The sequence below is a fragment of the Pholis gunnellus genome (assembly GCF_910591455.1).
Source record: "Pholis gunnellus genome assembly, chromosome: 9".
Lineage (NCBI taxonomy): Eukaryota > Metazoa > Chordata > Actinopteri > Perciformes > Pholidae > Pholis > Pholis gunnellus.
Window position 1 is genome coordinate 16,496,074 of NC_136535.1, and position 72,089 is coordinate 16,568,162.

The 72,089-nt window shown below is 40.6% G+C and overlaps 2 protein-coding genes across 2 annotated transcripts in view; both read left to right on the top strand.

Moving 5' to 3' along the window:
- Nucleotides 1–17,475: 17,475 nt before the first annotated feature.
- Nucleotides 17,476–55,713, top strand: LOC306700576 (cGMP-inhibited 3',5'-cyclic phosphodiesterase 3A-like; the record flags this gene model as incomplete). Its single annotated transcript, XM_079165631.1, has 15 exons — nucleotides 17,476–18,387; nucleotides 45,318–45,560; nucleotides 48,088–48,233; nucleotides 48,324–48,439; nucleotides 48,645–48,888; nucleotides 49,020–49,096; nucleotides 49,285–49,481; nucleotides 49,830–49,967; nucleotides 50,362–50,473; nucleotides 51,174–51,281; nucleotides 52,179–52,378; nucleotides 52,622–52,825; nucleotides 53,046–53,207; nucleotides 54,313–54,574; nucleotides 55,397–55,713. The coding sequence occupies 15 exons, from the start codon at nucleotides 17,476–17,478 to the stop codon at nucleotides 55,711–55,713; spliced, it is 3,438 nt and encodes a 1,145-aa protein (XP_079021757.1).
- Nucleotides 55,714–69,617: 13,904 nt separating this feature from the next.
- The window catches only part of LOC306701526 (solute carrier organic anion transporter family member 1C1-like), a gene marked incomplete at both ends in the record, with an annotated part of 19,010 nt that continues 16,538 nt past the window's right edge, over nucleotides 69,618–72,089 (top strand). The window contains one exon of the mRNA XM_079166849.1: nucleotides 69,618–69,716. Within this exon, the coding sequence (XP_079022975.1) occupies nucleotides 69,618–69,716 (99 nt within the window). The remainder of the gene's footprint in view (nucleotides 69,717–72,089) is intronic.

Genomic DNA, 72,089 nt, shown 5'->3' on the forward strand with positions numbered 1-72,089 from the left:
AACTACTTATAAATTGTAACATTCAAGTGTCCGTTTCTCCCATTGAATTACATATTTCAGATTATCTAACACAATTTACTGTAAGTTTAAACAAAAAAGCAACCCAGAGGTCTAACTTTGAAAGGCTGACTAATAGATCCACTATGACCGAAGACACATATGTTACACAGATCCACCTTAGAAGCCTGAAATATTATTGGTTTGTTAAGCACAATACAAAACCGTAAGACAAATTTGAGATGCTTCTGTGCATGTTTATGCAAAGAATAGGCACAAATACACACATGCACAAAAAAGGACTATGGAGTAATCCAAGTCGCTAGATCAGGTTTCTTTCCTCAGCAAAGAAATCTCTCTGTGTCTATCTCTGTCTGTCTCTCTCTCTCTCTCATACTCACACACACACACACACAGTGAGTAGGACTGCGGCAGCTGCTGCTGCTCATACCATCCATATTCCACAGTTATGCTACTCATCACAAGCGGAGCAGAACAGAGTCTTAGTTGTAGGTTAAGATACAACACACAGAAGCACCGACCATCTAAAAATGATTATCATTTGTCAATATGTTTTACAAGAATTGCATTTTGGCAAGTAGCTTGTTAACATGATTTGGTCTGACAACTTCTGAAAATATGTTGTGTTGTTTAAGCCCCCCCTCCGTCCTTATGACCCCTGACACATGTATGTATGCAAGTCTGTATGCAATGCAAATCAGCAGGCACGAACATGTGTACATGCATCATTCATGAATATTGATGGACGTTTGTACACACAGTGCGTGTATAGTATGCACTGTGTGCTAGTAGGTAATGCTAAAGCGTTATTGATCCCAGAGAGAAGGATGTAAAGGGATATATTCCCATTCACAAGCACACACACACACACTTTGTGAATGAGCTCTTATTGATCAGAGACCTTCACTTTTAAAGAGATTAAATCACTGGCAACTTGTAATGACACTTTAAATCCTACCCATTATGTAGGGAGCAGTAATGTAGCAATCCCTGGAGTACCGACAGTGGCGCTCATAAATGCTGTTTTGTGTACAGAAACAGTAAATGCATGCAAACACATGCACACAATCACTACCACTTTTTGGGCTCAACTGATATGTGGTGCTCTACAAAAATGTTGTTTTTGACCAATATTTAAATCATGAACACCCATTCAAAGTGTGCCGATGAGGCTGATAGAATGATGACTTGATGAAGCTGATGGATCTGCGGAGATGAGGAGGTGGAAGGGCGCATAACAGCAATATGTATATATAACACACTAAAGGTAGAGAGACAATCATATTTAAGCAGCAAGATGATAGGCTAACGATGTAATTGTTTCGTTGTGCTATTGGATAGAGGCGACCAGCCGATCTAAACAGCTGATGTCATGATTGACACCCCTGAGAAATTAAATTGAGTGAGCATGCGTGAGAAGTGAATGGCATATGCATGAGAAATAAACTAAGGGCTTAGGAATGCAAGACTGATCTTGCGCTACATCATATCAAATGTATCCATAACAATAATGCTTGATAATATTATGTGTCAGTGGTATTATTTTTGTGCGTTCGTGGTTTCATAACAACCAAATCAGTTATTGCAAAACGTGGGGTCAAGGCACAAGAAGGGATCTAGATACTGCTAAAGGCTCAGTGTGACTCATGAAACAGCGATGAGAGAGATTTACAAACTTTGAATAGAAATACCTCCGAGGAATGTGGGAAATTTCTGACGTCTGACGTCATCTCAAAAGGGGACGTGGCTAATCAGAGGGGCCTGTCAACTTGTCCAGTTATGTTCCCACATTGTTGAATTGATGCTGACAAATTTGGCATTACTTTGTTCGTACATATATTTTTATGCAATGATATGAGACAGACACAAGTCGCACAAAGCGTTCATTAAACTTGCATTCACGCTGCTTATGTCATCCGTCACTATCTGTGCACGCTGTGAATTACTAAGACTCTAAAAGAGAAACACGCCTTGTCATATCAATAATGTATTAGAAAAAAAGTGTTTTCTAATACACACCATTAATTTTAAGTGTTGGGAACAAATTGAGCATTGACCATCTGGCGGCACTCACAGTAGTAAAAACAATGCATATTAAGTCCAGAATGACTTCAACATGTAGAATAATGATGTGAATTTTTCATGGGCACTCATTTGCAGAAGCTTATGTGATTGTTACAAAAAATACCCCTCTATAGAAAAGACCCCTGGGATTTTACTGTACATAAATCTGCATTTCCTTCTACTTTCTCTCTTGCTTTCTCCCCCTCCCTCCTGCTTTCTCTTGCTTTAAGCCCACAGCTCCTATGGGAAGGTGTTTGGACGATAAGAATCGGTCTAGAGAGCGGGGAGAGGCAGGAAGGGAGCGGGGGAGTGGGGCCTTTACAGCTGTTTGCAGCACGTTATTCTCTTTCTATTTATGATTCCCAGATGTTTGTTAGGCAAATCCTGGTTTAGCCATGTATGCACACTGACACATGACGCACACATCAGGATAAATTGTTAAATGTGCTGTTCGAGTGTATTAAGCATCTAGAAAATGTAGCTAGATCGCCAGGTGGTGCATTATGTTGCATAACTTTAACATGTTGTTGTGTTCAGGGACTACTTTACAAAGAAAATTATTATTATTATTATAATTATTTATAAGTTAAAAAGCATGCAATTACATAGAAACTGCCCTGCACAGTGACATTCTTTTACCATTTAGTCTGTGCCATTGTGACAGTAGCTGTGAGACAGAGGGGAGTGTTGCTCATTTACTCTCTCTGTAGCCTTTTGCTGCTTTTCTAAGGAGTCTAACCAATGACCTTGTAGGCACACGCACAGTGCTGTTACCTTGTGTATACCTCCATCAATTGTAGAGCATTACATCCTTTGTGTGTGTGTGTGTGTGTGTGTGTGTGTTACAATATACCTACTTATCGTTAGATTGTTTTGTTTTGTTATTTAAAAAAGGCCTTTTCTGGGATCTTTGATTCAGATGTAATACATCCACAAGATAGAATAGTACAAACCATCAGGAAATGAACTAAAGTGAGAACAAAATGAAATAAGAAGAGGACATGTGCAAGTAAATGCTAATGTTTAAAGCTTTGTAGTTTATGTTCTCTTCTCTTACATCATCTTTCAAAAATACTTTCAGGATGTTACTCCTCACCTCTCTGGATGCCCACCGCTGGGTTTATGGCTTTACAAATAAGGCCAATTACATGTGCTCCCTGGTATGCCTGCTTACTGTGAGCCAGTGTGACACTGGTACAATGGGCCAATAATGGCTCTCTTGCTGGGCAATAAGCCCATGAGGATGATGACGAAATGGACTCGGCTTTTCCTTATGCCTCTCCAGTTGCTTGCTCTCTCTGCTGTTTAGTGCTTCTATGCCTGGTTGTGTGTACATGTGCATGTGGGTATGCATACATGAATGTACAGTATGTAATTGTGCAAACGTATGTGTTCTTTTTTTTTTAAATAAAGAGCAAGCCAGAAAACGTTTGTAAGGTAATACCAGGCCGGCTGGGAATTTGTAGCTGTATTTCCTCCCAGTTGGTGGCCTCTGTACCCACAGTGAGGAGCATCGGGGAGCCTCTTTGTGAATTGCCTGAGGATCACAAACAGACCAGCAACACTGCAGGGAGATCTCTGTTGGGCAGTTTGTATACACAAGCTCAGTCTTTTGGTCACTACCTGGCAATGATGTAGCCACAGCACTTCATTAATAATTCATGTCTCAACGCTTCTAACTGTCACTTGGTTAGGCTCCAAAATAACTAGTTTCATGCGATTTGTTGTCCTACCATGCACGATGGCAAAAGTTTGTATAGTTCTTCTGAACGGCTACTCTGGAAGACAGAATGAAAAACCCGCCATCATAGTAAGGAAACCTGGTTGTCATTGATATATGGGGACAACGGTGACATTTTCATGCAGTCCCTGCTGGAACGTATTCATGGTGTTTTACGCTCAATTGTTAACATGAAAAGTGACAGAAATAGTTGTCTAAAGAATAAAAAGTCTAAGGAATAGTTTAAATTCTGCCAACTTTCTCATCTCATGTCAAAGTTGGATTATCAGTTTGGGGAAGTTGTTGGAAAGATGGGTTGGGGGTTTCCAAATCTTGTCTTTATCTTGAATGCATCTTAGAGATTTTAGTCCAATAATGCAAGAAGAATGAAGTCACCCTTATGTCACCAAACTGACATAAGGGTGACATCATAAATAAGAGAGGGAATAAGGTCCTTTCAAAATTCTGATAGCAACCTTAAACATGCTTGACTCAATGCACAGCACCCGGTCTCAGTGTACAGGCTGAGGACCATTCAACTACCAGGATGGAGTCTGCATCATTCATTTGGAATCTGAGGTTTAGCATTTGACCAGAGTAAGAGTAAAATACATTTGCAACAAAGACGACATTTTCTGTATATGTTCTGTGGAGAGCAGTTCCATATTATGACCAATAAAAGATAGATGTGGTACATTAAAGCAGTATTATGCTTCTTCCTTTCTTTTAGTAGAGAATGTCAGGGTGTAACAAATGACTGCAATAAAGGACTGGCTGCTTGATGGAATTCAGTCCTCCACACATATGCATTTCAAAGCTTATGAGAGGGAGGTGTGGGGTAATGTGACAAACAAATTCAATAGAGCAGAAGAGATGAATCGACACAGAAGAAGAAAAACAGACTAGTGTTTCACATCCAAACAGGTCTACCTGATTGTACCAGAAAGTCAATCATTCACTCACACATATTGTTGACCATCAAAGCCTACTTGCTTCCAAAGAGTTGGTTTTTTCATCAATCATAGCCAATACCATACTAGCATTGCTAAAAGACTGATCCACTGTGGCAGCATTTCCCTCTTTTGTCTGGAAATTGACTAACTTAAAACATCCATAGGCCAGTCGCACAGCAGTGTTATTGGTAGCTGTCCAGAATAGAAAGTGCTGCAGAAGCTTAACCACCACAATGTCCCTCGGGAATGGTTTCTATTTCAGTGTAAGTACACTGTCTGCCAATGGATATGGATGATGTGATTGGAGGAGGTTTGAAGGAGAGAGACAGGAATATTTTATCCCGGAGCAAACCTGCTTGGCAACTTTTTCTGGCTGTGAAGCTTTGATCGTTTCCTGATCGGAATGCTTAGACCTAAACACAATACATGTATTATTTGGTACAGTACAGTAAGCCCAGTAATAAACAGCTTTGTTCTCTTTTCTGTTACAGTGTGAGGCAGCAACCCATACATCTATGCTCTGTTGTGGAGGCAAAGAGCACCTCTAATCTGACTTAATGATGCAACTTTTTTCAGCTACACATGGATCGTGGCATATAAACTTTGCATCACTTTCCAGGTCTCGCTGCAGCGTTAATTAACTTATCGCCTCTCTATTCACTCCATGCAACATGTATGCAGCTGGAGTTATTTACAAAGCAATGATGACAATTGTAAAAAACCAACAACAAAAAACATATTTTCAGAGATCCGGGTTACTTTGGCAAAACAGTCAAATCCCCTTGCTTTTGTCCGTGGGAGTTGCACTTTTACCCCTATGTACTAGGGTTGATGCAATCCAAAGGAAACTGTTGTTGATATATCGGCAAATAGATCTCCCTGGGAGGCTTATCGCATACCTTCACCTCTGTGTTTACAGAGGGATTGGGTCAGCCCGGTGTGCAGCCCAAGATTGCATTTTTGTATTGTGGCTGTCATTCAGGATTTCAGTTCTGGGCGCCTCATTTCATTTTAGCAATTGCTATAAAGCTTGCTTTGGGATGGGTTATGGAATTAGTAATAATAGCTCTTCCTAGAGCTATTTGCTCGTTTGTCAGGTGACAAGCATATAGATGAGGTTGTTAGTGAAGTAGGAGCAATGTGCATGTAGCATGCTGTAAGTGCCATGGTGCCTCATAGGGAGGGAGGGACGTGGGTGGGAGAGAACCAGGGGATAACAGAGGAGCTCAAGTCAGTGAGGTAATGATGAGGACAGGGAAGAGCCTGGATCATAAGGACGCATGAAGGCTTGGACTGCTGATCTGCGTGGACCAGAGTTCAACCAGGGACAGCAGTAAGGGAGGGTATGTTAGGACAAAGGGAGGATTGTGCTTAATGGACTGGTTTTGTCACTTACAGTAACGTCAGCAGGAATGTGAGGTCTGGGCCTCCTCATTAAACTGGTACACAAGGACAAATTGAGGTATAATTGTTGCGGAAAGATAGTTATTTAGCATCCAGGCCCTCAGTTGATTCTGACCTTAGAGCTGGGGCTGTTTGCATCGATGCTGCGTCTCTTTTTCTCCAAGTGTGTGTGCTTTCTTCTATGTCACATTTGTGTATCTGTGGTTGTTTATTTGTGTGTACTGGTGTTACTTTTCAAGCATGTGCAACCATGCATGGAATCTTCATTTTAGCATTTGGTCTTTGTCAGAAAATGTTTCAGAACTATGGCTGCATGCTACGGTGTCATCATGTTATGGGGATTATGTTTATTGGACGTTTTAAGGAGGGATGTGTTAGATAAAACAAGTTATATGGCTAATGTGTTTTCATAACTGGTCAAATCACCCATTGGCATATTACCATCCACTTGCCCCAGTTCTGCTGTGGAAAATAGACAGTGGTATAAGGGAGTGATGTGATGCCGATGCAGATATTACAAAAGCTGATCAATGATAACTGAAAGATGTAGCAATCATGGTTATCCAGTTTGTGTGTGTAAGTGCTTGGGCTGTATGTAAAGGAGGTAGTCAGGGAAACTGAGCTGGTTTGATGTTAATCAAGCTTGACACAGTTACATTAACTTCACTGGCCCCACAGTCTCGCTCTCCTTCTTTGACTCTCTTGCAGCTTTTTCTTTCCACCATCTCTGTCTGTCAGCAGCTCTGTACTGATAGGTTTAAGGTTCACATAGCTCCTTAGGCTTTAGTTGAACGATGTGTCATTTTTAATTTAGCAAAACACAAATACGTTAAAAATGATTATTAATTTAATTTGGCAACTTAACAAAATAAATGTATTAGCTAGAAAATGTGTTACAAGAATGAAGTTGCTGCAGTCAGTCCTGCTATTGGAACAAAAAAAGCTGCATGCTAATCATACCACCAGGGAGGTACTTTAGCCCCAGGAATGCAAGGTTTGACATTGCAGTGATTGGTTATGTGCCAACACAGAATCTGCACTGACATGGAGGCAAACAGCAGAAGTAAGAGAACTAACTCTGCAGGAAAGCTAAAAAGCACATTTCTCAAAATGTCAAACTGTTCCTTTAATAGTCATTCTTTGAGGACAAAGATAATCAAATATAAATATCCAAACGTGTGCATAGGTTTGACAGATCAACTGACCTATTTTGTGTTTTGTGTTGTCTTTTTATGGCATTGTTACATGCTTCAATGACATTGGTATTGTGGCAAGAAAGGAGAAGCTTTATAATTATTATAATGAGATGCTGTAAGTATTGTGAAACCACTTCATTAGGTGAGTAATTATTCAATCAGCTGCCCGCATATATGCAACGTCTGCTGTAGCGGGACAGACAATGAACAAAACGTTATTGTGAATAGCACACAGGTATAAATAGACTATTGGCATAAGGCTCAAAAGCAAAGAACAACTCACGCTAAATTGGATACTTGTCAGGAGGACAACAAGAGCCCTTGGAGTTGCAAACATAAAAGCACACAAGCACATAGACACATGGCCTGTGAAAAACACAGTCCCTCCTCCGTCTCTCTCCTTGCCTCCTCTCTTTCTGAGCCCAAATTTTTCGTCAGGCCACTGAGACACATGTTCCACACAAATGCACATTTTTTATTTGGTATTACTGTAATGGGAGAGTAGGTGCAGCTTACTGTTCATATTTGTTTTTTTTTATCAATGAATCCATGTGTGGTTGCTTGCTCACTGTGCTTCATTATGACGCCCATTTGGCTGAGCTGTGTGTCTGCGATGGAGTGTGGTTTGTGTGTTCTTGTGAGTGTGCAGGATGTATTAGCCCAATAAGGCTTAGGTGTATGCTTCCATACATGTGTTGCCATGTATTTGTCTGATTTACGTGTGTAAAAATGTTTTTTGTAGCTTGAAAAGTACCCAGAACGGAGTTGGGGACAACAAGCGTGCTGCACTGCTCCGTCTAATCAGATGGAAGAATCGGAAACAGTCCGTTTCTCTTCTATCATCCTGTTCACTGTGAGGTGAACCCATAAACAGTTGTCTGCATGTGTGCACACACACGAATGCATGATGCATGCACACGTACTGAACCCTCACAGAAACTTGCACAAGCAGCTCTGTTTCTTTCATGATGACAAACTTCAGCTGTATGAAAGCCCAAGGCATCCCAAAATGATTTTTCATGAGTTTCTATGCAAATTCAATTTAACAATTATGTCATCAGACTTTAGTCAGCTATATTTTATATTTCCCTAGTTCCCCTCAGCTCTGAAGATATTCATAGCATCTTTCAGTTCATTGTTTTGGTTTTCAAGTCCATCATTTTAATGTCACCATTTTCATTAGCATTGTTTTAAATAAAAAAAAAACGTTTTCTGTGCACAACCTGCTCTGCACCAAACAGCAGACAGAAACAGTTAGAGACTAGTTAGTGAAAATACTGGAGCCTTTAGTAGCTAAAGAGCCAGATATTTCCCTCAGGAGTTGGTGGAGACCAAATCAGAACAAAAATGAGAGTGAATATTGGATGTAGATTCATACAGGCGCCAAAGCTCCATAGGAATGCCATTGTTGCTCCCTACTGATGGCTACTGTTTGCTAACATGTTCTCTATATTAACAGGATCGTAACATGTCTGTGTGGTGCTCACAACTTGTTTCTGCTACTCCCAAGCGACCTAAAAAAACAATCAGTGCAGGTTTACGTTACATTATTCTTGTGCCTTTTACATCATAGCTTACTCATCTTGGAGTAAAATGAATTAATCCTACAGATTCAAGAAAGACTTTGCACTAACCCACCAGGACTACTTCATGAAAACACACTGACCCTTTTCATTACTTTTTGTAAATTTGCTTAAAATATCAACATATTTGGATGGAAACACAACTTGTGTTTCTAAGGGCTTCATACTACATACAACTGTAAAAACTGTTCAGTAGCCTCATCTTGTAGCATCAATAGTCGGATCTTGTTGCTATAACATATAAGGCGACAGGCTGTTAAATATTCATAACATTGGGCCTTTCTATATAATTCATTGGTATTTTCTGCAGGCCGACACACCTCACGTCTCTTCATCTCACACCACTTATACTGTCACACTGGGTTTGACCATATATTTGTTCTGTTTAAGTGGGATTTGTGAAGCATAGTGGGATGAGTAGTCCTGCTTTGTGTACATGTGTGTGTCTCTAAGTGTGTGTTATCCCAGCGGATCACAGTGGTTTGTAGATAGCTAGACAAACACACATTGAGAGAAGGTCAGTCAGAGGTGGCAGAAGTGGGAGGGAGACACACAAGAATGGAGAGACTGTGTGCAAATAAATTGGACTGAGACCAGCGGTGAAGCACAGGTACAACTCCTGATAACACATCTTTCCTTTTCTCTGTATCCTCATACGCTGAGCTCACATAGTACCATGCAAACAAATAAAGGAGCGGATGAATACTCTAGCTACATCTCCTGTAATCCCATAGAGCAGGGGGTCCCACACTCGTTAATGCCAAGTCCCCCCAAATAGCATTAGCTTACGGACGGGCCCCCCCTTTTAGACTTCTTTAAAAACGTGTTGATAATACAAGGGCCTATGCGGCCAATGTAAAGAACTTTTAAAATATATTTCCTTACCTTTATCAATGCAGTAATAATTACTTTTCTGTTTCTAATCTGATATCACAGCATTAATTTCATTGTTTCTGTTTTGCATTATAAGCATGGTTAATACCGCCGAGCTAGCTAGCTAGCTAAATATCAGGAGCAGAGCAGCTTCGTGGCAGTGCACAGACCATTGCAGGTCAACAATGATAACGTTGATTATGATGTGATGAATGATGTTTTGACTGGAAGGCAATTAGAAAGATGGTCATGGCAAATACGTTTTTTTGATATGTTACAAATTATATAATAGTAATAATTACGATAATAATCAAACATATACATACACACATACCACACATACTTACACACAAACTTGCACACATACTTACACACATACTTACATGCAAGCCATTCAATGTCAGGTATGGAAATGCTCTGAATTTCTCATAGGCTGCCGCTTTTCTGTTCCCAGGCCTTTGACTACCTGAGTTAAAGTGACACACACACACACACACAGAGGCCGCTATCACAGACCTGATAAGCAGTCCATAGATTCCTGAAGGGTTAGAAGACACAATTTATCATGTTATCATGCTGTTGACGCAATGCTGCCCCATAAAGAGACTCTTTTTAGTTTGACTAACAGGGACTGACTGGGTTGGTTGCGTTCTCTGGGTCCGGTCTGATGAGATCAAGCAGCAGCAGCAGCAGCAGCAGCAGCCCGTATTAGGTCCGGCGCCTGGGTCAGTTTGGAAGAGAAGATTGCAATTTGTTTCCTCCTTGTAAAACATAGATAGGTCTTGAAAAAAGACACAAGAAGAAAATGCATATTTCATTATCATGTCGTAAATTTCTCTCTCTCTCTGCTGCCATGCACGCACATACAGGCCTATAAAGAGAGAGTGTTTGCGCCACATGTTCCAAGTCATTACTGGTGCGAACAGGCCAATGTTGGAGATTTATTTCTAGTTGAGAGTACCAAAGAGGAAACGGTACATTTTCTGCTGTGCTAACTCATAAACAACTCCTAATCCATCATATGGTAACAATTAAGGAGAGATAGAGCTAGACTGAATATGTGTCTGGTGCGGGTTGGGGTATTCCATGAGTGCATATCAGTGTAATTCTTCTGTTTAGCAAAGATTGTTCATCAAATGAACTTGAATAAGCTAAATTCCATACATTTGGAATGATCCCAATGAACAGTTTTGCATTATTTGCTAATTAAGAGACAACCATATAATTGTTGACGTCTGATAAATTTAGGCTCCAATAGAAAGAAACGTTAAATGTTTACATTTGTGTAAATCTTAGATTGCCGTACATGACTTCTTGAAGACATAACAATGATACAGCTTCATCCTAAACCTACAAAACAGCCGTCTATGTATTCCTCATTACTTAAAAAAAGTGATGATATATCTTTATACCAGTGGATACAATACCGTGCATCCTGTTCATCTTGTCTGTGTGTGGATGAGTGCTGCCTTGTTCTCTTCTCGTAGTGTATTTATGTCTTTTGCTTCCATGTAACAGATCTCAGGCAAAATAGATTTTCTGAGTCGTCCATAGCTTCCTGTATCATTTGCTATTCAGTCAATGTTTCTCGCATGAAAGACTTTTGCACTTTCATTGCACAAAGCCATTATGGAGATCTTCAAAGTTCTCAGTGCAGATAATGTTTTGGACAGGTTTTATTTGTCCAGCCTCCTACTAGACCTTTCAATTCACAAGATAGGTTTGTCTTTGTCAAAAGATTTAATGAGAATTCAGTGGCCTTGCTTCAAATGTCTCATTGAAATTGTGATTGTGAAACTGTGTGTTACAATCCTTTGACTTTAACACAGGTCACCTGAGATGCTGTTTACTCTCTGAAGGAAAGGCGTATGTTTTGATGATCAACAGATTTCTGGCTCTGCAGACTTTCTTCATGCTGTCAGTTTTGCACCCCGTGTATTTTCAGCTGCTCAGAGATGGCAGATGGTGCTACAAGCAAGTGACCGGCATCACAACACATTTTGGTGTCGAGCCAAAAGAAAGATGACATGATATATCACTGCACTTCTTGCATAGATGGACCAGTTACTCACTCACAATTACTTTTATATTCATGTTAATAGGTTCTAAAGAAGGACTTTTTTTTATCATCATTGGTTAAGGATAAATAATAACAGCAAATATGAAAAAAAAAAGAAAAACTATCCTTCTGCCTTCAGCTGATCATAGTTACCTTCACAAACACACCTCATGATTGGCTCTGTATGTTTAACTGATGCAACTTTTTCAAATTCTCCTTCTGCATGTTTGAATGGGCATCAAAATCTGTTTGCTGGAAGTTGCCTAAAAAGATGCACTTCCCTTTACGATTTTCGAGTAGGGCTTACAGAGATGTATTGCATTTTGTAAATATATTTTGTATGTTCTTTATATAATCTTTATTTTCCCCACATACATATACAGACAAGGAAAGTAATTATAACCACACAGCATCTTTTTTACCCTCCAAGGTATTACAAGCCTTCTTTCTGTACCTCTCGTATGAACAAACTCTGCAGGGGATCACTAATTTGATGTGCTGTGTTTCGAGCAGTAAGTTGTGTGCCCTTTGGCACACAGTCACTGGAGTGTGCCACTGCACCCAAAACTGTAGAGCACCATGGGTACAGAGTTTCCCCCTCAGAGAAAGTGTCAGAGCAACAACATTTCTGATGTTTCGCAAAACACGGAGAGGCAGAGGGAAAAATGTGAGAGAGAACAGTCATCTCACTACTGCATAGCTCACAGACGTAGGCTGCAAAAATGACCTCCTAACGTCTCCGAACCACTTTTGCTTGACCTCCAATCGATGGAAAACGTCATGCGGTCCAGGAAAGACGTGAAGAAGAATTCATGAGTTAGGAAAAGACAACCGTGGTGCTTAGAGAAACCGACTACACTTTCACTAAGATACGTAATTATTATGCGATGGCGGAGGTCACTGACGTAGGTCACACGTAACAATCAACACTGCTTCCGGTAGAAACTGACAATTCACTGGTGCAATATCAATAAAACTGTTCAATATCAATATTTCCTTTGTGCAACAATGTAGATTCAACTGTTCGGTTATGTTAGATGTTTAACAGTTTAATAATTTATCATAGCTTGAGAATTGGTTCATTGGCAGTTTGCTATATTTACTGTTCATTTGATTTCCTATTCTTGTTTTGTTCTTTTTACTGATTTGTCACATGTTCAAAGTAAATAAATACATATAAAATGTAACAAAATGGGTTGTCTATTCATCAACATGAATCACATTAGTTTATGACTGTATGTAAATCATTGTTAAACCTGTGCATGGCATGTTTGTTTTTCATGGACGGCCGAATGGTGTCGTCACTTTAAATGTTGCCGCTGCAAGGAATTGTGGTCCAGTGTATCCTAATGGAGCTAAGAAAGGAAGCATTGAAGCATGCATTTAGAGAATTCAAACAGCTCTTATTATGGCGGCCACTTCGACACTTCCGGGTCATTTCATTCAGTTCGGAACCTTCCTAAGCAAAAAGGACTTTTCAACTTGCAGCCGTAGCCTCTTCTCTCCTCACCTTCTCAGCTTTGCACATGTAGACACGCTCAAACGCATGGAGACAGTTTTACATATACACACATTACAGGAGCAGAAGCACAACCTGCAGTCTCCTTCAACGAGCACAAACACAGGCAGTCTTTTGTCCCTGGTAGCCAAACAGCTGGCCAGTGACGTCTCTCTAGCCCAGTGTGTGCCCACATGATGAACAGTTTAATTAATGAGCCATTATCCCACAAAAAGGTTATGACAACAGGGGCACATTCTATAATGTCTAAAAAGCAGAAGTAAAAAATGCAGCAGTACGAGGCTGTAAACTTTACCCATGTGTATAACTATAGCAGTTTACTTTACCTTGTTACAGCCACGAAATAAAACATAATGATGTGTCAATGCAATGTGTAACAAGGCATTGTGCATGGTCTATGTTTAAACGTGTATGCTCATTAGCAGAAGGTAGACAAATACTTGAACCTGAAATGTGTCTATTCCTCAGAAATAGAGCTATTTGAACAGAAAGCCTGACTTAAATGATAGAAGAGAAAATAAATTAAATCCAAACCCACTGAGAATGGCCCACAACCCTGGAACATTCCTCTTGGTGTCCTTCTGTGTGGCGTGGAGGATATATTTAGTGTGAGCGGCCAAATCTTCAGAGCCCCGAGGTCCAAGGTAATCATGAAAAAGCTGATTAGTGAAGCATAACAAAAAATATAATCTGTTATTATGAGTCACCCCATCATTTGGATAACTTGCAGTGAACAATTCTAGCTGTTTTATAGTACTATTTGTGCTCATGATTGCACCTGGTGTACTTTGTATGCACTTTTGTTCCAATAAATAGGAGCCATGTGTTCAGAAAATATTTGGAGTTCTATTTTTGAGGGCTCTTTGTTTTTTAACACAGGATATTATGCCTGAGTTGATGAGGTGAAAATGAGTGAACAACTAAACTGATTTTGCTTCTCCATCACTTGCACCCTAAAGTCACATCATGCCAAACACATTTTACTGTCACTTAAGCACTTTTTATGACAAGTATTGTAGGTTGCTTTGCTACATTTCACGTTGCATCCGTTACAGAGTAGAAACAAATGTCACATTAAAAGTCAAATTTCTTTTGTCATGAACAAAAGCTCAGTGGGACAGAGAGGCTGAGAGGACTGGTTAAACTGGGACATACCTCAACACCTAGGACAAGATCTCATTTACTTGAGCTCAATTTCATGCAAGCAAACATGTTTTGTCTGTTTAATTCAATCCCGCACTGAGACACCTATGAATGACGTGAGGGCAACTGAAGAGCAATTGCCTGATTGTCTCTTGAGTCACGACGTTTCCAGCCTGAGTGCATTGAGGCGATTGTCTTTTGAAGCTTAAAAGAGCAATTGGCGACATTCAGAGCATTAATTTAGCAGCAAACAACTATTTTCTATGTAAATATAGATATAGATATAGTGGAGTAATGTCGACCTGAGCAGAGAATGAAGTGTATTATATCTGAGCTTCTCCTAGCTTTGTTGACATAGCCAGGCTGGACGCACTTGCTTTTAGTGCATGTTAGTGCACGTGAGCACTGTTCTCATATGGCGGTTACAGCTGATAAACCCCGTCCCGACCGACAGCGTCAATGCAGAAACATAGCACCTGCCCTCCGGTTCCCCTTCAGGTAAACACTGTTTGCTCCGTCAGCAAGACAGAAAGGCATACATTTTGATGACAGTATAGCACAATGTCTCTATCAGGATGTCTAAGTGTGGTTTTGTAAGCAAACCAGATACAGATAACCAGATGAAGGCCAAAAATGAAACACACACACACACACACCGTTACATCCAGTTCTCTTTAAGCACTTCAAAATGATAGATGATATTTTTACAACACTTCCTTAGTACAGCTGGAGGAGTGTGTCTGGACAACATCTCGGAGGGCGAAGGTCGGTGGATGTTATTATCATAGGTACCTTTGCCAAAATGTGGTTTACAGTGTGTTCTTGCTGATGTACTGCAAAGACGGGGCTAAACCCTGCTAGAGCCGGTTCGCACTGAGTCCGCTTCGTAATCGCACCCATGGGTCCCCACAGTTCAGGTTTTTTTCTCCGAGATGGTTGAATTGGCGACCGACTTTGTAAACAGTCAGCGAGTGCGAAACAACTGTGTACCTGTCGACATCCTTTGACCAATCAAATGTCTGAAAAATTGGATTGTGACGTGGACTGTGCTGTTTTTCACTTTGGAAAGTTGTCAACCAGTACGAAAAAGTAAAACAAAATAAAGTTAAAACTCATTTGGCATTTTGTGCCCTCATCTTTCCTATCTCAACCCCCCTGACATGCAAACCCAGAGCTTGAATGAGAGTGAACAGTTTGTTCTTGTTAAATATCCGCTGTCCGTTGTGATGGGATGACTCAAACTTGAGATTTATGCCCTGATTGCACTCGACTGATTGTACTGTATTACCATGTTGTGTAACACCGCTGTATTTAAAACACTGTTCCTATGTTTCATCATAACTCAAACTACTAATGGGGGAAACAAGAGACCTCATACTTTCTGGTGCACATATTGGCTACCCATAACAAAATCAATGTACTAGTGTTTTACACAGATGTTTTGACAGATGACTTCTACAGCAATTCGGACATAATGCAGTAGTTGTCATGTCATGTCAATTGTATTTATACAACCCGATTTCACAAATTTGCCTATAGGGGCTTTACAGTCTGTACTGAATACGACACCCTCGGCCCTTAGACCCTCGGTTCAGATAAGAAAACGCTCCACAAAATAAAACTTTCATGGGAAAAATAATGAAAGAAACCTCAGGAAGAGAAACAAATGAGGGATCCCCTTCCAGCACAATATGGCAATATGGTGTGTGACCAGAGTAGATCAACATGGTAAAATTACAGTTTGGACAATTGGGATGACAAAATAAACATGAAGAATATCGAACCCGGGAGGACTACAAGAACTTTCAGTCTTATATTGCCAAATGTTCTAGTTTTAGTTAAAATTCTAGCTGCAGCATTCTGAACCATTTGACGACTTGTAGTACTAGCTCATGGAGGTCATGACAACAAAAATGTTCCTACAACAGATTTAAATGATTTAGTTGTATTAATAATACTACACAAAGAGATGACAGACTTATGCGATTACATTGCATCATTTTAAATCCTCACATCAAATGTAGGGCAAACAGGTGAAAGCTGCTAACTTGTCCTCGGACCATTCTGCCACTCAGGAGGCAGAGGATGATGTGATTTAGGATTTTAATCCAGGACACAAAAATACATATATCATGGGTAGCAAAACGATATTGTTTTTTGGAGTACATCCATGAAAATGACCACTGGTTGCATACAGTCTAAAGGAATGTAAAATACGTAGCGTCCTGAAGACATACCGCTTTCTATGTAGGAAGTTTTGAGTATAACCTGAGCCTAATAAACTATATAGTCTAAAGTTACGTGGTGAGGTCTCTTGTCATATTCATACAGTAGAGCACCTCCAAAATGTATTACAGGATTATTATAGTTGATACACATTATGGGCAGCTCTCTTTCAGAACAGGCCTGGAAATCTTCATGTAAACATGGCAATCATCCACTGCGAACTGAGTCACATCAGCCTGCAGAATGAACAAAAACAAGGGGGAGAGCTGACTGAGGGATCACGGAGTGGCACACACACACATACATAAACACACACAAAATAAGGCTAGTGTCTAGTGGGAGGAGAGAGAGAGAGAGAGAGAGAGGGTGAGCGAGGAACTGTGTGAGGAGTGGAAGCAGTGGCCTGTGTGTGAAAAGCCAGGGGTTACTTCTTTGGTTCACTGGTTGTCTCCCAGAGGCGACCCAATACTAGACCAAATGTAATGGGGAAGTTCTGAACCACAACACTTAAAGAAAAGTTGCGAACCCAATAATTTGGCCGTTTTAAGTTTATTGAACTTTTGTTTTGGAGGCAGGACATCACTGACCACTGTTTTGCTGCCAGCGGCGCACACAACATTGAATTATGATGGGAATCATATGAGACGCGGACACAGAGACTAAATCTATTATCTTCCCGGACGGTCAGGGCAGCGTTCCGCTTGACTTGATATAGCGATGGCCTTGGAGGCGGACAGCGACAGAGGTTCATCAAGAAGTGCTCATGAAAAATATCCCCGGGCAGCGTTGGAGCGCAACGGCTACGTGAAGACATGTGTCACCCCGTTGCACCGGGACGCAGGGAGCCAGTCGTGGCTGAGACTCGCTGTGACATGGACTTGCAGAGGAGTCTCGTCTGCGGTCTGCGTCGCCTCCGTCTCCGTTATTCTCGCTCTGCTGCTCAGATTGGTCGACTGGGATGCAGGCAGCAGCGGCAGCAACGGAAATAGCAGCGGCTCCGGCTCTTACCTTCATTTCGCGGCGGGCTGCGCGGTGGAGCTGCTGTTGACTGTGTGCTACTGCATATCCCCCGTTTTTACACTTGTATGTGCCTTCTTCTGGGGCGGGCTGTATCTGATTCGTTGCAGGGTGCTCATCCGCACCGCGGTTTTTCTGTTAGCCGTGTGCCACTTGGGAGAAGCCGCGGCGCAGTTCCTCCTGCGCGGCGCCGAGGAGCAGCTGCTGTCCCACCCCGCAACCCTGGTAGTCCTTGGCTGCCTGGGCAGCGGGGCTCTGCTGGTCGTCCGGCTGCGTCAGGGAGTGTCCATCATCGTCTTCATTAGCGTCATCAGGGCAGTCTCTCTCGTCTCTCTGGGTAGACTCCGGGCCAGCTGGAGACCCTACCTGGCCTACCTGCTGGGACTGCTGGGGGTTTTGCTTGCGAGGTATGCTGACCGGCTCCTGCCGGCCCCAGGGACCAGCGGGACGGGGTGCTGTGGCTCTGTGACCGGGGCGAAGGAGGAGGACATCCCTGTCTTCAAAAGGAGACGGAGGTCCAGCTCCATATCGGCCTCGGAAATGATGGCTCACAGTCAGAGCAACAGCAAGTCCCACCGCAGGACTTCGCTGCCTTGCATTCCGCGGGACCAGGTAATACATGTCCAGCTTCGGACGTCTGAACCAGAGAATGACGGTTTTGTTATTGATTTGCGTATGACCTTTCAGCTGCTGCAAACCTGCAACGCTTTGTCTCTTTCGCTGATGGCATGTGCCACCTTTACGCGCGTTTCCTTCATGACAACGGGCAAGCCGGGATAACATATCGTAATAACACACTTTATTATTATGACACTAATGACTTGTGTGCTTCATAGACCCACATCTACACTTTCCAAGACCCATTATTAGCCTGGTGTTTTTGTGAGTTACGCCTGCTTACACTGCTGTTTATCTTTTCTCTGATACTGCTTTTAATTTGGTCACCGTTGTGCTGTGTTTGTGCTGCTGATAATCAAATGCATGGTGCACATAGCTTGCCAAGTCACTGTGTGCCTGTGAGAGCACATGTGTGTGTGTGTGTGTGCGCGCACATAGGTGTGAGGTCACATGTAAATATTTTGAAAGCCTCTGTTTATACTGGGTGCTGGCTAGTGGTGTGGTGCATGTGTTTGGAAACACATGACGGAGCCAAATTTGAATCAAGTGTGTCCTCACAAGAACCCCCTCTTGCAGTGGAAATAAAAAAAAAACAGAATAGTCACAGTTACATTGTATTGGCTACTTTGATGTATTAGTTCAAATGAAACCTACGGATCCCTGTAGGTGATCCTGGAGGTACCTGTACATTTTTTTGTGAGAATGCAGCAATGAGGGAAGATGTTGTCGCCCATTACAACAATTCTGTTGGATGCGACCAAAAAGCCATGAATGAGGTTGATGTGCTCTGCCCTGAATACTTTTTCGATGCGCTTACTTGGAGCTCGAAGCACATTCTGCTCACATCCAAAAATAGCACTGATTTCAGCTTCTGAACATACAAACTGTGTTGGTTTAGCTTTCATTGAAAAACTTTGTATTTTTGGCATGTAAGTGAGCCACTGTTTAGGATAATTTGATGAATCAGCAACATCTAGCTTGTGTTCTGATTTTAAAATGTTCTGCAGACTGTGATTGACTCCTGATTGTGGACTGGTACACTGGTACATATATATATATACGTACACTCAGGTTCTTTGTCTGTTGAATCTACGATGTTTAGCTTAACCTGAGCCTCTACCAACTATCCTTGGATTACCTACTTTGCAATTCACTTTTTAGTGCCACAGCAATTGACAGAAAGTTGAATGTTCACAAAAAAATGGGACCCAATATAAATCACTTTTCAGATGTGGCATTAAACTTACATTCACATCAAATAGTGTAGTCATTGAAGAACAGTAAGACATATAACATTGCTGAAAGTGAGTTTGTAAAAAAAGCTGTCATGATAGAGGGAAACGTAAGGCTGTAAATGCATTACTTAAGCAGACAAAAGAAGGCCAACAACAATTATCTTTTAGGCCCGTTATGGTCCATGATTTCTGTGTTTTCTAGCTCTCATTGAAGCATTTTTCCACAACGGACCAAAGCATCTTATATGTAGGCATGTCACTCGCTCACTCGATCACATTTGCGTATCATGAAAACATATCAAATCATATTTTTATATAATATTATTTACGGCAGGTGTTGACCTCCCCGCTGAAACAAGTGACGCTTCCACTGATCATCCTTTTACACCCATGAATGCCTCCTCCACTGAAGGTTACTCTCCTGCAGTCTTTGCCCCTGAATGTGCTCTTGCCCTCTAGTGACAAAATGAGATAAACACCAAGAGATTTGTGGGGAATGAACAAGGAGTTGGCAATGTTTTTGCCACATGGGAAATAGAGACAGTGATCCATACACATGCATGTGCAGTGGGGAATTGAGAGAGATAATTCTAAGTGGGTGAGCATTGGTCATACTCACCCATGTATGCCTTAGCTGTACAGAAGCAGCATAATCCTAACCGATGACACTGGTCTTTTCCCGCTCTTGGCAGCGTTGCGCTGATCTCATTTGCAGATTTTGAGACTAGAGGAGGAAAGAAAGTGTGACTGTGGGAAAAAAAAGCTTAATAGCAGTAATTAAATGGTTCTTTAGCCCTCTTTTATGGTTTCTGATGTAGCGAACAGGGTAAATGTTCAGAGGTATAGATGATTGGTTACTTGGTTTGCTACGTGTTAGCCTTAGCATTTTATAGCTACTTTTACAGCTTCCATGCCATTTTCAAATCAGATTTTTGTAGTGTTGTCTTAAAAAATGTTTTCTCTCATGCTTTTATTAATCAAAATATACACTGATAAAAAAAAAAGTTTAGCAATGGTCATAGATTTAGATTTTTATGAAAAAGCCTGACATACTTATTGGACCTTTGTCTTAGCTTGTACTAGTCTGTATGTGTAGTCTGTGTAGGTGATGGTGAGTCATCAATGGCCCTGCTACAGCAGATCACATACACCTTTCAGAGTGCCCTGATCCAGAATCATACATACTGTCCCATCACATGTATTTCATTCTCTCATTTAGCTAGCGCTGATCTCACATCAGCTGTCCGGCTTTGGATGCTTGGTTGTTCATTGCTAATTGGTATCCAGGGAACGCTGAGATAGTGGACTATTAGAACAGCTCCATTACCCGTTGCTATCATGTCTGGAACAGGAGTGATGACAAATTGAACTTTTAAACTTCAAATACCTCAAAGTTGACCAGATGCTGAGGACAGTGTGTCCTCCAGTAGCCTGTCCTCACTGTGTAATCTGTGGGACCAGTGAGAGGAACATGGAGATTGATGTGAGGCACAAAGAGAGAAACACAAACAAATGGATTGCACCTTGGGTTTCAAAGAAGTAAAAGAAATTTCCAAAATGGTGCCATTTTCTAATTTATTGATTCATTGTACTTCATTTTTGTCTCAAGTGTAGTTGAACATATAAATACGTTTACAGTTTATATAATACAGAAAATACCTAAAAATAATTGCCAATATCCAAAAACAGAGGAGGATTCCAGTTTCTGGCCTATTGACAAATGGGAATTAAATGTCATCTTGTCCTTTTAGCTCTATTATGGTCTTTTACTTTCCTAGAGATTTTACTTTCTTCACCATTTAGTCGCTAACGTTTGCCCGTCTGCTGCTGTTTGGTATTGGGAAATCAATACACAGCTTGTTGTCAGAGCTTGTGTGTTAAAAAATAATTGTCTGCTGCAGCTGTGAACATTTAACTTGAGTGACCAAATGTAAAGAAAAGTCACCGTTGACCTCAAAATTTTATAAGATGGAATTAAAATGTGCACCATGTACATGACTTTTTGCTAAATGGTGAATGAGTGAACAAGGGAGTGATTTCGAACACAGCCCTAGTCTGCATATCAAACCACCCCATATGGGACCGTGACCCAATTGTAAGAAAGTAGGAAATACCTCTATAATGATTTAATAATATATATTACATCTTGTGATTCCTCCTATTACTACAGCATGTTGTCAAACTGAAATGATTGTTCCTTTGCATGAACACACTGCATAAACTTTTTGTGTTTGTGGACCTCAAATGTTGCCATTCGCTTTGCCATTCGTTACAGAACAGACAGCTAACAAACTAGTCAAATCAGTTACATTTGCTTTTTCTAAACCTCTCATTTCCTTCTTTCACAAAGTCTCTCTCTGACACAAACACACACAGTTTGTAGGTACAGTTTATCTGTACTGTAGATAATGAAGCTCTCCAGAGTGCAGTTGTACCTGAGAGAAGCGGGGGTTTTCATCAAGCGTTGGTTGTGCAGTATTTATGAAGCAGGCTGGTGCCAAGCCAGAGGCAAGACAGGCACTCTGCTGAACTAGTAGCTGGAATATAGCGTCCGCTATGTTGCTGTACTTCTGTGTTTTTTTAGTTGAGAAGGATTTATTTTTTTGGTGTTGGATTGCTATGCAGAGCAAACTATAGTATATAAATGTAATGAGAGGTGTCTACACTATCAATATGATGCCAAGTGTGAGTCTTAATATTTTAGGTTTTTGACATGAATATTACTCCACTGTGATCTGTCAGGGCTGGCTCCAGACAGAGGCCTCGCGTTTTGGGCGAAGTTGTTTGTCTTTTAGCCAGGGTCTCAATGGAATGGGGATTTTGTGGTGGGGGGGGGGGGGGGGGGGAGGCCTCTGATAGTGGTTTTTGGGTCACCTGCAATTGAAAGGCGCTCGCTGTGTACAAGATAACGATAACTATAAATAGAATGTCTAAAAAAAGCAGCAATGTTTTCCAAGTGTTTTCTTTTTTTTTCTTGCGGTTTCTTTTCCTCTCTGTTGCACAGTCACAACAGTTTATTACAGAAATGTTAACATTCAGTACCTTGTTTCATCCAAGGCCATGAAAGGTGACAACGTTTCTCTATGGTTAAGTTGCACTACGAATGGAAACATGTTAAAGTACAATGCCTTAGTAGAGTGAAACAAATGAATTCATTTCTAAAACTGTTCATTTACATTTGGAGGTCGGACCTTGAATAAGGTCACGTTGCATAACATATTCATCATCTCATCATCATATACACTGTGTGAGAGAAGAGAAGGGGGGGGGGAGATTTTAAAGTAGAGACATGTGCTCAGAGATCTATTTGAGGGAAGGCCCATATTCTCTCATTGACGCAAATACATTTCCAGGGAGACACGCAACCTGTTCTGGTTGCCGGAGCTATCTGACTTTGTGTAACATTGAGGCTTATTACACCTTTTAATGAGATAATGGAGAATATTTTTTTATGTCAACGAATACATAACACATGAATGTTTAAACAACCCATTTCACCAGAGAGATTATTTGTATTGGACTTTTATTTTCATGAGATTGGGTACAAGTGTGAATGCATATACAAACAACACAAGACATTACCCATCTTTCACATTAAGTATACAGTACACACCCCTCTATAGATGGCTCTTTTGAAAAATGATGATACTTTCATCCAAAATACATGCAGATTAGTTATAGATAAAACTCCTGATATTCATTTCTTAGTAAAAAAGACAAGTGCAAGTGCATAATCCGATAAAATACCAAGTGTCTACTCTTGATTGTTTGTTGCTGGAATAAGGGAATGAAAGAGTAGTGTTAAGCAGAGAAAATGGGGGGAAAGAAGTGGAGAATTTAGGCATGGTTAAGGAAAAACATGGTTTGAATGCAGTAGCCAAGTCTGTGTTGCCGGAGATGTAGCTGTGGCCTTCTTCAATGGATCATTTCATTCAAAAGAAACAGAGAAAAACTGGAAAGCTAGACAGAGGGACAGCCACTGAAGACAGTGAACAGAGATGGAAAGATGGGTTAAAAAAAAAAGAAGTGATTGAAGGAAAAGAACACACTGGCATTAGCACAGGCTGCATCCAGCCCCAAGCAGCGGTCAAATAGTCAAGTGTGTGTGTGTGTGTGTGTGTGTGTGTGTGTGTGTGTGTGTGTGTGTGTGTGTGTGAGTGTATGAGAGAGAGAGGAGAAGGAGGGGGGGTGGACAAACTAGCTTGAGGGGACCTAATGAGCTACTGCGTGAGAGAGGAGCAGGGAGGGAGGGAGAGGAGGGTAAAGAGAGAGTGTTGAAAGATTTGCTGAGGAGGGTGAGGGAAGGGGGGGGAGTGAGAGGAGGTTTGCTGCCAAGCGCAGCAGAAGTGTTGATGGTAAAAGGACAACTATCTGGTCCCTGTGACCAACCTCTCTCCTGCCGTTTCTCCGAGCTCGAGCACAGACTCACAGACAACACTGTGGAGGCAAGTTTGCGTTGATCGCATGTGGTTTTGTGCAACAGATATTGCATGTGTGAGTTTGTGTGTTTTGTCTCCACATGATGTGCATATGGCTCTATGCCACATGCTCCCACAGTGAGAGGAGAGGGCCGGGGAAAGAGAGCAAGAAAAAAATGCATGTGTGAATGTGTGTGAAAGAGAGAGTGGCCTCCACTGCTTGCTTCTGAAAGGCAGCAGCAAATGATTTTAACCTGGCCTGGCCACTACTGTATACACTTGCTCTAAGACACACACACACACACACACACCTACAAACACACACATACAGTGGCTTCCCTGCTGGCTGTCGAGATGAGGTTTGGTGGCCCTTGGACAAGGATGGCCTTGTTACTTGACTCAATGGTGTGTTTTAGCTCCAAAATATGCTTAGTGAGAGGTGAGAGAGAGGAGGGAGGGAGGGAGGGGGGGGGGGGGGGGGGGAATCTAGATCTGTCCATACGTCCGTCAGCATGTCTGTCTACGTTTCTACGACAGCTATGCCTTTGCATAGCAGACTTAAGGCTGACCCGCCCTAAATTATTTTTCAAATCTTAACAGATGTTGAAGATGTGACCCCACATATGATTTAATGATGATGACATGTAATGATAGTTTGTTTCTAAAGTGTTTGGACAGCAGCCTGTGCATTTTTGCGTCCTCCATTAGTTGACACCGACTGACCTACCTGGGAGATGCCCAATAGTACTACAGTGTTGCAGTGTTACTGACTGAGCTACCTAGCTTAAAGAATCATACTGGTTTTATTTTATCTTTTTATAAGTATCAGCAAATCCCATGAAAACCAACACAGAATGTATCCTGTTAACAAGCAGCTTCAGGCTATAGGCCTCAGTGCCATTTGCTTCCAAAACCTATTAAAAACACATTAAAGAGCCATGCAGTTGCACTGGATGACTTGTTTTTGATACATACTGATAATATAATTTAATCTCAGCTCATCTGTGTTACATGTATTTCCTCTTGTTAGCAGGATAAATTCATTGTATGTGTTTTGGTATTTTCATTGGATTTGTTGAAAATAATAAAAAGATAAAACAATGCCAGCCTAAAAGCAATTCTAGCTGATCTTGGAGGAGAGGGCATTACTTATTCAGTAATCTCGCACAGTGACACAATTTCGGAGGCCATTTGTAAGAATCCTCATTTAAATGTAGAACCAATTAAAAATTCTGCCTTTGGCCTTTATTATCCTGCGTTGTATGACGACAATTTCTCCAAACCTCTGTTTCTTTACAACACTTAAGCACTCCCATCTAATTGAAAAACAACATTATTTAAGTCTCAGTTTCAGTAAACTTCAGGCCACAAGTGAGTTCAACCTGTGACAAAGTCAAAAAACCAGGATGACAAGAAAAAACATCTGAAGCCTGAATGGACTTGTGTTTTACAGCCCTGGCACCAAGTGTAAAACTGGGGAAATAACGAGGGGTAAATGAGGTTACATGCACAGACAGTATATAAGAAGTCAGCGTTGTCATCGTGACGTCACCCATAGGTTTGTTGACTGCCGTTTTGAAGCTTCAAGATTGGCGTTTTGGCAGTCGCCATCTTGGAATGCGGCTGTAAACTCATGTTTACAATGTTTACTGAGGTAACATGACTCGAGCTGTCATTATTCACACTGAATCAAATGACTCGTGAAGGTATTGTTCGTATAGTAACACACTCACAGATAATTATGCAGTTCCCCTCATTTCTGCAGGACTAATGAAAATATTGTTCCCAAATCTTCTTTGCCAGGTGCTCTCATGTGATCAATGATGAGACTGTGTTTAAAACTCCCTATTCAAGAGATTATGCCACATTTTAAGATGAGTTAATTTCTTTGCAATCAGCACTCAAAGAGATAAGTTACCCTATTGTGTCTTGTGTTAGTTCCAAATCGAAAATGTATGTAATTCTCCAATTGGCCAAAGTATATTTTTTACGTACTGCACTTCAAGCGCCTTCTGTTGGCAAATTAAAGCAAAACCTCTTTCCTTTACTACATCCTATTTGGTGTGTATTCTGCACAGCACAAAGACACAAAAACTGTACACACACACACACACACACACACTGAGACTGGCCTTCGTGAAGCTCCCAGATGTGCTGTGTCCTCGTAAAGCAGGACCTCTATTCAAATTGAGTTGAAGTGTCATTGTGGGTTAGATCACGGACCCAGTCAAGCGATGTCTCTGTCTCTTGTTCATACACACACCCACACACACACACACACACACACACACACACGCACGCACGCACACAGCATTCTGTCAGCTGTCAGCCTCATATGTATGTTTGTCACAAATGTTACAATACAATCAATCAGCAGCTCGGTTTCCTCAGCTCGCCTCCATAATACACAGCTTCCATGGAAAATCACGCATTCCCTCGACCTCGCACGCACCTGCAATATAGAGAAGGCCCCCAAATGCAATTTTTTTTTGGGATGTATACAAATCACTGCTGCTTTCATCACAGCATTTCAGCTTGGCACTATATCTATGCATCGTTGAGCACTGCTCAAATACAGGTGTGTGTGTGTATGTATGTGTGTGTGTGTGTGTGAGTGTGCGTGCGCGCTTCCTAGTGGTTTATGCTAGGTCAACAGTCTGCTGACAGTGTGTTTGCCTTGGACGCCTGTAGCCTGCCTGTAGATTACCCAATCAGATAATCAAGGGTATAATTGCATCACATGCATCTGGGAGTGTTTTTCCCTTCCATTATCCCTCATAATGCATGCATATACGTCACACACACACACACACACACACACACACACACACACACACACACACACACACACACACACACACACACACACACACACACACACACGCGCGCGCGCACTGCAGACACAAATTGGTGACGTACATACAGCATTTAATTGCCAGAGGTTGTCTGTGTTGTGAGACGATAAGTCTATTCGTCGTCATCTGGACAGACAGATGCGAGAGCTGCATCTTTACGTGCTGCACTCTGTTTCGACAGGAGAGTGTCACTAAGAGAGACTCTGGCATACCTGCTCCTTTGAAACTGGGCCCGAAGTTATTATAATGATGGGGAAGTGGACCGTGAAATGATGGATAACAGAATACAATGTTACTTTGCCTCTGATGTTTAAAATAACTCGCAAGGGATATTTCAGTATATGAAATGGCCCTCTTTTCTATCAGGTGATGCGACGGACTCATTTAGTTACGTTGTACCAATGAACAAGGTTTTTACATTTCAACATTTGGTCCGTCACTGCAATGAGTCCATTGAGTATCAGACCTTTTCTTGTGCATTAGGTTGCTACAAAACCCCAAATGTACCTTACTCTGAGATGCAACTGTTTTTGAAAACATGACATCTGAAATTCTGAGCAAAGCTAAGCAGCTATTAGATAAGCCTACATCAGAAGTCCCTACGGTCTAAATTGGGATGCATCTGATCTCCTGTCTTAAAATTAAAAGGAATTGTTTTTCAGTTTTTAAGTCGACATGATGAAAAACTCTGATGAAACATTAATGAGGAGTCATCTTAAATTAGAAATGTGCATTTCCCAAGTCTGTAAATTAATTTCACTTCCCAAGTAGACCTTTTGTCAGGATAATTGTACACATTTTAATATATCCAGGCCTTTCTTTTCACTGTCATATAGAGTTCAATGTGCAATACTATTATTCATTCATGAAGTGTTTTTAATTTGGTTGCAAATCCATCATTCATTCATGATATCTGAGCCCCCTCCCCCTTGATAGACAATACACAAACCTCCCCTGACCTCACCTCAAAATGAGGTCGGGGGAGGTTTGTGTATTTGTGTTTTGAGTTGTTATATTTGAGTATGAACTTGCTTTAAGCAGTGAAGGGTATTGAAGTTATGCATAAAATATAGTTAAATATAAAAGTACTTTGGTGCATTAATTCATAGTCTTGAGCTGCAGAGCATAGTCAAAGGGGAAAGGCTTTAGCAACTCATGATGAAATAGAAAGCTGAGAAGACATGAAAATGACTGGACTGCAGGATTCATTTGGGTAATATTGTCCCTCAGGGCATTTTGCCTCAGGCCATAGGCATCTGTAGTAAAAAAAAAAGAAAGAAGCCTCTCTCCCTTTCTTTGTTTGTATCTCTTTCATTCTCTCAGCATTTCTCTGACGTTCTCTCTCTCTCTCTCTCTCTCTCTCTCTCTGTCTGTTTTCTCTCCCGCTCACCCGATTTCCTCTCTGTCCAACTTTCACAGGACAAATGCCAAAGGCGGTATTATTGTGTCCTCAGCTGCCATCACTCACTGTGTTATGTAAGACACTGTTGATATTCTTGTACGTGTGTGTGTGTGTGTCTGTGTATGTGTGCTTGTGTTGTTGCCTCGCTTCATATCTGATATGTCTTCTCTGAATTCACAATCATTCCAGCGTATTCAAACTACGGTCCGGCTTGTTTCAGGCCTACAGACGTATGCTCTTGTTCTAGGGTTACGCTCAGTTTTAAATCTATATAAGATTTCGCAGGAGTGGGGTGGAGTTAGTAAAGAGATCCATGTTCATGGAGGTAAATCCAGGTCAAAAGTTTTGTTCATTTTTTTGGGTTGAATATAATTTTGATTCAGTTCTGGAATTTTTTTGAATACATTTTCTTTTTTGATTTTTCACTTTCATATATATTTTGATATTTGAGTTCTTATATTTTTCAGTTTCAGATTTCATATTTTCAGATTTAAATCTTTTTTTTCCGGTTTTTTTTATCTATTATTTATTTATTTTATTTATTTTTAATCTTTATTTGAAACCGAAAAAAAAAAAAGATTTGAATCTGAAAATATAAAATCTGAAACTGAAAAATATAAGAACTCAAATATCAAAATATATATGAAAGTGAAAACTGAAAAGAATAAATGTATTCAAAAAAGTTCCAGACTGAATCAAAATTATATTCAACCCAAAAAAACTTTTCATTCACTTATTTTTATTTTGAATACATTGCTGTATTTTTCAATGTTCAAGACCACAACTTGAACTTTCAGGTTCAATTTTTTTTTTCAAATGACCAAAACTTTTGACCTGGATTTAGCTCCATACAGACTCCACTAAAATGCACATGTGAAGGCACATTGTAGAGGGGCTTAAGCACTTTGACCATATTATGCTTTAAATCTGTTAGACATATATGTTATATGTATATATGTTGGACTATCATCTGAAGAGCAGAAGACGGTGTTAGCCTTGAGCTGTGATGTGCGTACAGGATGGTACACACACTGCACATACAGACTCTCTCTCTTACCCTCTGTCTCAATCAAGCACTCACACATAGAGCTACATATGCCCTGTTTGGTTCCTTTAGGCCTGATGCAGCTTGTGCTAATGTCAACGCGTTCCCCTTCGTTCATTAGGCTTATTTTCACCAACATCTTTCACTCTCTTCATCCACCTCCCACTTTTTTCCTTTTCTGTTCAATCTCATTGAACAAGGAATTCAATGAGCAAGTCCTTATTGGATGAAGCTGCACTGGTGTAAAACAGGCTGAGTGTCTTTGGTTTAGCCTGCAGACAAGGCTACCCAGAAAAGCCGCTTTCTTTCTATGGATTTCTCCTTCAAGTTTCATATTCGGTGTCTTTCTTTTTGTTGTTGGTCTCTCAGACCAGTGTTTACTAAGCATTATCTTTTGTGTACACACACACACACACAACACACACACACACACACACACACACACACACACACACGCACACAAAGGTCATAGCTTTTGTATGGACTATATACCAGCCTCTGTATGCATTTCCATGAATTGATACTGAGAAATAATTCTAAAAAGTGGGCTGGCTGTATGAGTATGTATGAGAGGACTGTAGCTCCACACACATCGATGGATGAATGTCATGACATTATTGGTTGGAACTGGTTGGTACTAGCTTACGTAAGCACGCATTATGTTTTGTTTTACAAGAATTAAAGATTTATGAAATAAAAAAAATTCATGTGTTGTAAAAAAAAGATTGGCCCATAATATGACCTGAGCTGTGACTTAAACACTTACTTATTTAATTTTGACTTAAATATGGCTAACCGACATGGCCTCTGTTGAACAATGAAAATATTATAAATTTGCATACTATTGTGAATATTTATGTACTTACTTATTTTCTGAACTTTTTGCCCCGCTCCCCATGGGCATACAGCCCATGAGTGTATTATAAAATAAAAAAAGTGATGAAGTACTGCCAATATCTGCATTATTACAGCCGCATACAGCTGGTAGGAAGCCGGCAGAACCAGATATGTCATATTGAGCGTGCAGGTCGGAAACGTCGTTCATTATGCCTTCAAAAATGACGCTATGTTTGGCTATTTGTGAACTTTACAACTATTAAGACACGATGATGTAAATGAGGGCTTTTTAAGTGTTCGTACTGGGAAGTGGAATCACCTAAATAAAAGGTCCTCTGATTTACAGATATCTTTATACATCCATGGCCACATATTCATTGGCATTTGAAGTCCAAAATGGCAAAAGGATAGCATACAATGCAAATACACGCCAGTTTCCACATAAATTTATATTTACAAACACACATGAATGAATCCAAACGAGGTCTGTAAACTACAAGTAGCCTACAGATCGGATCTAAAAGGAAGTAACTGTTTCTTTGACTTCCTGTTCATTCTTTGAAGGCAGCTGAAAACTGTCCGACTTTACCGCAGTTTTTTGTCAACGCCCCCTGCTGCATTTGAATTTACAGTAAGACGGACAATCCGATGCACTGTACATTGTACAGAAAACATGTACCGGTGATCGATTCTAACAACAAACACTCCACTGGGTCCTAATGCTAACTCTTTACTTTATTTTGTATCATAAATCAGACAGACAAAGCACAATAATTAAGGGATTCGTAAAAGCAGACAGAAAGACAAAACCTTTTCTAATTTTGTGTATTATAGACTAATAATGAAAACTGTTGCTATATGTTCTTGAAGGGTTTCAAAGTGATTATTGTTATCCCTTTTATGATTGCTTTAATGTTATTATGCTGCTACAGTAGCTCTCACACAAGTTATTACAGTACAACAATTTTCAGCATATAGCCTATGTGTTTTTTCACCTATGACTCTCCATAGAACACCTATCAAAATACAGGTTCACTAGGAGATTTTGGTGAGGGAAACATTAAGAAGAAAAACTTCAAGAAGCACAGACGCAAAGTGGGATGTAAGTCATTATACATGCAGCTCCAAATGGAAGACCAATGTCTGGACGCTCACGTTGTTTTCTCATGGGACTCAGCCTGAAATGCTAACGCCCGGCCACGTCGGTGTCAATCAGCGAGAGCAGAAAGCTGACAGAGAGAAGTGGGTAGTGGGAGCTGTGACGCACTCCCATCTCACAGTAATAGGAGTAGAGAATGACAAGCTGGCGTCAGTAGCCTAACATGGGTACAACAACACGAGGGAAAAGCACTCCACTTAGCCGTGGAGCCTTGGAGGGAGGAGGGGAGGGAGGAGGGGAGGGAGGGAGGAGGAAGACGGGAATGAAATGGTGTGTGTGTGTGTGTTCAGATGAGTTATGTGCATGCATGAGGGCCCGTTGTTTGCATGTGATTCAGCTTACTCAATGAAGTAAAGATGACAAGTAGATCGTGCAAGAATATGAATGCTCCCTGTTATCATTCTTACTGTTGTGTATGTTTAAATGTATTTTGTTCGCCACATTCTGTACACCATCAAGTCTAAAGATGTTCTTTTACTGCACAAATGTCTCACAAAAAAGAAATGATGATTTTAATTTTTAATTCAACGGGTTGTGTGATATGTATAAAATCTCTTACGGTAGCCTATATATCATTTTGATACAGTGATATATCATGAAATAGTACATCTGGAGATCCAATTGAGAAACAATTTACAGATGAAATAATCAGATGGGAATGTCCCTTCTCAGCTCGTCCAGTGAGTTAAAAACCTGAAAGAAACAAAAAACAAAAAATGTCATTGCAAGGATTTGAAACATTACAAGATATAACTTTTTGTTTCAATTTTTTTCGCCAGTCCTCAAATGTATCATACAGTTTACTTGAGTAAGCTCCCGTGCTAAGAATGCATGGTTATATATATATTGCAGTATTATGATGTTTTTGTTGGTCCAGAAAACCAAAGCATTGAACTGAAAGCTTAGCAGAGCTGCAGAGTTGGGTGTTGATTCTCAGTTTTAATGGTAATACTAGTAACATTACCATTCGTCAAGTATCATTTGATTCAATGCTTATTAAAAAGAATAGCCTTTAATACAACAAGTGCAGTTTCAGAGCAGGTAAGGACAAATGATGTAGTGTAATTACTCCCGGCACAGTTATATTAAGCATTCAACACATCAGCAGATAAAAGACATATGATCACACGCAACTGCAAAACCACTGTTTTGTGAGCAGTTGTTTATGAGGCACACATGAGAAGGAAATTACAAAGATGTAAATCTAAATATGCTGACAGATGCATGCATGCATTTACTTGACAGTGCATGCAAAGGCTTAGTCATGCAACTCCGCTGTGAAACACACAGACACACACACACACACACACACATACTTGCCTGAGGATGTTGGTGGCAGCCATCAGCACAATTCATTCACTGGGGACAAAAGAGGGTAGAGCTACAAATATAAAGATGAACATAATTTGCTGTTTTACGACTCAAACGCTAATATTTTATCTATATATTAACTTGTTTTTCATTTAAGCACATACTTTGTACAGTACATGTATGAGACAAAATGAGAGAAAGGCTTTTGAAAAATGTCGCTCCCCTAGCTCTCTAGCCTACTTTTACTTATTCATAGCTCCTGTGAACAAGTCATCTTACTGTGACTTCTGGGAATGCAGCACATTTAGGGGAACTTGCATGGATGGATTGCCATGAAATTGTAAACAGACATTCATAGTGCCCAGAAGATTACGCCGACTGACTTTTGTAATACATTTTCTATAAAGCCAGCATGAGATTAGCATTTATGTTTTTTAGGGAAATCAATATAGGACGGATTGACGTGAAATTTGGTACTGACATTCATGTCTCCCAGGAATCCTTAACTTCCCTATCTAGTGCCATAATCAGGTAGATATTTCACTCAGTTCAATACTTTGTTTTTTGACTAAATGTCAGCAAACCATATGGCATTCCCATCGGCCTCCAATGCACTTTATGATTAGTGCTAATTAGCATGTGTTAGCACTAAACTAAGATGATGACAATTGTGCTGTATACCTGCTAAACATCAGCATGTTAGCAATGTCATTGTGAGCATGTTAGCATGTATTATTTAAAGTACTGCCTCACATAGCTGCTCGCATGGCTGCAGACTCTTAGTCTTGTTTCAAGACATAAAACTGTGTTCACATGTTTTGTATTGATTATATGGACTTTCCGTGGTTTTAAATAGTTGTAGCGTTGGGCACCGCCATCGAGCTCTGATTGATCTGTCAATCGGCTCTCTCACATGTGCTCACAGGCACACAAACGCTTGCTTGACGGAGTGACGTGAGCGCGTAATGAGATCAATAAGCAATCGCTGGTGTGGTCTGGTTTCCCAGTGCATTGACAGGACCCCTGATACGCTGATTGGAAACAATTAGCATCAGCCGCGCTAACATGGTTTTGAGTGATGGCGGTGATGAGTGCATGTATGACCTCATGTTTGTGAGTGTGTGGGTGGGTGAGTCATCATCATCCAGCCCAGGAGGCCCATCTCTCTCCCGCTAATACACACACACAAACACACACACACACATATATGAACACACACAGGCAGCTTTGCCAAATCCTTTCGGCAAAGCTGGTTGTGTTGAGTGGGCAGATAGTGACTCTTGGGGTTACTATAAACTAGACGGTATAGAAAACATTATGTGCTGTATCAGCATTCAATCTAATGAATCTGCTTTTACCTCACTGTAAGGAATACAACACAATTGTGACAAGCCTTTGTCGGCAGCCTTAATGCAACAACACATTACACAGCATTGATTCAGCGTGATTGGGTTTCAGATGAGATGAAGGGAGATGTTCCCTCAGATCATTTGACGTTATCTTTTCACACCAGATATGGGCAATACTAAATACTAAATATCATAGTATTATTGACTTTTTGGTGAATTGGATTGTGACAGTTGAACATATTATGTTATCATTTATTAAATTTGACGTAAGTTATAATGAAAAATGTTTCGTTTCGCATGTGCAACACAGCTTTGCCCCATGTAATGCATTACAGTGGAAGCACGGTTCAAATATTTTACACGTTTGCCATATCACTAGATGAAAAGAGGTGGGATGAGGTAATGATATATCAGCTCAGATACATTATATGCTCTTTGGCATCTTTTATTGTTTTCACTTTAATTATTCAGATTATGCAGTAGTTCATCGTGGTAATGTATTTATAGAAGAACTATTTCTTTATTCTACTGTACGTTGTTTTATGTCTCTCCCTGCTGTCTCTTTTTCTGCTTCGGCTGGGATCTAGTAAGAACAGTTGCTGGCCAGTAGGGGTTTTGGTCTGGCTTGCTGGGTTTTTCAGGACTGGAGTGTCTGAGTCGTGACAAACGGAGAGCATGCGTGTGAGTGTGTGTTTATGTTTGACTCTGTGTGCAAGTGTGTTGGAGTGTATGCGTAAAGATAGACTCGCATGCATTCATCCCGGTAGATCTTTGGTCTCATTAACCCCTGCATGGCTTTGTAATGGTATGCCCTAACATGCACAGATACACACACACACAAACACACACACTGCTAGTTAGTTTAAATAAGAACCCAGGGTTTAAGGATAGTCACACAATGTGTGTCAGTCCTGTAAACAGCCCAAAATGATTTCACATTGACAGAATAGATTTCATATAAAGTACTTAAAGAGCAATTCAAGAAAATAAAGTGGTAAGTATACACAAATTCATCGTATTTCCATATGTAATCATTTTTACAATGCGAAACAAGGATGTTTTCCTTAACCCTAATGGGCTGCCCAAGAAAAGCTACGTGTTATGTGGTTTAGAATGGTATCATGTTGTTATAATATTTCATAATGAATTAGAGATTGATGCACTACTACATGCCATTTAAAATAAGATTAACATATACTGTATAATGTATGATGTGAGTAATGGACTACAGTGTTTCTGGTATTGTTTGTCTTCTTTAATTGGGAGAGCTTGATAAATAATGTCTCTCTAGGACAACGCTCTAATTTGTAACAGATGTGTTAACTTTTGTGAATTCACAGAGGATTTGAGTTCATTACGGTCTTTCCTTTAAAAACAAATTGACATAACTGCAGAATTATATAGAATCATGATTGTTTTTACATGCATCTGACGTTTTTTTAGCTCTAAATTTGATGTTTTAGTAAATGTATGGATCTTATCACATATGCAGGAGGCTTGTCCTTGTCAACAGATTTAAGTTCTGCATGCCGCAGAAACACCCCTGAGACCAGCAGTGTTCATTTAAACAAAAAGAGCTCTCAGACTGCAGTATGTTCATGCATGTGTTGGCTTTCCCAGCAATGTAACACACAAGACACAAGGCGACCATCCTTACTTGCACACGATGTTGACATTTTTTTTTTTTTTTTTTTTACCTATGCTGATATGAACTATGCATAAATTTGCATGAGTGCAATTAGAAGCAGTCTACTTAAAACTGAATGATGGAGCTGTCAAAGATTATGTGGCTCAGAAGTGCATTAGGCCTCTGTGATTTCCCAGACTCTTATAGACTTGACATGCGAAGTGTACTTGAGCCGTAATGGAGGCCTTTAAGGAACAGCAGAGCACAGAGGAGGATTTAAGAGCCTGGGTAAATGATGGAAGCTGAAATGTGTGTGCAGTTTGTGATGGACAGAAAAGGGGCTCATTTGGTTTTCTCAAGTCTGATTTCTGCCATGATGCAGCACTGTAACTGCCTCGTTACTTTAATATGGCACCTTGTTAAATGGCCGGACTCTTAAATAAACATTATCAACAAAAAGGAACGGCACACACAGTATTCGGAAATGAGGTATGATTATTTTACATGATGATGGAGTTCAGTGTGATTCAGCATTACAGTGCAAACAACCTCCCTCCCATCCTGTGGGGCTCACATACAACATGAATCCACTGTATTAGGCAGATTATCTCATCTGCCATTCAAAATGCAAAGTCATCCCCAGTGGATGACAGTTGCACTGTCAGGTCATCTCCCTTTATGCCATTTTATACATAAGCCCACAAACTATGACAGCTAGGGCAGTCCACAGACACAACACACTCGCAGACACACACAGGCATGCACACTGCAGTTTGTCTGGGACCAGTTATTAAAATGATCTTTATTATCAGTAATTAAGCAACATCTATCATTGAAATTACCCATTTCTTTTTGCACAAGAAACATTCTGCACATTGACCTTATTCAATTAAATAGAAGATACAGTAAAACCAAAGCATGTTTACACATTAAAAGTAAATGTTATGCTCTTAATGAATGAAATGAAGACTTCATGTTTGTTTGAATATTTAACAGTGCTTGTTGTATTTGAATGAAAAGGTCTTTATTTTATGTCCAGTTGAAATGACAAAATACACATTTTCTTTCGACTTAAAGAGAACTATACTATTGGCCCGATTCATTGTTCATTCATTGTTTTTTTAATACTGTACATATTAAATATGACATAACTACAATAGTTGCATTGACCTTGCTATTTTGTTTTATGAATTTATTATTTTAAATCTATAGCAACAGAACTTTAACAAGGTTGCGTGCTGGTTGTGTCAACCTTAGTTGTGGTGACAATTTAAATCAGTGCAGTGTGAAACTCCATTGGACGACATTTTGTAATGCAAAAAAACACACACTCATTTATAGTTCACGCAGTGGGGGATGCAACATAGCATCCTAACTGAGATGCCATAGCTTTCATATTAACCTCTGCTGTAAGGTGCAGTATGATTACTAGTGTCAAGGCCTCTATACCTGACATCATTTATCAAAATTAAAGTGCAAAATGGCAAACTTGCTCCAACACAGCAATGGTTAGTTTTTAATTCAGTCTGAGATGGTCTTCACCTTTTTCGGTCTTCTTCATCCCCACTTCACCAGCTGTAACGTGAAATGTAGGTCAGAGTACAACTCATGATTTCTTCACTGTCTTGATCTTTCCAAATTCATCAACAATTCAAACAGTTACATCTTGCTGCCATATTGGGTCACTAGTTGTCTATTGCAGCTTTATATTACCCCTCTTATATTCTGGGTGCAGTGCAGAGGTTGGTCTGGGATGAGTATGTTTTTAATCTAGCTATGCACAAATACTAGAAACAGGAGGAAACGGTTAACCTAGCTCTGTTAAAGGTGCCGCCCAAAAAACTTCAAAGATGTCGTATTTAGGAAAAGCCACTCAGAAACTCATTGTCTGACTGTGAAATTGAATTACAGTTTCATCTTATTGAACAAAAATGGAAAATCCTTGCAGTGAGGGGACAGATAGAGAGGGTGGTGGGGAGCCGTATGTAGATCGGCCCTCCGGCATTAAGAGTGATGTGTTCTCTTCTTTTCTTCATCAGCAGCGCCTGCTCTTTTTTATTTTTAGATGGGTTTGACGGAGAGAGGAGGAAGTAAAGGAGAGATGTTCTGTGCGTAGATACAGTAGTGCTGTACTGTGTCACAGAGTGGACGGGTCTCTGAAAGTAGCTTCTGTTTGTATGCTTCTAGCTCCAGATTATGTGCCAGCCAGAATGGGACTTCAAGAGAGCTCTGAGCAGATCTCAGGTCAGTGCAGCCCTGAGGGAAAGCGGAGGAATGGTGTGTGCGTGTGTTTAGCATAACTTATCCAAGCTTTGTCTAATCGAATAGCACTTGACTCGTTACTGCATGACAACTCATTTTGATTCATTTGTGAGTTCATAGATGTGTCTTTTTAGTCTCTTAATCTAGGTTTAGGTCAGTATGTCCTTCTACTTTCGTTCGTTCTGTACCAAGAACTCTTTTAGTTAAGTAATTAAGTTTAGTAATGAAGTAACTTTGTTTTCTCAAATAGGTGTTAAGTGTTTAATTATATGGCATTTTTAAATCGTGGCTTGAGATGATCTTATTTCAGTCTTCAATGTTACCTGGGTTTACATTGGAATTAGCTGAAGGCCTGGCGTGTATCATACAGGCGCTAAAGGATGCCGTTTGCATCCTTATCAAGTCCCCCGCAGGCCACTGCCCAGGGAGTGAGACGACGCTGGAATTATAATGTGTGTAGCCAGACCTTTCTTTAGCGCTGACACAGCACTTTGGAGAAAGGACTGGCTATGTGAGACTAGCAAACGGCTTACTTCTTGCGCATCAAGAAAAAGTAGAACAACGTTGGCATCCTCTTGGAATCATCTTCATGCCCATCTGTTAATTACAAGTTCGCCAATGGCCTTGTTGCCATGATTTGGTTTATGTACTAATGCAGGAAATATCTGGCTCTTTTTGGCTATGTTTGACATTCTTCACATCACATTGTTTTGTCTCTATGGCTCTTTGGCACTCTATGGCAGTGATATTTCATTTTTTACTATTAGCTGGCCAAGGTTTTTTACAAAGCACCATTGTTTTGGTTTGGTGTCGATCCAATTGAGCCAGCTCACTCAAATAATAAACTTTAAAGCAAATTTAAAGCAGCAAAGTCGGATGTTCTTCAATTGTATCAGCAGCGCTAAAACACTTTCACATATGACTGAATTTTTACAAAAGAAAAGTAAAACCGTTGATGCTCATCAAGGACACAAAAAAACATAATGAAGAAAAATGTCTATGATGATATTTTGTTTTTTTGTTCATTGCTTTGACAGAGTTTGTCCAAGCAACTCATGTCGAAGTAAAAGAAAACAAGAAGTTCATCTTCATGGGATATTTTTCAGCGTCTCCCCTCTGGCAGAAGCAGGACAGTTTGCCTTAACTAGAGTTTCTTCCCAAAAGTTGTGCAGTTGATAAATAGGCGGCCTAAATTGTAGATGTATGTAAAGTTGTGTACTGTACTATTTTTTTTTTGCACTTTTGTCACATCTGTACTAATATTAGTCTAATTCCACTGACCTAGCTGTGTTGTATTGAAAGAAACACAAACCTTCTGGGATTCGAAATGAAGTTTACCCCATTCTTTAAAGTGTAAAGCAGGTTGTTTTTAGTGCTGAAACAAGATGCTGCTGGTCACACATCTCTGCTAATTGGGCGGAGAGGGAGAAAACTATTTTAATTTTTCATAAGCATGCAAAGCAAGGTAAATACAGATACTTGGCTAAGAAAGAAGTTCATTCATAGACATTTTGGGAAAAAAAGTGACATCAGTGACTAGTTTTTTTTGCTGGTTTGACTTTTCGCACCAAGGCTTCCAGATGTTTAAAGTCAGCATGACCTTTTAGACAAACAATTGAAAACCGACTTTATATTATACTCTCCACCTATGTATGACATTGGTTTAGATTTCATATTTGAATCATCCATAATCTTCTCTCATACTGGACATGCAGCTCCAGCTTTAGCCAACAGCAAACCTACCATCTTAATAGACTTTTAATGAATCAATATGTACCTTCGGTTTCCTGATGCAGAAAGCCCTCTTCTGATAATGCACATTACTTGCTGCTCGGTTGTCATGCATCATCTGCTATCACAGGAAACACTTGACAAGTAGTGGGCGTAGTATAACTGTGGCCAACTGAGCCCCAAACAACAATTTTATGGTCCGTAGTCGAGTCACTTTGATCTTTGTCCCGATGTAGCCTAGCAACCAGGTATTTTCAATACAACTGATTTCAGTGTACTGCAGGTGCTCTCGTCCCTGAACCACCAGTGAACATTTGCAATCGGCAGATGCAGAGGCAGGGGCGGGTGAGAGGACAGAGGGAGGTTCATGAAGCAGGAGAGGAGAGGGCGAGGAAGTGTTTGTGGACTACATTATTGAAATGTCAGTTGCTTTGGATTGAGATTCTTACGACTGTGACATTTGAATTAGGGTTTTAAGGAAGCAAAGAGAGCATAACGCTTCTGTGTCGTATCTATAGGAATCTAGATAGCAAGATCAGGATTGAGCAGTTGTGTTTAAACCAAACGCAAAGGATGCAGAGAAAGCACTCAGCAAATATCATGGGACGCCATCGGGACAATAGACACCCTCCCAAACAGGTGCAGTATTGGCTTAACTGGAGTCTCTCCCCTTTAGTCTGGGTGTATGTGCTCTATGTACATGTGTATGCGCTTTGTCTGTGTGTGTGTGTGTGTGTGTGGGTGTGCGCAGGAAAAGAAGAGCCATTTAATCAGTGATGATGAGATTGTTTAAATAGGACAACTTGAAGCAATGTCTAAATTAAGCATCTTGAGTTTTTAGGTCAATTACGCATGTGAGAGACTGGTGTTCGTAAGCAGGAGAGTGAAGCCACTGTTGAGAGATTCAGTGCCACTCTTGTTCTCTTTGTTGAGCAGCATGTCATAGTAGTGGATGTGTTTATAGATATATATATGCGTTACCTCACACTAACACAAGGGTTTGCATAGTTTCACTATCTTCAACTCAAACTCGAAGAGCAATTCCATCGATATCTATTGATTTTGCATTAGCACCACCTCTGCACGTCGTGAAGATGAGAGACAGGTAGATTTACTGCAAATTGACGAACAAATGGCAGTGTCTGGCGTTCATACATCTTGACCAGCTCAGAAAACACACCGTAGCTAGCCTGTACTCCATCCAAAACACATACTTACCACATCATTGTTACCAAATCCATATGTGTTAATGATTAATAGCCTTGCTACTGCGAGACGCTCCTGTACTCCCGCAACTCTTTGCAATTCTGCAATCATCCTCCGGTTTCCAGAACGTGAACTTGGCCTCTGGCATGTTTTGTTTGGCTACTACTGCTTCAGCATTAATATTAAAGCAGCGAGAGGTGTGAAAGCTTTCTCCTTATTACATTTTTTTTCTGTACGGCTGGTGTAGTAGTACAGAAACAATGGGAAGCTCCCCTCTGTAGTGCTGTATTTACAGTTGTTGTAGATATGTCTGTGGAGGAGCTCAGCTGGCCTGCTCGAGTGAGCTGTTCTCTTTTTCACTTGACTGGCCATGGCCTGCCCGTGGACTCAGCTCTCTCTCTCTCTCTCTCTCTCTCTCTCTCTCTCTCTCTCTCTCTCTCTCTCTCTCTTTCTCTCTCTTTTTCTCTCTGTCGCTCTTTATCGCTCCGTCTCTGCTCTCACCATCTGCCTTCATGCCTGATCTGCCTACATATCTCCTAACTGTTTCTCAGTAGAGGGCTGGGGGATGGGGGTAGAGAGGGACAACTGAAATAGTGAGAAAGGGGGAAAAGGCAGATATGAGAAAAAGGAAGATAGGATCTAGGAAACTGGAGGATAATAATTGCAAAAGGTAGAGAGAAAGGGAGTGATAGTGTACATCACCATGAAAATAACAAAGACAAAGGGAATAATCCAATAGTGTGCGTGGTTCAGGCATGTTGACTGGAATCAAAACTGAATATTAAATGCGCGAGTTGTCTTCCAGTCTGTTTTTGGTGCATGTGCGGACTTCCTTATTCGAGTTTCTTGTGCTAGGTTGCCTTTTAAATGATCAAATCAAGGTAATTTAATAGAAGAAAAAAATATTATAGTGGTGAATCATGTCATTCACTGCTGCTTTCTTACTGTTCTTGGCTTAAAAACAATGTAATGCAATCTGCTTAGATGAAATAGTCCAGCAATAACTGTTCTAAAGCTGTTTATTTAGATGTCGGACATGTATTGACTCAACATCATGGTCGTTCTGTAATGTATACAAACTTTTAAGACTCACATTTTGTATGCATCCATCTAAATGCACAACCTCTCTCTGAATGAATGCTTGTTTACCTTTTAACATTGATGATGTTATGTGGCTTTGACTAGAGATCCAAATCACTGGTTCTATTCTTGGCAGCTTGTCGTGCAAAGATCCTTGTTTTACTTATCTGTGTTCATCATCATATACCAGTGTTTAATATTGTCCTCTGTTACAGTGCACTGCATTTGTTGAGGGATCATGACCCATATTTCTGTGCACAGCATGTACTGTATTACTCTGAAAGCCTGACAGAGACCCAAGGGGCAATACTGGTACATGCATGCCAGTGTGTGTGTGTGTGTGTGTGTGTGTGTGTGTGTGTGTGTGTGTGTGTCAACACTCATCTGTTCCCACTGTTGATTTACTCATTGACCATCGCTCCGCCTGCTGTCTCCTGTGGGCCTTTATGCTGGGAGGAATCGATAACCTTCTTCCTCGCCTTGCCTCTCCACTGCGTCTCTACCAGAACGGTGCTCTGTAACACTACAGCAGCTCAAATGCTTATGCATGTTGCACTGAATGAGCTTGCAAATGTACACATATGCCGTAGGCTTGTTCTTTTTTTAAATGCTCCAATATCAGAAATCTAACAGATTAAAGTGTCCTAAACACACAGACACACACAGTCATGCTCCCTCTACCTCACTCTCTCTTTGACATTAGCTGAACAGAGACCATTACTGCCAGGTAATAGGTAAATGTCACAATAGCAGGATGTCATAAAGCTCTGGAGTGGTCTAATGGGTTTTGTTCAGGTTGAGGTGACACATGCACACTCGCACATACAGACACGCGCTCTTCCTGGAAACTATCTTCCTAGGTGCTTGATGCATTTACTCATCACAGCTCTGAGCTGCGACATGTTTGAAGAGCTAATACAATCTGTTTAAGGAAGCATATTATGAGAGTCATCTGTCACTTTGTTTTAAAACAGAGGGGTGGTTCTGCTATTGTTACACTTTCTTTTTTGTTTTTTTTACCTTAGAGTAATCGCAGAGACAGATATGTGTACAGAAAAGTGTTGGCGTGAGTTAAGTGAGACATAAAAAGTAAAAAAGACACAGATACAAGCAGAGAGCCAAAAGCAGAGGTTGCTGCTAGTCGCCAAGCCTAGTAGCCTGGGGAGGCAGGCAGATGGGAGAGTGAAGGCTTATGGATGGAGTGATTACGTGAGCTTATTTGCTTCATGTGTTGGCATAGTGGGGGAGAGAAGGATGCAGGAGGAAGAGCAGGATTGGAAGATTACAAAACATGACGGCTAGTTTGACTGTCTTTTAAACCCACCCTAGCAATCGGCCATTGTTCCGTGAGCTTTCCTATGATTTCCATTTCCAAACCTTTTCATTTTACATTTAGAGCGTTCTATTTTTGTTTGCGATTTGCATTTCCTCAAGCTGTCAAGCGTAGAGACCGTTCCATCTATATTATCCAAATACAAGTCCACCTTAAACTTGAACACACACCCTGGTTGTTAGACAGGGCTGGATATCGAACCAACTGAAATGTGTCTGTAGCGCTGAGGAAAACTGCCAAGTACTGAAAACTGGCATCGGATGTGTTTTGTAATCTTGTTCACATATTTTTTGATCAGATAGTTCCCGGTTTAAAGCTACTGTTGGCAACTTTAATACGAATAACTTTGTATCACTTTGTAAGAGACTCCTTAGCTCTCATTGGTTGTTTTTCTTCTGGGGCAGTGGAATCTCTTTAAAAAGAGGCCGTTCTTGTACTGTTGCTTGTCTTGGGACAATATTTATCTTCTTCTTTCTTTTCTACAATAAAAAATGTCTTAATATGTCTTAATGTAATCTTAATGTATTGGTAAAAAGACTCATCACTTGTATCGACAATCAATATCCACCGCTAGTGTTCGGCTGAAGAAAGACGTTCACAATCACTGTAGTAAAACTTTAGCTTTCTGGTCTTGTCACTGCCAGTCATTCCCAAGATTATTTTAAACATTCACAAAGCTTTATGATTGTATCTTGAAGTTTCAACATCACAGGCATAAGTGGGAGAAACACTACTTTGAAAAAAAATGTCTAAGAATGGAAAGTAAACAGAAAAACTGTGTGATCAGCCACGAGTTTGACAGTATTGTTTTATAACACAGTTCACCCAGGGTTCAGCGGGGAGCCACAGCTCAGCTGACTCTTACAAAGTTCACTCAACTCCAACTCTTTCTGCGGTGCACAGTCCTCGTTGCAGGCGTCTCTTCTATGTTACCAAATGGTGCATTTTCCTTTAATTGTTCCACAGAGGTTGCAGCAGAAATGTGAAAAGACATTTTTTGTTTTTTGTAAATCAATTTCTGTTTTTGGTGCAGTCAAAGAAGTATTTTTGTTTTGTTTGGGGGCTGGGTTAGGGTTAACTATCGACGCACCTCAAATCACTAGTTCGCTGTATCCAACATTAATCAGTTTTTTGAGTTCAGTGCAAGTTGATGAAAATAGGTTGCAATGTTGTAATACATCTTAAAAACACAATTGAAGTCATTGCTGACAACTGTGACACATAAACATGTGTCCATTCATTATTACTGATTTTAACTTTTCAGACTGTTCTGACACTATCAAACAACGTTTTCCATGATTGCATTTTTGCAAGATGTGTGAGTTACATCCAAAGTCTACAGAATCGACTATTGCTTTGTCATGCGTTAGCTTTTGCCGCATTCATATGGATTAACTTTGCTAATTACAAATGCTAAATGTTGCATGCATGCACTTAAATATTCTGTACACGTATATAAATGTGTGTGTGTGGATACATGCGTTTCACTGAAAATTGATTATAAGCTAAAGAGGAGCTCATTAGCAAATTGTGACATTAATGGTGGAATCCATTACAGAAACCTAACATGGTTGACCTTTGACATAGATGAACCTTTGGGCTCATCAGTCAATATGATGAATCAGTGACAGCTAAATGTAGGCAGTGGGGGAGTGGAGTGTGTTATTCTTTATATTGTATATCTTTAATATTGTAGCATGTCTATTAATTATGTTTTTATGGCTATGATATGTCACTAACCTCTACAACACATGAAGCCATCATGCTACTAGCTTTATTTTCTATCACATTTTAAGACTTTCACATCACGTGACCAAGGAATAGACAAGATGTCATAGTGTGTTCCTTCTGGGACCATAAAATGTTTAATTTATGATAAAGACAGATGCTCACACACACGGCACATGTGCCATCTACAGCACACACACAAACACGTCCTCTTTCTCGCTCAGGTATGAAGATAAAGACGCCGTGTGCGTCAGTGTGGTGTGACGTGTGTTCACCGCATCGTCATTGCATTACACTAGAGAAGATGAACAAATCTCATTCTCTATCTCGTCCTTCTCTTCTCCAGTCGAGCACGAGCGTGGTAGTGGACATCGCGGTTATGGGCGAGGCCCACGGTCTGATCTCAGACCTGCTGGCAGACCCCTCGCTGCCCCCTAACACCTGCAGCTCTCTGAAGGCCGTCAGCAACCTCCTCAGCACCCAGATCAGCCTCCAGCCGCTCCACCGGCTTCGCATCCCTGCAGACACACACACCTGCTCTGACTCTGAGGAGGGGCCGGATAAAGCAGAGAGACTGGCCATTCCAAAGGTAAATGTTTGTCTTCCTTAAAAATTAGTTTTTTTTAAATTTCTGTGTCTTTGGTTAGGTGTTTGAGATAATTTCCAGTGGCTGAACCCCAATTTCAAATTCCAATGATACATGGATTTAAATTGTAAGTTTACTCACCAGCTAATAAGAAGCATTGATTGGCCACCCAGAATGACTGAAGACTGATTGTAGGAATTACTGTAATTGCGCTCAATCACATCTCTGGTCTGTTGTATAAAGCTGATTAATACAGGTTAGAAAATCAACCTGAGGGTCAGGACCCCCCCTCTAAATGATCCCCAAAGAAATCTGAGGCGTCACAATACGAATAAAAAGATTAGAAAGAAACAAGAAATGATTTTAGCTTTTATCTTCTTGTGCAATAACAAATATGCTCTTACCTCCCCAAGCCTCTCTGCTATATTTTTCTACGAAGTAGTAATCGGTTTTTGGTTGAGCGGCCTATAATTCATCACAATTAGATATCACTTCATTGGAAAAGAGTACTCCACAGATTTAGTATTGCACCTCAAGGACATGGTGAGACTCACATTTGACAAGAAAAATATAAAAATCAATGCAGCACAACCGGAGATATCTCTTTTTTATTTTACGCATTCTCCTTCCTTGTCAATACCTTGCGTCTACATTACGTGTATAATGCTCAACCGCCGACGGTTCTGTTGAAAATTCAGGGGTGTTGTGCTTGTAGCAGCTAAAGCAGGAATGAGGAGGGAGCTGCAGAGGTCTGGTATGCTCATATCTTTTTTAACTCAACACCCCCGGACTCTTGTAGTGTTCAAACCCTTGATCAGATTTCATGCAGCTCCTCCCGGAGTCACAAAAGGCAACCATTTTTCCATATGTAGCAGCACTCCCGATGAATTATAAACAGACCTTGACGTGTGAAATCGTTGAAGTTCCCCTTTAAACTAAAATAATGTTCCACCACCATAAAATATTACAAACAAAAATATCTCTGAATCAGTGAAGCTAGATGTATTACCAGACGTGTGTTCATAGAAACAGACACAGTTGTATCAGAGTTAAGTTTCGTTGTACGCTGCAGAACATGTCTATACACACTTGTGCGTATGGTCTGGTGTAGCTCTTCCTGCAGTCATCACCTCCGTTTCCTCCGTCACTGCTGGCGTAGTGTGTGCCTCTAATGTGGCTAACAATGACGCACAGGCTTCCAGAGGGCTTTTTAATGTTTTACAAGGCCAGTGCTTCAAAATATGTGCGTTCACTTAAGGAGGCAAGGAAACTAAATAAAGCGTGTGATGCAATGCAGGATAGCCCACCAGGAAAGTGACAAGCAGCTTTAAAACTGCCTGGTTGCACTCAAACGCTCGACCCATGTAGTGAAACTCAATGAGATGTCTCGTTTCAGCTCATTGGAGATTTGTGAGTCTGCATAAAGCAATGGTTAAAGGTGGTGATTCAGCTTACTTGTGCCGCCCTGTTGTGTAGCTCTGGAGCACAGAAATTTCAGAATTGTTGATGACTGAGGTGCATTTGTTTCTCTCGTTTTGACGTAGCTTAACGGGGCAGCAAAACACACCCCGTTTACACAAGTTTAATTTCTTATTAAATCCAGGGAACTTTCACCTAATTTAACTCCAACAGTTCTGGCTATTTGTCAAGTTTATTGCATCTCCTACAAATGTAACCACACTTCTGGTGCACAGGTTTGTCTTTAAAACATCTCATATTACAGCCACACATTGCCCGAAGCGTACCATAGTGATTTGTATTTGTTTTGCTATAGTACGGAAATAAAGAGGCTCCATGTAAAAACATACAAGATGACACGCAACAATCCATCACAGCCAACATCAAGTCCTCTGATTGTCAGCTACATTATTGCATGATAATGCAGAGCAGATGTTTCAGATCTCCCTCACAGTTATACGATTCACAATGGCAAAAGCAGACATGATGTTCACAGTAATTAAACAACAAGGCTTTCTTTGACATACTAATTGATGGCGTTGATTAGCTTTTCTTAACTACAGGAGGGAGGTTTACCACAGAGCACTATGAGGTCATGTGGTGTGTGTGTGTGTGTGTGTGTGTGTGTTTGTTTATTTGCCTAAGAAGTGAACATACCAAGAGGGATGGACATGCTTTCCTTCAGTAGAAGAAGTTAAATCCTCTGCTGCCCTCTATAGTCCTGTGTGTGTGTGTGTGTGTGTGTGTGTGTGTGTGTGTGTGTGTGTGAGAGAGAGAAATTGGATATATTGACACCACAGGGGAAACAAGCGCCTCTTTTCTACTTACCATTCAGTCTTCTACATACTTTTAAAAAGCAGGAATGGACTGGAAGAACAAATATGGCATCCTTCTAGTTTGATGTCGTTACGTTTCTGTAGGACAATAAAGCTGTTTATTGGTTAAAAACATGTTCCTGACATATACTTTTCATACAAACACACAGACAAGGCCATACCTTTGTAGTTTCCAAAAAGGTGCAAAGATCAGTAGCTTCTGATTGCAAACATGTGTTTGTTTATCTTTATTACAGCGTCTAAGACGGAGTCTGCCCCCAGGGTTGCTGAGGAGAATCTCGTCAACTTGGACCACGACCACTTCAGCTACAGGGCTGCCTACCTTAGAGCCGGGCCCTGTACGCCGAGACCGCTCAGCCAGCATCAAACACACCACAGACAGGTAATTCTCACTCACCCACGCACTACAATCAACTGGACTACAGTATTTTTTTTTAACCGTAACAGTGCTGGTTTTCTTACATTAAATCAGTGAATCATGGAACAACTCAGTGATGATGACCATCTCAAAGAGTCGCTCCATGTCTGCCTCCTGTGCTCCCTCTGTCACCTCCAACCACCTCTACAGCAAACCACTGGGAAGACCAGGTGTGTGTGTGTGTGTGTGTGTGTGTGTGTGTGTGTGTGTGTGTGTGTGTGTGTGTGTGTGTGTGTGTGTGTGTGTGTGTGTGTGTGTGTGTGGTGGGTGTACGAAAATTCTTCACAGCTTGACTTCACTGCACATAGTTCAAAGATAGATGAATCCTAGCATCAAGAGCAAATCACACAAAGACTGAAACGCTCTCTTTTTCAGGTTTCTCCCCCTCCAACGTATCACCTCTGGGCTCTCCGTGCCCATCTCCTCCCAACCAGGGCACGCCTGTCTCAAGCCCCACCATCAAAACATGTTCAGTGCAGCTTCCTGAGCCGTCTGGGCCCCTGACAGAGAGAGCCCCTGGCTCTGTGGCCCACAAGAGCCACCACAGAGCCTTAACTCACAGTCAGAGCGCCCCGAGCTCCACCACCCCTTACTGGCGGCCTCCATCACTCTGCGGCAGGTAACATACATGCGATCACACACTGGATTCATTCTCCTGTTACACTTTGATGAGCAATCATCAGTCTGTGCTGGGGGGACAGGACTTGTTTTCTAAATGGGTTTGGTGTTTCTCTGCTCTCTTTCCATCAGCTGTGGCAGGCCGTTCAACAATCGACTAAACCACAGGGTAGAATCTGACGACAAAGGGGACAGAATACCCCATCCAGGTAAACGGGTAACAACTGCAGCTTGTGATAGCAGCCGATGAGTGTGATGCACAAGAAAATGCTTCCAGAATCTAACCTGGTTGATAAATATAGACTATTCCTCCATCTTAACTGCCCTCATTGTATCTTTGTTTAGCCGTCACGTGGTTACATTAAATAGCACGTCTAACAATGTAATGTCTCCCCAGATGAGCGTGCCATAGCTTCTTCGGATTATGACAGCACCTACGACAGCACCTATGAGACCAACCACAGTGACAGCAGTGACTTTGCACAGAATGAAGAGGAGGGAGAGGGAGGCAAGAAGCTGCCTGAAGCAAGGGAAGGTTGCAGGGAGTATCTGGCAGAGGGCATCGTTCTTCACCCACTCCTGCCATCACCAGAGGTAGGCAATCAGAGAGGCTTCATTTGGTAACGGGGGAAAATGTGTTATCCTTTATGTGCTTTAATGTTCTTCAAATCCCTCCAAAGACAAGGAGAAATAAAGAAGATTGATTATATCCTTTGATTAGGATTGTTTTTACAATGATTTATCCAATGTCATTAGGTAGAAATACTGCTCAATTAACATATCTTTTTGAAAATGCTTTTGCAAAATGCTAGAAAACCAAGCAGCGGTGCAGTCTAATAATGTATATCTACAAGTCTGTTGTTGAGCATCAGACTGTGGTAACATAAAAGTTATTTTACTGTACCTGCAAGTATCTTTCTGACCTCTCCTCCTACCTGACAGGACAAACCGATCTTGGCCGCAGAGCCTTTAGCATTGCCAGCGCTGGAGCCTCTGATGAGTCAACTCAACAACTGGAACTTTCCCATTTTCAGTCTTGTGGAGAAGACTCATGGCAAGACGGGCTGCATCCTCAGTCAGGTAAACACTAATTAGTGAGGACATGTTGAAACCCAGGTGACATTTATGTCATGAAAACACATCAATACTGTTTCTATCAAAAATGATCTCATATTGATGGAAATGTTGACATGTATGTAATTAGTAGCTTAATGTGGTGTCAGCTGTGCAGGCGATGGAAAGACTGGATTTGCATTTCAAGCTTGCAGCCGCAACAACGCTAGCAAGTGAAAGCAAAAATCAGACATGCAGTGTTCGCCAAGGTGTCATCCGTTCCAGAAATCATCCGTTTCCAGAAATGTGTTAGCATATACTAGACCTGTGAAATGGGAAGTGACTAGAGCCAGCTTTACATCTGAACCTCTGCAAAGATTAGATATGACTCACAGTGTGTTTTCCTCATGTTATATCCCAGGTTTCCTATAAGCTCTTTGAGGACGCAGGTCTATTTGAGACCTTCAGAATTCCTGTACAAGAGTTCATGAACTACTTCCATGCGTTGGAGAACGGATACAGGGTCATTCCTTGTGAGTAGAAGATCTCCATTTTTATCAAATTCTTCAAGTAAAGTATTGATACCCAGCATTACCTTTATCTGCCACAAGGGGGGAGCATTGCATTGTCATAGTAATATAACACCAGGCCCACTTTCTGACTCAGTATTATGTCATAATCTGATTGTTCACGGGTTGTCAGAAATATCAAGTTTCCAGGAAAGAACAATTGGAAATTATGTTTCTAATTTTTTATACTGTAGTTGTATTCAGTTTTATACTTAACACAGTGTCAGGGGGACATTCTACGTTTTGTAAAAATGTCTGGTTTGCTCTCCCTCAGACAGATGAGATACCAAGTAAACAGCCTTTTGTCCTATACATTTACTATCATTAACATCTATTGCCTCGTCCTGAGCCGCATTCCAAATAACATAGGAGCATTGTCTCTATTGTCCATTTTGTGTTAACTCATATGTAAACATGGGTCGACATGAAACTTTCCCATAAAATAGATCTATTCTAAAAGGCAGAAGGCTTCAGCAATGGTATATTCCTTGTCTGGAAGGGGCTTTAGTTATTTATTTATTTTTTCCAGTTTGATAGTGTTACACTTCAGAATTTAAAAAAATAACATAAAACAAGAATGTTTATTACCGCTCCAGCTGGGATTTGAATAGAGTCTTACTGCCCTCCACTGGTGTGAATAAGCATTTTATCTTACTCTCCCCAGATCACAACCGGATCCATGCCACTGATGTGCTACATGCTGTTTGGTACCTCACCACTCAGCCTGTACCAGGCCTACCCACCCCGCTGACTGAGAATGGGATACACGCTGGTGAGGATGGTTGATACATACAGATTAAGAAAAAGAAAAAACTATGCTTTGTACCAGATTTAGCTACTCGCTAATTTCCATCTGCAGTCCTAGTCCAGTCCCCTTAGACCTACCTGCAAGAATGTTGCCTCCGGGCAATTTACATCTCTTTTTTTGTTTCCACTCTTAGACTTTAGGAGCGACATTTTGATTGACTAGAGTGATAAATCAAGGATGTATTAGTTGTCAATCACTGTTCTCTGTCAATATCAAACAAATCCACTCTCAGTTCACCCCTGTGGTTCAGAAGATGCTGAACATGAATTACAATGTCCCTGATTTTGTCATCCCTCTCTGTTATCACTATCTGATAAGGTCATAAAGTGCCCCCAAAAATAATTAGATAAAAAGAAAAAGAAATCCAACCTCATGTTGATTTGTCGAATTTGTGCGTTTTCTCTGCCCCTTTTTGTAATACTGTAATTGAGTGGGGAGGCTCAGTTGCATGTTAACTCTTGTGTCCCAATAAAACATGTAATACAGCAGTCATATTCACACACATTCACAGAAGAAGCTTTAAAAACTAACACAAAAGTTTAATTGTTCTCATGTTTGTGTTCATTTACAAAGTCACTAGTGTAGTGTGATAGCATACCTCCCGGTCATTCTATTCCTACTTTCACTTTTAATACCGTATTTATTTTTTATTATTCTCACCTGTTGTCACTTGACTCATTTTATAGTCAACGACATCCTGTTGATAGATAATGTAGATGTAATGAGTCAACATGCTGAACGTTTTTTCCTGAATAAGTCCAACAGAACGAGGTTGTACGGCAGCCAATGAGGTGGCAGTATTTGCGCAAAGAGCACCATCAGTGACTGGGGAGTGTGCTGTGTTTTGTTTTTCACCAGTAGACTCAGAGAATGGCATTAACCCCGGTGCCACAGGCTTCCTTGTGTCCAAGATGAACTCTGTGCTGGAGGACGGCTATGGCTCCCTGGCTAGCCTTATCCCTGGCCTGGAGCTCATGGCCCTGTATGTAGCTGCCGCCATGCACGATTATGACCATCCTGGAAGAACCAACGCCTTTCTAGTAGCTACTAGTGCACCACAGGTAAATGAGTGCAGCAGCATACATCTTTACAATAAAAGCTCGGTTTAGATCATATGAAGAAGAGTATTTATATTTTGCAGTGTATGTACCAACCAACAACCAAAAGACCAATAAGCTCAACCTCTACAAGACAGCAATTCACAACCAATACCAAAACTCCTTTGGTGATACACATAGCAGCTTACATCTTGAATTCCAAGACTGAATATTAATTAAATGTTCTCCTCTGTCCTTCCGTTGTAGGCTCTTCTGTACAATGATCGTTCAGTCTTGGAAAATCACCATGCAGCTTCAGCGTGGAACCTCTTCATGTCTCGACCTGAGTACAACTTCCTAGCTAACCTTGAACATGTGGAGTTCAAGCGCTTCCGCTTCTTAGTCATTGAAGCCATTCTGGCCACCGACCTCAAAAAGCACTTTGACTTCCTTGCAGAGTTCAATGCAAAGGTAAAGATTTCTATAATAAAATGTAAAATTAAAAAGTTAGCATCCTTTATCTATCTGCAGTGAGTGTCTGTTCTCAGCTCCTGTTTGTCAATTTGTTCTGTTCCTGTAACAAAAAAAAGTATTTTAGTCCGGAAGTAAAGCTGATAACCAATCAGTGGGGAATTCTACACAATAGCTGTGTTTTTCTTTTTTACACAAACCTTCCTGTGCACATCTGCAGGTGGGTGATGAAGGGGTGTCTGGTATTGATTGGACCAACGAAAATGACCGATTGCTGGTGTGCCAGATGTGCATCAAGCTGGCTGATGTCAACGGGCCGCTGAAGTGCAAGGAGCTGCACCTGCAGTGGACAGAGGGGATTGTCAACGAGTTCTACGAACAAGTATGCTTATAAATCTCCCTCAAAATCTTACTTTCAAGTTATTAGCATTTAGACAGACTAGTGCGTTGTCCGGTTTGAGGCGTGGCCGTGCGGGGACGATTGCTTGGCTCCGAGTGCTGCTGCTTTTAAGGCTGTCAGCATTGCTTTCGTAGAACAATTACTTGGCCCCCTTAAGAAAAATCGTGTCTCTAGGACCACATCTTGCCGTGAGGACACACACACAGACTCACCAGCTGAAAACAATACTAGCGTTGTGGCTGGAAAAAACATCTTACAGTTTCTGTATCTGCTAAATCATGACCGCGGTTTGATCAGATTTGATTGACAGTGACCAACAACCCACAAACTGTCATCAGATTCTGGAAATGTATAAAAATGCTCATAAGGATAGAGATGTAATTGTCATGTTCCATTGCTCCCAAGAGGCAATTCATCTTTTTGCTCACATGCTCCACAGCGAGGTCAGGGTCAACTGCATAACAGCCCCTCTGCAGATGATAGTGATTTACTTTTTTGCTCTGGGGACCCCTCAGCAACTGGATGTTCCCTTTGAACAGAAACAGAATAGTCAGAAGACTTGCCTACTGGATTGGATTATGATGCTTTTGTAAGAGACTACTGCAGACGGGCGGCTGCACCACTTTAACATTCAAAGTATTAGCAATTTCTGGTTATGATAAACAATTCCCTCTCTCTCTCCCCCCGACGAATACTTGTACCAAATGTTTTATTTTGCAAACAACAATTTGATTATGCTGCCCAATAACAAAGCAGACAGGAAGGACTATTTTTGCAGAATTGTTTTAATGCATTTATTAGTTCTGCAGTGCGTAAAACTCCTGTTTTCTCTACTTTATTCTCTACTTTATTCTATTTGAAGACGGTTTGCAAAGTTTGAATTCAAATATTATAAATTGATAAGAAGTTATATTCATTTGATTGAAAAGACTGCAGGATTAACTTCAAGTCTATAGCTTTTTTCATCTTGGAGCTATAAAAATATAGGGCAGCAGAGAAAATGTTTGTGTTTGTACCGTTTTCCAGCACATTGACAGTTCATCATTTCTGTGCTTCTCACATATTTGCCATGTTTTAACCCCTCCAGGGTGACGAAGAAGCAAACCTGGGCCTTCCCATCAGCCCGTTCATGGACCGCTCCGCTCCGCAGCTCGCTAAACTACAGGAGTCGTTCATCACTCACATAGTGGGACCTCTGTGCTCATCCTATGACTCTGCTGCTCTTATGCCGGGACGCTGGGTTGACCCACCTGAGGGAGAGACGGAGCCAGAAGACACGAAGGAGGGACATGATACAGAAGAGGAGGATATGGCAGATGAGGACACATCAACAAGTTCCGATACCTCCCGTATGACAACCTCTTTAATAATCAATGTTCCAGAAAATATCTCACAGATCTGTCTCTGCCATTTTTTAAAATAGAAATGATTTACCTTTATTGAATGCCGATTGTACCACTTGAGCCACTTCATTCAACTGTGTATAAACTTGGAAATAATGCCAACAGAGATTCTAACTATGAAACTGGCAATGGTTGTTATATAGCTAACATACTGAATCACCCATTTGAATGAAATTAATAATTTTACATTTTGGGGAATACACTTATTCGCTTTCTTCCTGAGATTTGGATTCAAAGATTGATACGACTCATATCTTTCTGTGATAATATGATGCTAAAGCCAGGAGACGGTTAGCTTAGCTTAGTTTAGCATAAAGACAGGAAACAGTGGGAAACAGCAAACCTAAACCTGTTCAAGGGTTAAAAAGAAAAGCGCCGCTAAAACTCAACAATATAAATGAATCGATTATTTTTCTTTAATCTGTAAGAAACAAAAACTTCTTGTAGTCTTGTTGTCAATGTGAGGTTGCCAGATAACGATCAGAACATTTAGGTGTTTGCGTGTATCAGACTAACGAGATAGAATTGTTGATTAGAGGGTCTTAATGTGCTGTTGGCTAATTGTCCAAACTTTGGACAGTCAATCAAGCTGTTTCACCTCGTTTGCACTCTTAATGATAAGCTGTTAACAGACTCCTGGCTGTAGCTCCATATTTGTAGTGCAGACATCAGAGTGTAAAAAATCTGTTCATCTAACTCTTGGCAAGAAAGCAACGTCATGGCCATTTTTTCCAGGATTTTGTCTAACTGTTGATTTGTGTCTGACAGAGCAAAGAGAAACCAAAAAGGTGAGCAGGGGGAAAGTGTTTTGCCAGATAACACAGCATATTCTGGAAAACCATGAAATGTGGAAAAGAGTCATTGCTGCAGAGGCCAAGGAAGAGGCTGAGAGAGGGGACCCGAACTGCATCGGCAGCCCCACCGATCCAATCACAGCCATTCACGAGGAAGAGGAGGAGCAAGCAAGCAAAGAGGAGGAGTTGATTGACGGCCTTGATGAAAGGGAAGAGGTGCCGGTTATAGAGGAAGAAGAAATCCTTCCGCAATCAGAGACCTCAGGGGGAAAAGAGGAGGATCCAGAGTGATATTATGAACTTTGAACTCCTCTTATAACCAGGGATCTGAACGTTGTCTAAAAATGTTTGTTTCTTTCCTAACTAAACTCTTGATATGGTAGCCAGCACATCACGTCGACACAACACTGTAGAAGATTTTTTGGGTAATACGTGCCTAACAAAAACTGGGAGGACAGGGATGATGCATGCCCAGTTCATCTGATGAGAAGAGTCAGCAGACAGCAGAGTAGTAGAAGAAGAAGAAAAAGAAAAAAAGAGAATGATTGGGACTGTACTTGTTTTTGCTATCGTATTTGTTTTAGTCTGGATCTGCTGCCCTGCCCTTACCCAGGCTGCCCATCCTGCACTACAGGCCAACCATGCTGATTCACAGATTCACTCCACCAGTGAGTAATACACTGTCACCCTACCTCCCCCCCTTTTTGTTTCTCCTGTGTTATCAGCACACTGAGGATGTGTAACAAGTCCTTTCTCCTTTAAGACAATGGGATGAAAGCCAGGGAAAAAGCTGTGTCCACTGAGGCTCAGCCGTGTGGATTTCAGAAGGAGACGGAAAAAAGGGCCAGTTGTAGTCTATTGTGTATACAAACATACACCCACACAAGCTTCACAGACACATATACTGTACACATGCAGCGACTGTAGAAACACATTTCGTACTCATAATAGATAGGAAGTTTAACAAAGAACCCTGTTGCTCTAAAAGCTTTATTCTCGCTCAAGGAAAAACATACAAAACAAGTGTTTCTTGATGTAAAACAATGTTGGTCCGCATGTTTTCTCCCTGTCTTTTGTTACTCAAAGTCAGTCCAGCAGACCTACACGTTTCCAGGCCACATAACTCAGGAAGGCAGAAACCCGTAGAGAAAATGAAACAGAAGAGGACTCGCAGTTTCCTTCTCCTTTTGCTTGCCACTGCTTCAAGATTTTCTATCTCTGCTGTTTGCGGCGCTATTAATTCACTTATTTATTTACATGTCTACTGAGACATGCAGTTTCCTTTGCGGATCACAAAGGAACCACAAGAGAAACAAGATTATTGATCACATTATAGTGTATATTACAAGTAATTTGGTCTGCTCTCCTCCCATTGGTCCCTATGACACAGCAGATCATACTGTTAATCATGTTTAAAACTAACACAGCTAATAATATGGAATGTTTTTCTAAGAAAATAGAATTTGTGTCCACATTTCCCAACGTGTGCTTTCTTACTTTTACAGTTACGACAATAATTCTTCCTTCTTTGCAATATAATTTACAGTCTGGTATGTAGGTCAAATGTTTCAGAAAGTAAAGTAATCCCGTAAGACATAGTGGCCCAGGCCAGAGCTGACTCACACCAATAAGACATAAAAGAAAACGCTACCCTGTGGCGCCTACTGCCATCCAGGGGGGTGCTGTGTACTCTCAAGAAACTATCTGCAGGTCTACATCAGATCCAAATCATTCCTTTGTTATAATCTCAATTGATGTTGTCTGTAATCAGGGTTTTCTTTTCCTACACTGAGGAAATCAAAGACAGCAAATAAAAAAAGCCAGAATGAGAGATGCACAAGTTTTACTTGCAGATAAGGAGAGAAATGTGCTTTGTCATTGAAGATGACGTCTGCATTTTGCGTGGTTTCTTTTTAAAGAAGCCAAAGTGCAATAGCGTAAGAGAAAGCTCCATTGAAATCTGATCATAGGTCAGCAGACCTCTGGTTTTTTGTTTCCCCTTTCATTTCCTTACTCATGACGAAGCCTATGGGTTAACACGTTGTGTCCGTGCTCTCCTTTGATGTCCTCAGATTGAGATTGGTGGTGATGGAGGGAAATGTGAACAAGGAGAACAGCCACAGTAATGAGACTTAGTAATGAAAGCGGAAGGAAGAGAGGGAGAAGCCTTTTAGCTTGACTTGTAGCTGCTTATGAAGGGTCAGGGGAGTCTTAGATCTTTTTCACGGTTCAGTAAATTCCTCGAGATGTAACTCTTTGAAGATGAGCCAGTTCGGTCGGATTTAAAATCATGTGATGATATATACATCTACAAGTCTGCAAAACGTGTTACAGGGATATGCGATGCGATGTGATTTGATCTGACATTGGAAAAGCAACAGGTGAACTCTGGGGATTCAGATCCAGAGATTTAAGAATACTTTGTGTCTTCACTTACTGATCTGCAGCAGGTACTTTGTTTCAAAATTGCAGCGTGAATAAGGGCGCATTTTAATTCAATTGAAAGACTTTCTTGGATTTTGACAGCTTTCCTTTGGAGCAGCTTAGGGAGTGTGTGGTTATATCTGCAGTGACACTAGTTGTCGGAAGCTTTTAAGCAGCATTGATCTGTAAATCTAGTTTCAGCTCTGTAGCACGTAGGTTATTTGCAACATTGCAGTTGTAAATCCCCTTAACGATTAGCTGAGGTGCACGGGAGGCGACACAAAATGCCAGGAAGTATTGGTATTTCTTACGTCTCCGTAAACATTCAGAAACAAAATAGCAAACAGACGATTTGAAGCCATGTAAGTTGCTGGCGGCTGGTGAGTTGCTGGGTGAGGACTGATCACTGATCACTACCTGAGATGATGAAACGGAGAAAAAAAATGTAAACGGCAAACACAGCATAAGATAGAAATACAAACATCCGCCAAGGATACGATATACTTGCAATGCAACCAGTCCACTAGACATTATTCAAATACACTCGAAAAAAAACAAGACAAAGCAATCAATTTAACAGGCTTGTTGACAGACACTAAGCTTTTACTGGCTAAACTTGCCCTACTGTGACCCAATTTCTTAACTCAATTAGAGTTAAGCTAACGTTCATACTGTCTAAATCCTCAGCTGTATCCATTGCACTGTTATCAAAACGTCCATTGTGCAAAGATGGGCAAAACTGTGCAACATAATGCCATTGACTGCTTATTCACTGTACTTAGAAAAGGATGCAGCGGTTGAGCTTGTTTCTACTGCTGTAAACGAGAAAGCCTGTGCTAACCAAAGCCTGAGCTTATTGTTTGTGTAGTTGAGAGGAAAGGCAAGGCAAGTTAGCACCTTATAGGCGATATATAAAAAAAAAACATTTAAATAGTAATTAAATTGTGAAATAGAATTAAAGTGGCTAGATTCTTAAGCCCTGATTTATAAGAACAACGAGTTGGAAAACTGTTTTTCTGGTTTTCAAACAAGAGTTTGTTCCAGATATGTGATGCAGAAAAACGGAATGCTGCTTCTTCGTATTTAGTTTTGACTTTGGCGACAGTAAGCAGACCGGTCCCAGATGATCTGAGACGTCTGGACGGTTCACAAAGGAGCAGCAGATCAGAAATGTATTTTGACCCTAAACCATTCAGTGCTTTACAAACCAACAGTAGTATTTTAAAGTATATTATTTGACGGACAGGAACCCAGTGCAAAGATCTGATGGCTGTACCGGTCTCTTGTGGTCTTAGTGAGGACTCAGTGTTCTGAACCAGCTGCAGCTGTTTGATCAACTTTTAGAGAGAGAGTCTACCGAAGATAAACGAATGGAGATGTTTTTCTAAATCCTGCTGCGACACAGGCATTTTAACTGTTGATTGATTCTTAAGGTGATAGTTTGCTGATTTAGTATTTGTCATAATGTGGCTCTCAAAATGTAAGTCTGAATCCATGACTACGCCAAGATTCCTGGCTTTATATGTGGTCTAAAAGATCTTACAAACTGTAAGTGGATTTATTAAAGGAAAATTTAACCTCCAGTGTTGAAGTGAATTAGACGGGAACCTCAGACAAAAAGAAAGTCCACAATGTTGCTTGGCAAAGTGATATCTGACACCTGAATGACCTGCCAACACAAAGTGCAGCAGTGTATTTGTAGCTTATGCAGCAAGATGCAGTTGGATTTATCCAAGTCCCCACCTGGACAACATGTCTTCCAATAGCCGTGCATTGGCTCGTCACTATAAGTCTACCTGTAGCAGTAGAAATGATCTGGAAACACCAGCTGATACTCGACTGATCTACACGTCTGTGGGTCATGTGAGGCATCGACTGGGGTCTTTTACTTGAGCATTTTTTGAAGCTCTGTACAGCAACATATAGTTTTCATTCTTCAGTTATTCTAAAGCTAACCAATACTGTAAAAAGCTCTGCAAGCATCCTGCCTCCTGTAAACAGGCATATGAGCCCACATGAAGGGGCTTGTGCTCCTGCACTGTAAATACCCGATGCACCATACAGTATATCGATGCTTCACTCGCAGTCTAATGTGCATACTCTTGCTATGAATTTTGTTCTTATATCTTACATTTGTATCATCCCATGCTCCACCTCTATGTTTGGGAATTTGTAGACTTCCTTTCACTCCTTTCACTTTATTTGCTTGAACTCTATGCGATCAGAGGATTCAAAGCTCACTAGGGTTCCAGTTAGTCACAATGGAAGCCTCCCACCTCTGATCGGCCCTGCCTCACTTACTGTGTTCACTACAGTGCAGTAATCAAAGAGACGTAATCAAAGCTGTTGTAGAATTTGGGGGTTGCTATATTTTTCATTGATAATCCAAATCTGTGTGTAGCCATTTAGGCTTTTTTAAATGAGACACAAGGGAGTGGTCTACTGGTTGTTTCCTTCAATCTTCTTAGAACAGGTTTCAGCTGTTTTTGCAATGAAATGAAAGGACCATACCAGTGTTTTTGCCGGTGTTTGCCACAAATGTATACTTAACATATTTTGATTTTCTAAATGTTTTGTTCTCAGGCCAAGCCATTGTTTTTCATGTATTTCTCTACAGTGCAAAGTCCTTTAGCACAGTCCATAACGGTGAACATTTGTTTGAATTTGCTTGATTAGGCAGTTTAATTTCAAAAGTCTGCACCGCATTACTTCAGAACAACAATGCAACTTGCAAAAAGTAATGCAGACTTGATCTTCGTTGGAACCGTTGATCAAATAATCTAAATTTGAACAATGTTGACAAATTGAAACACAGCAGCATTGTTTGCAAAATGGTCACATGTGATGTCAAGTTTAAGGGTTTTAGTAAAAGGGCCTAAAACATGGTCTCAGTTTAAAGTAACTTATCGCCAGTCTGAAAAGCAGTGTTTCACTGCGACCACACACAGCATCAGCAGCATCAGTGGTATGGGATTGTCTTTGTTGCACCTGTAACCACACCCAGCAGTGATGCCACTGTGTACTGACACCCTGAGTACAGTATTACATCACTGCAGCAAGGTGAAAAGTTAAACCACTGGAGGTCAGCAACAACAAGATTTTCAGAGGGTGTTGCTCTTAAATTTCATTTGACTCCCCTCTTTTTGGTCCTTGGTAATATCAACGTCCTGCTGGCTCTCAAACTCCGTGTGTCCTTCATCTTTGTGTAAAAACTGGGCCAGAAAACAACAAACGTACAGGGTCTACAACAAAATCATATTAGTTTATAAAAGCCAATGTCAGTGGTTTATTTGAAATGACTATGAGAAGAAGGGGATTGCTGCACACTGGATTAACTTGTGCAAACCAAAGAAACTTTTTAAACTTTTGTGATTTGCACAAAATGAGCCCTCAAAGGAGCATTTGTTTTGCATCTTCTTATTTGTCAGTTTTAATCCAAAATATGGAGAGGACGTCTGGATATGCATATATATTTTTTAACAGTTCTCTTGTGAAGACAGGGCAGATTAAAGCAACATAATAACAATTTTAGCATTCATAACAGACCAGAGCTATCCTTGCTGTCTGTTATTTCACTGCCGTGTCAATAGGCAGCAGTAGCACTTCAGTGCAACTGACGCACTGGTCTGACTAAAGCCCCTGTAGTTTCTTTTGATGGTTTGAACCAAAAACATTCCTTTTTTTCTATTGTTTGTTGTTTCACTGGTTTAAAAACGGGGCTATGCTCCTGTGCCATACCATTTTCACATGTATGTATGTATGTCTACATTGTTTGAATGCTACATTCATCAGCTTTCCTTGTCTGTCACAAGGGAAACCAAAACAAACTTTTATTCATACCTTGAAAGCAAGAAAAGTAAGACTGGTATGGTTTTATTTTCAATGGCAGGCACTTCACAGATTCAATTCTTTTCTTCTCTCCAGTATCTTGCACTTAACACATGTAGCAATACCTACAGGATGGGGAAATTGTGTGATTCACCAGTATTTGTTTAAGTGGAATATGACATTTTATTTCTAGGTATTGTTTGACTTTGTATAAAAATATATACTGTACAGATTCTAAAGTATATTATAACAAAAAACTTTTAGAAAAATATTTATTTTTACTGTTTTGTAATTTAGACACAATACTGTAGCTCCTCTATTGCCAGACTTACTGGAAGTGCCTCTCGATAATGTATTACAAAGTAACTATACAATATATTGGGATTATTAGAACCTGTCACTAGCAGAGCAGTGTTGATGTTGTAATGTGAATATTGTTGAATAATAAGATTTATAAATGCTGCACACGTGTTTGTCTGGTTCTTTAGCCATTTCTCAAAGTTTCAGTTCGACTTTACAACATGTTTCAAACCAAATTAAAAAGTTTAAATTGTAATTAGACTCTGTAAAATATGAGTTTGACTTCATATAAGGTGCAATTGCTGAAACATATATTTTCAGCTGACATGTGACTCCATATACTGCTTCATTATGCCTCCGCCGCAGCGACAGGTGTGATCTTAGGCATTATGTTTCCGGGTTGTCTGTCCGTCCATCCCGTGAAAGCGATATTTCGGGAACACCTTGAGGGATTGTTTTCAAATTTGGCACAAACGTCCACTCATGGATGAACTGATTTGATTTTGATGGTCAAAGGCCACCTCACAAAACACGGCCATAACTCAAGAATTCATACATTGAATATGGAGCTTGTGACCATATTTCACATTTGATACTGAATGAGTTACAAGGTTCAACAGTCCTGTTGGTCTATAATCAATTTGACACGGTTTAGCCGAGCCTAACTAACATAAAGCACAGTTCTTTGCCTTTGGCCTATTCAATTGTGACGTATGTGCTGATGACTTTGTAATAAATAATGCTGTTAGACTTTAATGTATACATAATTAACCTCACAATATGTGTAATGGAAGTGCAGCTAAGTGAAATATAGTAACACTGCTCTATACCCACTATCGAGAGAGCAGTCGGTGTCAACGAGAACACCCACAGTATTGCGGAACAGCCACTGAGCCTTTGTGGCAAAAACAATGTTTTCCCAGGTTGAGTTTGGAGAGGAAAGGCAGACAGGGAGCCACAGAGGATCATACACTAACCATCTGATTTCAAGTACATCTAATTGGTAAGTAAGTCACTTTGCAGCATGGCGTAGACATTACAGCTCAACATGATCTATTCATTGTTGGTACAGGACCCTACTTGCTATTGTCATTCTGTCGAGCTTAATTAAGCCCCATAGTTCAGTTAGCGCTGATGAGTTATACGCATATCCACATTGAAAATTAAGCTGAGCTATTTTTTTTTTAAAGTGTAAAATTGTGTCTCGCGTCTTCATTACCCACAATGCAGTAGCAATAATATAGCCTTAAGCGGAGATGAGATGTGCGATATACTGTATGTTTCTTAAAATCATGATGAAATGATGAATCAATTTTATAATATGTATGTTCTGTAAAATACATTAGACCAAATAGTGTATAGAATAATTGATATTGAAGATTTTTAAAATATGTAACACTTAACTGGGTCTGTATACTTAAATGTGTTAAGAGATTTCCTGCCTGTCGAGTTGCGAGTATGGAACCTTGTTGTATGCTACTGGTATATTGCAAGTTAAAGCTGCCTAAAAGGAAGAGAGACTGACGGTCGTGGGATGTGAGGATGCCAGAAATGTTATGATGTTCACTTAACGTTTGCAGTGACTGTCTTCTGCTTCATGTTGTTTTTAATGCTTAGTATCATTTTGAGTTTTAATGTATGTGCAGGCGGAGCCCTGGGATTTGGAACTCTTTTTGTTCATTCCAACCTTACAAAAACTACATCATCAAATAAATCTTTAAGATTTTGTCTTTAGTATTTCCAGGGCAGAGGATTTCATAAATTGACTAATTTGTTCTGTCTAGTAGAGATTGAAAGTAATCCCTTTGGTAATGTTTTTTTTTTTCATTTAAGCTGCCTTCTCTTTGAAGCGGTCTTTGTCTGATCAATTTTGTCTCAGCTTTTGGTATTTTTTGGGTGTGTTTAAATATCGACATCGGACATCCTTTTCCAATCCACTGGGTAGACTAATTACGCATTTCCACTGCATGGTACAGCACGGATCCACTCAACTCGACTTGCTGTTTTTTGGTTTTCCATCATCGTCACTAGAATCGTCACTTTGCGCAACATGGGACATCCTGCACAGACCTGCCATTTCTAAATAACCATGCTACCAAGAGCAACCACAACGTTTTTATTTTCTCATCTAAGATTTTTTTTTAAATGATAGCCTGCAAAACTACGCCTTTCAATTGACAAAGTGAGACGTTTGGTTGCAGATGAAAGGATTCAGTGAGTCATGTTGAAGATTTGATCCCTCCCTCCCTTTCACCATCTTTCTGTATCCACACAATTCCTCCCCTTCGTTCATGCTTATCTCCCGGTACCCATGAAATGCCCTTCTTAGATCTAACCTTGTGACGTCTGTGGAGAATGAGCATGCATAGGAATCAAGCCTTGTGAGACAGGAGGAGGGATCACCACTCACCACCTATCACATCTGCACTTCGATCAACATGACTGGACCATTCACATTTCCCTTCTGAAAGCAGAATTGTTTTTGAAAATCCTAAACTCTTGTATATCTTTTATTACTCAGACTAAGCATGAATAAAAAAAATCTTGTCTAGCCAATGACATTTGTCATTTATTTTATAGGCACATTACTAAATACATACACATATATATATATATATATATATATATATATATATACATACCTTCCCAACCCTTCCCTGGGAGGAACAATAGCTCGGTTTTGTCCAGGTTGAGCTTGAGGTGATGTGTCGTCATCCACTTCGAGGTGTCAGCCAAGCACGCAGCTATATATCAAGCAGCCTCTGTTAATGAGCCGTCAACGAGCTGTCATTAGGCTGTCGTCTGTCTGTGCTCTCTTGGCTGCTTAGTCGATGTGATATATATCATCCCCTGCGTAGAGGATTGTGGGTCAGAATAGCCAGAAAAACATGCTGGCTTGCATACAGCAAATTGTGACCACATGTAGTAGGAATATTTTTTGGCATACTGCATTTGTCACACGCTTACATTGATCTGTCCTACAGCAGTAATCAGATCTGGAGGTTGTCAAGCAGTAACATCTCTGTCCACACAGCACATAGCTAAGCTGCACAATTTGATTTACATACACCAATATTCCAACATTTTGGGAACATGCATTTTGAGTTTTCATGTCCTCACTTCCCAAAAACCAATAAGATCGATGTGTCAGCCCTGCCATAGTCTGGAAACCTGTCGACCTGTCCAGGGTGTACACCCTACCTTGGCCCAATGTCAGCTGGGATCGGCTAAAATAACAATGCAATAAAGAAACAAACATGGGTAATTCCTTTTGAGTCTGAACTTTAAGGTAACTTGGACCACTTCTAGCAAATGCAATTAGTAAGATAATTGTCTGATCCAGAACTCAATGATAGGCCAATTATAAAAAAGTTGAAACGGTAAACAGAAAGCAGGACTTTTACAAATGCTGGCACGAGAGGAGAGGATATTTCTATTTGTTCAGGGCAACACAGAGACAAAATTAATACGTTTATAAACATGGACTAAGCAGTCATCTTAGAATGAATTAAATCAGGGAAATTGATCACAAAATGCAGCCTGGCCATGTGACCATGACACAGCTCAAGAGGGGAATACACAGGCAGTGATCTAATCTCATAAACAAAATCAAAAACACAGCTAAATGCTATTTATTACTTAAAATATTAGTTTCAGCATGATGCTTTCAAATCCACATGTCAGTACAGCAGCCTACTGACAAAGCGTTTACAGTGACTTGCAGTCACTGTACATGCTATATGATTCTAATAAAGCTTCGTTGAATTTTACAGAAATGAGAGAGAGAGAGAGGGGGGGAGAGAAAGGGGGAGGCTCATAGTCGGGAGACAGAAAGAAAGAGAGGAGAACGCGAGAGAACTGTTCCACTGAAGCCCATCTAGCTGCAGAATCAATTGGAGAAATAGAGGCAGCAGTAGGGGTCACCTCACCGGGGTGCGTTATCTCCAAGCTGCGTTTCAGTGATTCAGTTCGTGATGAACACCAACCAGACAAATGTTTCAGGAGATAGAAATCCCCATTTGATCTGGGTTAGTCTGCTACTGGTAGTTACCGTGAAGTCGGCTGGAAATGAACTCTGGAGATACATGTCGGTGTAAGAGCATTCACGAGAAGAGTCGACGCTTCTCCTGCGCTTTCCTCCCCATGAGAAGTTTGACCGGAGCTGGTTGAAGGGAGGCTTCCCGTGTTTCCGATTGGCTGGTAAATCTTTTTTAGCTCAAGCAACTGGAAGACTGTTTCACGGGACAGCGTGGTAAGTGGTGCGTCCTTCTCACCCTGATGCTAATCCTAATTAGAATGTCTAATGAAAAGTGGCATTTGTCTTGTGCGTCTGCGCTATTACGCCGTCACAATCTGACTTCATTGCACTTGTTTTTTTAGGTACGCTACCACTTTTTGACTTAATGTGTTTGAGTAATAAATATCGAATTTAAAGGCCAATGATTCCTCCAGAAAAAAAAAGTTCATCTGACTGGAAAGAGTAATGAAAACGTAGGCTTATTTTGATTATTTTATGAACGTTCATGTAGTGAACAGCATTGGTCTACAGTGAACAGGCTGTAAATGTGGAGCGGGAAATTCACCACAAGGCACCTGCTGTACGTACAAAGCATCCTGGTTTAGGGGCGCTGGTTCATCCTTGAGTGCAGGTTGCGAACTTTGTGTAAATTCCCTTGAGGTGTATGAGATACTGCGTTACCGAGAATGGACCGGACAGATAGACTGCTCATTTTAAGTGTACAATTGTTGCAAATACATGCCAGTTTTGAAAATGATATATGTGAAACATCATATACAGTATTGTAGTAAAACACTGTTTTTTACTGGTTAAATGTATTGCTGTTTCGTTCCACCCATACCCATCACTCCATACTGAAGGAAACATTGCCCGGCTAATGTGTTGAGTGAGTGCCTTCACATTTAGTCTGTAAACCCTGTGAAATATTTTCATTAAACAATCTCAAAAGCTTTTCTTGTGCAAATTAGTGATTTTCATGTTTAGTTTTCTCTGAACATGCATTTTAATTGATGGAATATTTTGCGCAACAACATGGATGTTGGAGTTGCCATTGTCTGCTACAGCACTCTATTTGTACAGTCCTGCTCTGCCCCCTATACTACTCAGTGAATCCAGTTGGCTATTCTGACATCATGAATCTATGTAACCACATGTTTATTGCCCTTTAGCAGAATACTAATGATACAGCACTCTATGTTTAAGAACTGCCTTGTCTTAATAATAACAAATGTGTTGCAGCAGCATGAAACATGTTGGAGCAAAGCATAACCAGTATTACCAGTATTACCAGTGAATGCAAGGTTGTGATTTGAGCATGTATTTGCATTCCTAGCCTTTGAGAACAATATATTGTAAAGATACACTAAGCTCTGGATGCTGGCTACAGAGCTTGAGTTAAAGCTCTGACGCTAGTAATTAGGCTTGTGACTTATTCATATACTATATCCTTTTAATATTTCATTATCTATACTGTGGATGGGATGCTAGTACAAGTCACCCTAACCTGGTGGTCTAGTGGATGAAATTACCCACTTTCATCCCTGCTGCAGTGACTAAGTTTGAGTCTGAATAAAGAAGTCCAGACATTACATAACAGTGACAGAAAAATGCTGTTTAATATAATACTGCACTGAGTGAGGATGAGAGAAAGAGGTTCAAATGAGAAGAATCATTGGTGGTACACAGGAAAAAGCAGTGCACTACTGCTTCATATTGGCCTACTTAAAGCTGCTGTTCTAATTCCTTGAAAGTAGGTCAAACCTGTTACTATGGGCTTCAAGACAGAAAAATAATTTAGGGAGAAATCAGAGCATGTTACATTTGGTACTCGATTCCGTATCACTGACAGAAATGGGGACGGTAATGTGGTTGTGTTCTTTGCTGCATGGCCTTTACTAACCTCGTGCCCTTGAGCAATTACATTCACAGTTCCACATCACTACTGGAAATAAACTGAGGGGGGAGGAGAGGGCAATAAGTGAAATAAGAAAGACGAACGTGAAGAGTTAGAAGAAAGTATTCATTGAAAGGGAGAGATAAAGGTCAGTAAGAAACAGGTGGAGGACGAGGTTAAGGGAGACAAAAGGTACGAAGTATAAAAGCACCACTGGAAGGCTTTTACAGTGAAGCAGCTGCTACCACATTCGCAAATAGGAAAACAGCTTTGCAACGGAGTATTGAACTCTATTGTCTTTGAGGCAAATACAGTAGCAAAAGAGTGGATCAGATCAGAAAACACTGAGGCTTCTTTCCAGACTTTACATGGGTTATCAGAATAGGAACCTAAATGTTGAACACAGTTCAAACAACAGCAACTCCTACTTTAGACAGGAGCTATAAAACCACTGAATGATTAGCATATGTGAGTGTTTTTAGTAATGCCTTTCTTTTTGTTCATTGGAGCCACTCTGTTGACCATGATGTCAATACAGCTCAGCTGAGGGTGTCACGATCATGCTTTGGCCCTGTTCACAAGCACTGCATGGATACTGCATAGGTTGGCTCAGGAATTTCCTGCTGCACATTCATTATGGAACATATTGGCACAACACCTAAAGTCGGTAATACCATGCTAGTTAAAGTGGTTCAAGTAAAGTACATTTACATCATCCAGCCATTGTTGCATTTTCGCCATTTACTGCCTACAATACAACCATGTGGCAAACAATGTCAATCTTATTTATATATTTGTTTACATTATACCTCTAATATTTATATGTAACATACACAAGTCCAACACGTGTTTCCACACATCACGCATACATGTTTGCCAGTTAAAAAAAGATGTTAAAAGGTAGTGGAGGTTGCAAAAAAGACGAGCCAAGCTTAGTTAAATGGCACCATGTTGGCTCTGCATCAGAACTGCGTTTGGTGAACCTGAGCACTCGTACTACTTTTTGCATTCCTATAGCCTTATTAACAGATGATGGGGAAAAAAACCCCAAACATGAATAGTAGCCAGTACATAATAAGTTACATCCATTTCCCTCCTACCAACTTACATAGGCAGATCACTGCCAATAGTGTGAACATGAGAGCATATGTGGAACAGCAGTGCTGTCGGTTTTGGTGAGATTCTGACACATATTTTCACAAAACCTTTCCCCACTGATGGTGAGTAGTTCCTGTCTCAAAAGCAACGGATGTTCACCATATCAATTTTATAGTAAATCGAATATCCTCTTAAGTTGATTTTAGGTTTAATTGTATTACCACACTTCACAACCCGGGTTTTTGCTTCATAGCGTTTTGTCACATGCTGTCAGTTACCGGCTGATCAACACAACAAAGCATGCTGTTGTGATATGTAGGAATGCTATCTCAGAGTTCTGATACTGTGGCAAAAAAAAAAAAAAATGAAAACCTTTTATTCTAAAACAGTGCACACATCAACTGTGTCATTACAATGTTGAGTTGTGATTGAAGTCTTAAGATCTCTCGAACACATACAGGGACTATTGTTTGCGTCTCGGTCTCCCCTCTGCTGGCGGATGGCTGTTTGTGTGCAGAGGATGAGAAGTGGGTCACATGCTTGAATTATCCATTCGCAGGATTGCATGCATCAGTGCCAAGAAACTGCATTACGTGGGGGACTTCTGCAAAGGAGACACAGAGACGTTTCTGAATGATGGAGGTGGGAGCTGAGCAAGGACGCTCACAGGGGAACGGACGCAGTGACGCCACGGCCAGAGAACCGCACTCCTCTCCCCGCAGAAGCCTTAAGGTACACAGGTTAACGTGTCAAGGATGAAGGTGTTTCAGTTGACCCCTATTTCACTTGTGTGTGAGTGTGTGTGTGTGTGTTGCGAAGGGGTCACATGCTCTCTTAGCATGTACACTTGCATGCATCTCTGTGTGTAGAGACCTGTACTAAATAATTAACTAAATTACAGCTCAAACAGTCACTTCCACAAGGGTGATGTGTGTGTGTGTGTCAGTGAGGGATGCTGTAATTTTTAACCTGATAGTTCTTAACCTCTCTGTCTTAATAATGCACAGTCATAGGATGCCGGAGGAAATGGATCGTTATTCTTTTCGTACACTGTAGTCGTCTAATACAAGGCTTTGCACATCTGGCAGTATGCATCTGGCAAATATACCGGTCACTATGTCTGGGTTTTCAAAGGTCTTGCTGACATTACTAATGTAATATACAGAATGAGTGGCCTTCTGTGCTCTTAACATATACTGTATATGCTCACATTACATGCTAATGTTACTTGTGTGGCTTCTGTGCTATTGACCCATAATGCCGTTTCATTTCTCACTACCTGGAGTAGCTACGTTTTGTAAATAGTACGATGAGTGCCACCGAAACATTTAACTCTAAAACAGTCATTTTACCGGTTTCCAGCATATTGCTTTATTTCTAAATGATGAATATACCCATATACTGTATAAGTTACCATGACTTTGCAATGAGTTTTCCACCACACTGCTGCAGGAAACCCGTCTATTGGCACTTATCTTGTTGCCACTTTTATGTAAAGCCTTGCAAGGCCGTACAGTGCTGATGCATCCTTCCTTGCTTTCTGCTCACAAAACAAAACACTACAGATCCACTCTCCTTTTTTGTTCCTTGTCAAAGGCATAATCATATCTGAGTTCACTTTTGAGCATGGAATAGCAGTTGACAAAACAATCTCACTTCAAGGTGAGAGGAATGCCTGCTGTAGTTGCTATTCTTGATCTTCCAGTCGTATCACAGGATCAGATGGAGTTTGCTCAGCTGTTCTTAGTATTTCACGGATTTTTCATTCATATTGGCTCAAAAGACGGCAATTGACAAAACAAGGTTCATTTAGAATCTGTTCTGGAGCTGTTGATCATATCATCACGGAAAGTTTCAAATAATTGTTCTTTATCTATCTGTAAAGTGAAGCAGATGCAGAAAGTGGCGATAACGAGTCAACTGTAACTCTTATGCATTACAGTAGCTTACTGTCATGAACACTTATGAACATAGATGGCCGTCCTTCAATCAGAGGATCGGCGGTTCGGTCCCCGGCTCCGCTAGTCGCATGTCGATGTATCCTTGAGCAAGACACTTAACCCCAAAAATTGCTCCCGTAGCTGTGCCTACGGTGTAGAAATGTGATAGAATCTGAATTGTAAGTCGCTTTGGATAAAAGTGTTCGTAATAAGATTTTCCATGTCTGAATAATTAGCTGTTTTTGACAATGTGGATGCCAATTAAGATTTCAGAACAAGACCACTCCTTGAGCGAGACTTGATTAGACACAATAACAAACAGACCAGATTTTAGTGGACCTACATTAACGGTGCATCAAAGGATCACATTGCAACCTGTTTTGCTGCTGCCTGCTGCAGAGTACTCACTCAATACTGGACTAGTTTGAAAAGAAGTTGTCCACATTTGTGTCACTTGCATACAAAGTATGGGAAAATCGGGCTTGGTTGAAAAAAAAAAAAAGAGTTTTCAGAATAAAGGTTAACATTTTCCAAACTTTTAAAAAGGCTCTTTCAAATAACTCATGATATATCTATTGCATTTAGGGAAGCAAATATCCTGCCACAGCCCTTGTATTATGTATAACTGTAAATCAAAAGACCCTTGAATTAAGCAAACTTAAACTAATGGCTTTCTATTTCAGTAAGAAAATAAGCCACAACACCAGTAAACCTCATTGTTATAAATAGACCACCTAAGGCTTTTCTTCTTTCTCTTTTCTTTCTCCACCCTCAAACAACCTTCTCAAAAAAAAAAAAAAATGGATCAGACATATCAGACAATCTTGTTGCTTTCCCCTACATGAAAGTCATGTGAGACAATGGTGTTCAAGCAGCTTCTGATAATACAGACTGCGGTGGCAGGACAGACTTGTATTTCTTCTCAGAATTGTTTGATTCCCTGACCTGCTGGGTGGGACATGGCATCGACTCTAATCCTGTGCTCTGTGTTATTTTCTGCTTTGTTGTTAATTCCATCAATACGACTAGAACTTTGGTGCAACAATGTCCCGTTTTTTCCTCATTCTTTTCTCGCTTCAAACACCATCTCAACTCCCGAAACAGCTTTTTGGAGTCACTCCTGCAAATAACAGAAAACGGTGTGTGTGTGTGTGCGTGTGTGTGT